This window comes from Mus caroli, unplaced genomic scaffold (genome assembly GCF_978045245.1).
Source record: "Mus caroli unplaced genomic scaffold, Mus_caroli_1 scaffold_18, whole genome shotgun sequence".
NCBI lineage: Eukaryota > Metazoa > Chordata > Mammalia > Rodentia > Muridae > Mus > Mus caroli.
Window position 1 is genome coordinate 80,569,599 of NW_028227273.1, and position 72,089 is coordinate 80,641,687.

A 72,089-nucleotide genomic window follows, 5' to 3' on the forward strand; every position below is an offset into this window, starting at 1 on the left:
GAGTCTGAGGGCTGGCTACCCTTTCTCTGGGATATGAGGGTTCTTGTCACTTAAGCACAGCTTGGAACACCTCCTTCCTAAAGAGGATTAGTACTATAAACACATCTTTTGTCCTGTTGGCCTGGCACCATGCTGACTCTTGCAAGCCACTCATGGACCTGTGTTAACCCTATGGCCTCCATCCCCATCACAGTTGGAAGAATGGGAATGGAGCTTTAACCTGACTGGGACATAGAGCTGGGAACAGACAGGGCTTATGTATGGCTCTGCAATAGATGTGCAGATCCTGGACCTCACTATGTCTCCTGAGGTGACAAGTTCAGCCTTGTTCTCCCTGTTCTGTGACCAACAATCCAGCTATTCTTCCAGGAGTGGGCTCAGTCAAGCTCCTGATCCAGGAGGAGTCTTCCCACCAGGCAACTGCCTCCCCTATCAGCTTAGATTCAAGATATCTGGGGAAAAGCTGTGCTAAGGCCCCATCCAGGCTCACCACCAACCTCAGAGAGCAAAAAGCTTACTCAGGGAGAAAGAAACCTGGTTATGTCTGTAGTGTTGCTGAGCACACACATACACACACACACACACACACACACACACACACACACACATTAAAGCAATGACAATAAGCATATTTCACTGAAGATCCAGTTCCCATACCAGGCCCATCCCTGGCTTCCCAATCTGAGAGCTGAGGTTGCTTTTTAGATGATCTTCTCTCAAGTTGCAGAGCTCTTGATCAAATTTTAGGCTTCATAGGCATGTGTGAGCCCAGGGGATACATACAGAGTAATTAGGAACTTTGCATCACTGGCATTTAAAAGAAAAATAAAAAATGCAGGTATAAAGCATGAAAATGACATTTGTGAGAGCCAGACAGCTGTTGGCATGGAGAGAGTCTGCCCACACTCCAAGATGGGACTATAGGGATGGAGAGTGTCTTCTTACACTTTGAGCAGACACTACATGCTACCAAACAAGTGGCATAGGTCCTGGATTCTAAAAAGGACTCAAAGCCACTAATTCCTCAGTGGGTTCCCCTCTCCAATAGCTTAGAGACTCATCCACAGACTGTGCCTGCCAGAATGAAGACATCCATGACAGTCTCCCCAAAAGAACTTCATAGTCTGGCTGGAAAGGCTAAAGGAAAGCCCACCATATGCACCAACCTGCAGCACCGTTAATACATAGTGTAAGTTGCACTGACTCACACTGACCCTGTGGACAGAACATGGCAGCGGCCTGGCAGAGCTCTAGCTTTGACAAATTTGTATGGTCTGGGCAAGAGGACAAACTTGGTTGTGATAGCTCCCTAAAGTCCGGTTCTCTGTCCCCTCTGCTTGGGGTCTTCTAGGGAGACAAACTGATGTAATCCTGGAGCAGGTGAGTAAGCTTGCTGTTCTTGTATGGGATGTAGTCGCAGTGCTCTAACAATGTCCTAAGGACATTGCTAGTGCAGCCACAGTAACTTCATAAGTATACACAGCATTCATAAGTATAGAAATGTCCACATGGCACAAATATTCTGAGTTTTATTATTAAAAAACATCAAAAATACCAAAGTCTTCCACAGTGTTTATTTGGAGACTAAGATATTAAGCTTAATATATAACTATTAAGATTAAATACAATATTATGCCTTTTGTTTATATTTCATTTCTTCATAACTAATCCTCCATGATCAAGGAAAAATCCAGACCCAATGTGTGAGCCAATATGAGTTTGCTATCTGGACAGCATTTCCTGTCACATTATATGCATTTCTGCTTCATCAAAAGCACTTCCTCTGTATTAATGACATTCTGGGCCATCAGATAGATACATACTCCCTTGGCCTGTTTGTCCCTCAAAAGCTTGTCTGAGCTGTGTCCTCTCACCACATATGAATATGTCACAGTGCTCCCTGGGCAACATACATTTTTCACAGGAATGAGCTTCTCCATGGGGTGATACACATGGAAAGATGTTTCCAAAGACTCCAGGGGCTCTTTTACATTGTCAGAACACAGTTAGGCCTCCCTCACAGCTACACATCTGTCTTGTACTTAGTCAGAACACTGTTAAGCCTCCCTCAAGGCTGCACTGCTGTCTTGACTTTTGTGCAGGAAGTACCTGCTCAGGCATAACACTTTGGTTTTCCAAGGTGAGGAAGGGTTGAATCAAGAGCTGTCTTAAGTACCTCCAGCCTAATTAGAGTATTAGTCCTCAGAGAAAGCATTCAGATGTGTGTTGGACCTCTTAGTCTTTCTGCCCATGTTGGGGCCCCTGTTTTAGGATTCGAGCTTAGAATTTAAATTTCCTTAACAAAACTGTTATGAAGAATTACCGTGTGCTGTTGTTCCTTTTTTTTAACATGTCCTTTGGCACTTTTAGAGGGATCATTGTTTTCTAATGAGCTCTGATGCTACACATAGAGCTTTTTCCTTAGACAGGAATAGCTGGTCCTTTGAAGATCTAGGCTCTAAACCCAGGTCTTAGAGTACTAGAAGACTGACTGCAAACAGTTCAAAACATCTCCCTTAATAATCTAATGCTTTCAAGGCTTTTATACCTTTGTCTTAAAATTGGGATTATATTGTAGAAAGAAATACCTATATTGGAAAACTATTTTGAAAAATCCTGTAGACTCTAGCAGAGTTCAGATGTCAAAAAGTAAAGGCTGTCGTGATTTTGTTTTGCATGGCTGATAATTTACTAACAATAGCATCCTTAGTATGCTTTTGCGAAGCTACATACACACAAATCTCAACCTGCAGTACTTGTTTGACCTGAAAGCACCTTTGAGAAATACAGTCTGGTACAGAGTCTGCCAGGCTTTTCTGCTGGCCTTGATTAGATGACAGCTGTCAGATACCCAGTTTCACTGCATTAGGCAGCTTGTCACTGGGCTACAGAACAGTGAGACTGATGTCAAGGTGGACAACCACTTCACCAGCTAGGAGAATGTAGGACCATGTGTTTTAGAGAATATGTCTCTTGCCATATTTGTGAGCCTGCACTTAGAATTTGAGCTCTGTGACTGAACTTGTTAGCTAAATCATTGTGCAGTGCTTCTCCTGTTGGGTAACAGGAGGAGCTCAGTTGTGGAGAAGGGCAAGTGTAGCTTTGGTTTTGCTCCCACATTGCTGCCTTGGTTAGTATTTCTCTTCCTGCACAAACATCATGACCAAGATGCAAGTTGGGGAGGAATGGGTTTATTCAGCTAACACTTCCATGTTGCTGTTCATCACCAAAGGAAGTCAGGACTCGAACTCAAGCAGGTCAGGAAGCAGGAGCTGATGCAGAGTCCATGGAAGGGTGTTCCTTACTGGCTTGCTTCCCCTGCCTTGCTTAGCTTGCTCTCTTACAGAATCCAAGACTACCAGCCCAGGGATGGCACCACCCACAATGGGCCCTCCCTGCTTGATCACCAATTGAGCAAATGCCTTACAGCTGGATCTCATGAAGGCATTTTCTCACCTGAAGCTCCTTTCTCTGTCATAACTCCAGCCTGTGTCATGTTGACAAAAGCAGCCAATATATTTGACTTCTCTGAATATTTGATGGTCCCTGGGCTGTTGGATTTTGTTGCTCTTGTGGGGTTCTGTTTCTCCCAGTTTTTCCTAACCACCAAACTCTTTTGTTTTGACATAGGCTCCTCTGGGGTGTGCAAAGTTTGCTGTAGCCCCCTCAGTGAAGTTCTCAGTGAAGACCTTGGTTTTCCTGTCTCTTTGAACCTTGGTTTTTCATAACCAGTGTCTATGCCTGCTATAAAATCCACTCGAAATCCCAACTTTTCTTTGGACTTGCACCTACTTTTTTTTTTTTTTTAAATTAACTTCATTTGTGTTTTTGAGAAGACAATATTTTTCTGGGATGTTTTATTATTTGCTGACACCAATAACCCCAAAATCACAGGCTAATTTATTCTTCTCTACTTGATAAAGTAGAGTTTCTAATTTTTTATTTTATTTGTTTGAACATTTTGCCAGCATATATGACTGTTCCTGTTGTCCCCTGCGGCTGGAAGAGGGCATCAGATCCCCTTAGACTGGAGTTAAAGATGATCTCGAGTTCTGTGAGAATCAACCTTGGACCCTTTAGAAGAGCAGCCAAGGCTCTTAACTGCTGAGCTAGCGTTTTATTCCATTGAAAATAAGGAATAAAATTTTAGATTTAGTGTGTGTGATTTTTTTTAATGCGTACACATACAATCTAAGTTCAGAATTTTAATAGTTTTTCTATAAACACTGTGTAGGAAAACTGGTGATTTTATGGAACTTGAACTGTATCTCACAAGAATCTCTTTATTATAAAGAGTTTCTACAGTAGCTAGACATTAGCAGTATAATTTCAGGATTCAAATTATGGAGAGTTTGAGTCAGTCCTCACGGTGACATATGACAGTGCTGGTGTTTTTCTGCCCAGAACAGCCCTAGTGCAGCATTTCAGAGTCACCACAGTCTGGGACAAAACCAAAGACATAGCTGCAGGCCAGCATGGATAAAGGGGAGTCTTTATCCTACCCTCAACTCATGATGCTGAGGAATATGGTCAGAAGGTTCAAGGAGTCACAACAAACAAGGAGAAGCACGTCACTGGCAGTTGAAGGTGGCTGGTAGTGTTGGGCACTGGAAAGGGAAGGTGTTGGATCTTTTGTTGTTTCAGAAAGGTAGAACTTAATGATCAGAAATAGACAAGCATCAACTGATGGATTTGGGACCTGCATATAAACTTTGAAACCAGCTGTCACATACAGCAGTGTGTCCTGTGTAGGGGAGTTAGCAGTGGTCCCCATGTGTGATAATCAGAAATGGGCCATAATGAGTCCCAACTCTAAACTACAAGTCTGAGGTCATGTCCGGCTAGAAAGAGATTCCCTGAGTCCACTGACATATTGAGAAAACAAAATTGCTAAAAGAGGAGGAGCCTCAGACTTTTAAACCACTCCCAAGTAAAAGTAGGCTGTTTATAACAGCTCCCAACTGAGACTGGACTCAGGATAGGCAGATGTGCAAGTCCCACCCACATCCGGGGAGAAAGTGGAATTTCTTAACATTTTGGGTGGTTATCATATTACATAATTGTTAAAGTGGAACCTATTGGTGATTTGTAGGAAGTGGCTAACAAAATTATTTTAGCAAAAGAATCTTTCTCTATTAATGCATGAATGTATGAAATAACTTGTTTCTTTGAGTCATGATTAATGGAAGAATAACATTGGGATTGTGGAGACAAAGCTTTTAGGTGACTGACATGGACATGGTAAGAGCTAATTAATACATGAACTTTACCACCCTACAACAGTGATAAAGCCTGATGTGTTCTACTTGACTTTCTGTGTCTGTGTGTCTGTGTCTGCTTGTCTCAGGTTGTGTTTTTTTGTGTCTGTGTTGGTGGGGTTGACTGGGTGAAAAATAAATTCTTTTTATTGCTAGTTGCAGAATGAGGAACACTGGTGCCCATAATAGTTGGACAAGATTCACAAACTAAAAGCAGAGGATGGAGGAAGATAAGAGGAAAATGGATGCCATCAGGAGGAGGAGCAATTAAAGAGAGGTGCTGAAGAAAAGTTTATGATTCTCTAAATAAAGTCACCATGGTCATTCCATTGTACTGGCTCTTGGTGTAACTGAGCAAGTTTCGTTTGGTTTCTCCCTAAAGTGTTATATAAGCAATTGTCCTTCATGTAATTTTAACATTCTTGATAGTGCCACTGAAAATCCACCCACGTCATTGTAGTTTAATTACCCAACCTAAGATGGTGCTGATTTTCAGGAGTATTAATGAGGAGGAGGACTGCGGGTCAGGATAAGTACTGATATTGCATAGTTAAGAAGAAACAAATTCTTTCCTTTAGGATTTTACAACATAAAAGAAGTAAAGCAGAAATTGGAGCCAGTGTAATAAGCAGGGCAGCCTTTAGTCTTACCCTTTTTCTCTCAGAATATGAAGCAGGGAGCACTGTGTGTTCACTGGGTGTGCTTGTGTGTAGCTCTAGAGGGGTCATGGAAGGAATGTGGTATAGTAGAGACCTAGAACTACAAGCCAGCATGGCCACTGGTGTTATTTCCCTATGGATGGATGAATTCAATCCTGGAGGCTCTTGAACGTTTGCTTCAGTCAAGAGAGATTGTCATGCTTGCTATTTCATCCCTTTTCATATTTACTTCCTTCTTGTGCTCTAAAACTCTTGTCAATCATTAACAAAACTGTGTTGTTGCCTTTTTAAATGTAAAGAAGACACTGTCAACTGTAGTTTGCCTGAATGAAAATGTACAGTGTGTGTCAGAATATATCTGCTAAGACTATTAATGCTTGCCTCCCATTTTCTGTTCCTTAGAGAGTTTATTAAGATTTGAAACATACATTATGTGTGGAAAGCATACTTGTTAGAGGTTGTGAAAATTAGTGATATTTGTCATTGTTTTATGGTTTGTTCTTGAAACACAGCAGAAAAGGTAAGTCAATAACCTATCCTAACAGAAGACGAGAGAAAAAGTTCTAGGAAAAGGGGAGGACTAAGAAATTAGGGAAACAACACCCTTCTCAATATAAAATACCTTAGTGTGACTCTAACTAAGCAAGTGATCTGTATGATAAGAACTAAAAGTCTCTGAAGAAAGAAATCGGAAAAGGTCTCAGTGGATGGAAAGATCTTCCATGCTCATGGATTGGCGGGATTAATATAGTAAAAATGGCTATCTTGCTGAAAGCAATCTACAGATTCAATTCAATCCCCATCAAAATTCCAACTCAATTCTTCATAGAGTTAGAAAGGGCAATTTGCAAATTCATCTGGAATAACATAAAACCTAGGACAGCAAAAACTATTCGCAATAATAAAAGCACCACTGGTGGAATCACCATGCCTGACCTCAAGCTGTATTACAGAGCAATATTGATGACAACTGCGTGGTACTGGTACAAGGACAGAAAGGTAGATCAACGGAATAGAATTGAAGACTAAAAAATGAACCCACACACCTATGTTCACTTGCTCTTTGACAAAGGAGCTACAACCATCCAGTGGAAAAAAGTATTTTCAACAAATGGTGCGTGCTCAACTTGCAGCTATCCTGTAGAAGAATGCAAATTGATCCATTCTTATCTCCTTGTACAAAGCTCAAGTCTAAGTTGATAAAAGACCTCCATGTAAAACCAGAGACACTGAAAGTTAGAGAGGAGAAAGTGGGGAAGAGCCTCAGAGATATGGGAACTGGAAAAATTCGTGAACAGAACACCAATGCTTGTACTGTAAGATCAAGAATTGACAAATGGGACCTCATAAAACTGCAAAGATTCTGTAAGATAAAGGACACTCTCAATAAGACAAAACAGCCACCAACAGATTGAAAAAAGATCTTTACCAATCCTAAATCTGATAGGGGACTAATATCCAATATATACAAAGAACTCAAGAAGCTGGACTCTAGAATACCAAATAGCCTTAATAAAAAAGCAAGTAGAGGGCTAAACAAAGAATTCTCAACTGGGGAATACTGAATAGCTGTGAAGCACCTAAAAAAACTGTTCAATATCTTTAATCATCAGAGCAATGCAAATCAAAACAATTCTGGCATTCCACCTCATACCAGTGAGAATGGCTAAGATGAAAAATTCAGGTGACAGAAGATGCTGTTGAGGACATGGAGAAAGAGAAACACTCCTCCATTGCTGGTGGGATTGCAAGCTGGTAAAAACACTCTGGAAATCAGTCTGGCGGTTACTCACAAAATTGGACACAATACTACCGGATGATCCAGCAATACCTCTCCTGGGCATATACCCAGAAGATGTTCCAAATTGTAATAAGGACACATGTTCCACTATGTTCAAGCAGGCTTATTTATAATAGCCACAATCTGGAAAGAACCAAGATTTCCCTCAACAGAGGAATGAATGTAGAAAATGTGGTTCATTTACAAAATGGAGTACTACATAGCAATTAATTTATGAAATTCTTAGGCAAATGAATCTGGAGGATATCATCCTGAGTTAGGTAACCCAATCACAAAAGAACACAGGTGATATGCACTCACTGATAAATGGATATTAGCCCAGAAATTTAGAATACCGAAGATACAATTTGCAAAACATATTAAACTCAAGAAGAAGGAAGACCAAAGTGTGGATACTTCGATCTTTCTTAGAAGGGGAACAAAATACCCATGGAAGGAGTTAGAGAGCAAAGTTTGGGCTGAGACAGAAGGAACAACCATCCAGAGACTGCCCGATCCGGGAATCCATCCCATAAACAACCACAAACCCAGACACTATTGCATATGCTAACAAGATTTTGCTGACAGTACCCTGATATAGCTATGTCTCGTGAGGCTATGCCAGTGCCTGGATAATACCGAAGTGAATGCTCATAGTCATCTATTGGATGGAATTCAGGCCCCCCTGTTTAGGAGCTAGAGAAAGTACCCAAGAAAGCTGAAGGAGTCTGCAACCCTATAGGAGGAACAACAATATGAACTAGCCAGTATCCCCAGAGCTCATGTCTCTAGCTGCATGTGTAGCATAGGATGGCCTAGTCAGCTAACAATGGAAAGAGAGGCCCTTGCTCTTGCAAAATTATAAGCCCTATTAGAGGGGAAAGCCAGGGCCATGAAGCATGAGTGTGTAGTTTCGGGAGCAGGGCAGGAGTAGGATATAGGGGACTTTCAGAGAGGAAACTAGGAAAGGGGATAGCATTTGAAATGTAAATGAAGAAAATATCTAAAAAAAACCAAAGTATGTTGAAAAGAACCCAGATGTCCTTCAACAGAGGAATGGATGCAGAAAATGTGGTACATTTACACAATGGAGTACTATTCAGCTATTCAAAACTGAATATATGAAATTCTTAGGCAAATGGATGGATCTGGACAATATCTCCCTGAGTGAGGTAACCCAATCACAAAAGAACACAGCGATATGGACTCACTGATTTTAGCCTAGAAGCTCATAATACCCAAGATACAATTTGATAAAACTAATGAAACTCAAGAAAGAAGACGAAATTGTGGAAACTTCTGCCTTTCTTAGAATGGGGAACAAAATAACCATGGAAGGAGTTACAGAGACAAAGTTTGGGGCAGAGTCTGAAGGAGTGACCACACAGAGACTGTCCCACATGGGGATCCATCCCATAAACAACCACCAACACTGGACACTATTGTGTGTGGATACCAACAAGAGCTTGTTGACATGAGCCTGACATAGCTGTCTCTGAAGAGGCTTTGCCAGTGCCTGACAAATACAGAAGTGGATGCTCACAGTCATCCATTGGATGGAGCACAGGGTCCCCAATGAAGGAGCTAGAGAAAGTACCTAGAGAGCTGAAGGGGTTTGCAGCCCTATAAGAGGAACAACAATATGATCTAACCAGCAACCCAGAGCTCCCTGGGACTTAAGCCACCAATCAAAGAAAACTCAAGGTGGGACTCGAGTCTCTAGGTGCATATGTAGCAGAGGATGGCCTAGGTAGCCAACAAAGGTAGGAGAGGCCCTTGGTCTTGTGAAGATTCTATGCCCCAGTATAGGGGAAAGCCAGGTCCAGGGAGCTGGACTCGGTGGGTTGGGGAGCAGGAGGAGTGGAGAGGGGATAGAGGATAGGGGATTTTCAGAGAAGAAACTAGGAAAGGGAATAATATTTGAAATGTAAATAAAGAAAATATCTAATTAAAAAAAGAAGAGAAAACAAAGGAGCACCAAAATCCTTGGAAAATGAAAAAATAAAAAAAGTCCCAACATGTGACTTATCCCATGCTTCTGAGCAGTTCCTGTCAGAATGGGCACTGTGTTGTTCTCAAAAGTCCTGAGACAAGAGGCTCTCAGGATTGGACTGTCTCTTCTCTTGCAGTAATTGTAGCACTGAAACATGTGCTGTGGACATGTCCTTTTAGTGATGCATAGTGACAGTCAGGGTACCCTTCATTCTCTGTGAACACACAAAGAGTCCACTGATACCCCCTGCTTCTTGACCTTTTGCACTCTGGTCTATACCCGCATGCAGAGGTCACCAGTAGGAGGACAATACAGTCTCCTAGAAACTGAGAGGCACAGACAGCAGAAAGAGGAAGCATGCAGGTTGCTGAAGTCCAAAGAGCCTGGGATGAGCAGCCCTTCACTTCCACTGGACTACGAGCCCCAATTCCTGTCCTCAGCACTCAATGCTGCTCCTCCCCTACCTCAGTGAAATGCCTCCTACCTCAAAATACAGGTCCTCTCCCCAGACTCTCACAGCTCACTGCCAAGTTGCTTGCACATGATGATATTGAGGAGGACGACTACAGCAGGTCAGGATAAGTAACCCAGCACAAGGGAGTCTCATTAGGATCTTCCTCTTTCCCTCTGCAGCCACAGCAGGCCACCCTGCCAGCCATGCCCAGTCTCAGATGGCATCTCTCTCTGCAACTCCTTTCTGCAACCCTTGCCCAAAGATGACAGTACTGCTTACAAAGCAGGCCAGTCCCTGCCCCTGCCAGGCAAACCAACCCTGTACCATCCTGGCCACTGGAAGGGTTGAGGTAAATGAGGGATTGGTGAATCAGCCCTTCCTGTCCTCGATGACTGAGCCTGGAATCTCTGTACTCCTGCCACTTGTGAAGGTGCCTGGAGACCATGCCTGACTTGGGGCTGAGGGTTGTTTTGTTTTGTGTTGTTTTGAGACAGGGTTTCTCTATATATGCCTGGCTGTCCTGGAACTCACTTTGTAGACCAGGCTGACCTAGAACTCAGAAATCAGCCTGCCTCTGCCGAGCGCCAGGCTAGGGCTGAGTTTTCTGATCACTCTCAGCATGTGACTTCCCTCTGCCTCAGATGGTGGTGTTTGTGCTAATCTTCTCTTAAGTTAGCCTTTCTTTTTAAAATTTCATTTATACTTAAAGGTATTCATTCCATCTCATTCATCCATTGACAACAGTCAGTCCTCCACTGTCACCAAATTATTTGAAGTACTGTCAGTCTTGGATTTTTTTCTGTACCTGCAAAAGTAATTCTTTGGTCAAACAAGTGTCTTCTCAAACATGATCTTTAAAGGCAGAGTGTCAGGTCCCAGATGCATTTTAAATTTATATAATTTCATGTGAGTAGGACATGTGGTTCTGCTCCTGAGGCTTCTGCAGTGACTCAAACCTATAATAGAAGCTTGGTTGCATAATGGAGCAAACACTGAAGTGTTCAGTGTTCAGTGAAGTAAGGCTTCACTGCAAGCCCCCTACAAAGATCCTCTTCATGAAGTTCTCCCTCTGTCACACTCACTTAGTCCTGTCCATATTATTAGTCTTGTCTTGGACTCATAGGGCAAAATGAAGGGCAGTAGGCCAAGTCATTACCTTTCTTTTCTTTCTCCAAGTTCCATTTGGTTACCAGACAGTGACAGCTGAGCAGGTTAGAGCACTACTGTGTCATAGTGGACCCTGACTGCAGGTGACAGGCTTCTCAGCCCAGGGCAGATGCTGCCTTTATCTTCTGAAATTGGCATGAGGCCAATCCCTGAATTTTGTACTGTCATTCCTCATCTGAGTTGTGGGAGGCAGACCTCAGTTTGTTTATTTCATGTGAAAGCTGACTTTATGATTTCAAGCACACTTTCTCTATGAGAAACCCTGAATGTGTGTCCAGATGATCTTTCTGTACCATTCTATCTATTCTCTTACAAATGTATGCATCAGGAAAGTGTGCATACTTTCAAATAGAACAGAGGTGTTTTCAACCCCAAAGAACCACTTTTAATAAGAGCTGTATGATAAATTGTTGAAATAAAAGCACAGCTATTTTTTATGTTAATCCAGTATTTTATCTGAAAGTGTCCCTGTAACCGGGCATGGTGGCACACACATTTAATCAACGCACTTGGGAGGCAGAGGCAGGGGGATTTCTGAGTTCAAGGCCAGCCTGGTGTACAGAGTGAGTTCCAGGAAGCCAGGGCTATACATAGAAACCCTGTCTCCAAAAACCAAAAATAAATAAATAAATAAATAAATAAAATAAAAAAGAAAAAGTGTCTCTTTGCTGTTTCCCCTGTAAGAGAATAGAATGGCCATGAGCGTTTATAAAGGATTTGCTAACTTATCTTACCTAGGAGTGCAATCCCCTTGTGACTGGAGCACACTGGCAGCCTTGCGCTGTCATAATCATACATCTCAAAGAAGGGCAGGTACCTGCTGTCACTAGTGCATGGGAAGACAGATGCACAGAAGAGCCAGCTAGCACCGGAAAGTGCTGCATGTGTGTTTGTGAGACCAGGGACTTGACTGTCAGATGGGAATACACGTTGTAAGAGCAGGTTGAACAGTGTGCATTACTGTGGGTAAACACCCAAACTGCTGTTCTTTTCCATTTTACTATATTTCAATTGCAGCCTATTTTATATCAAGTTTATATCTATTAAGTGCATTTGCTATTGTTTTCAAAGTGCTGACAATGGTTACATCAGTAAAGCCTGTATTCCTATTCCCCGTTTCCATCTGTCACTCCATGAAATGACTGAGTTGTTTCTTTCTTCTTCCCTTTCTTGTTTTTCTGTCTTTGGGAAAGTGCTCTTTGATGACACAACCAGCTGAAGACCAGGCTGGCATTTTTACAAGAGTCCCATGTAGACAGAGCTCGGTCACCTCTATCTACATGTCTATCACTTATGCATTCATCATCCCAAATGAGCACTGGGACCATGTCTCTTTTCACTACCCCATCCTAGTCCCTGGACTCCCTGAACATACTCACAGATAAGCTCATTGCCTAAACAGTCTCCTGGTCATACATGGTCAAGTGTATGAACTCACTCAAGATTGCTGGAATGAAGGTATGTTTTATTGTCATGGAACAAGGTACACTGACCAGCTGGAACTGGTCAGTGGGCTGGTGTGTGCCCTCACTCTCATGCCTACACTGCTTTAGCAAGGAGACAAAGCAACGTCCAAATCTCAGGGTGTGGGTGAAATGGAATGAGGAGTTGGGGAGTCGCTAGTTAAAGAATATAAAGTTTCAATGAACAGGGAATGACTCTGAGTACTGTGCCTTGGTAAGGTAGGACGCTCAGCAGTGTCCTGTAAAAATGCCAAGGAACTTTAAGGGTAGGAAGGCATGTTTGAGTGTCAAAGGATCATGTGGGAAACTTTTTGGAAATGTAAAATTTATATATTGGAATTAGTGTTTCTGTTTCTATATTTTAATTTGCTTTGGTTTTTAGCTCTGTAGAGACATCCCTTAGAACCATAAGATTTGGTGCTGATTCAGGACCATCTCTTCCTTTGCACTCCTCCGTATTAGGGAGATTATGGTTCTGGCCTATTGTGTCCCCTAGTCTCTGTACTGTGAGGAGCAGGTGTGGCAGCAGTCCCAAGATGGTGCCCCGGACTGCAGCCAAGTTTCATGACTTGCACCTGACTTCCTCATACACCCTGATTAAGCCACGTCCACTGCGTGAACTGCACAGGTGCACCATGATGCAAGATCAGACGAATGAGGAGTGATGATTCTGGCCAATTGACTGCTGTTATGTGGACTGGGCTGATGGGGCAAGGTAGAGGGGTTATATAAGGGATTGGGAATGGGGGCGAGAGAGATTTTTCCTGCATGCATGTTGACAGGTTCCTGAATAAACTGCTTTGAGAAGAACGCTGTGTTGTTGCTCTATTCTGCTGGTCAGAGACAGAAGCGACACTGTACCACTTCATTTTCTGCCAAACCCTATCTAAGCCTTCCTCTGTGCATTCTCAGGTAATAAAGTGATTTCAGACACACATATACCTATGAATTTATGATAAGCAGGATGAGGGGATGACTTGGCAAAAGAAAATTTATACTCCCAAAGTTTCATGTGATTGTGTTCCTATACAAAGTATTTCTACCTGTTTACTCACAAAACTGGGAACAAAATGACAGTCTTCAGATTGCCATAACGTTTAAGCAGTATACAGCTTACTGCCCCCACACACCCTGTGATCCCAGGAAATCACATACAGGGCAGGTTGGGGAACAGAAAGTCAGAAGCAGCCTGTGGTTGCTTATAACCATTAACAGTGTAAGAATTGAACACAGGAGCTGTGGGGGTTGATTGAAGCACCCTACAAGACGTTATTAGTAGGCTCTCTTGAGATGGTAGACGGGAAGGGTCTCCATCTTGGGGAGGCTCAGGAGGCAGGATCCTGACTGGGATAGGGAAAGAGAATCCTCCAGGTGAGCTGAGTATTCAAGGCCACAGCAAGGAGATTTGTGTTCAACAAGCACTAAGGGGACACTGTTTTTCTTGAGAAGGCAGGAGCAAAGTCTAAAGTTCTGGAAGCCAGTAAGCTAGCCTGGCAAAAGCTGCTGTTGGTAGGAATACTGCATGGGTATGATTGGCCAGTGAAAGTTACCCCCACAAGAATTAGCCACGCCCTTCATGAGTTAAAGCAGACATTTCGAACCAAGGATGTGGCTGCTTCAGCATCAAGTGTTGGTGAGTGTGAAGAAAGCCAAGGGGGTTTGAAACCGCCACTTTCTGCTCTGAGGGATGTGGGAACCCAAGAGACCCGGGGTTGGCTTGGTGCACTGTGTTGTCTCATCTTGAACACTGTTGGGATGGAGACCAAATTGGTCTGCTTTGTCTTCATGATCCCCCTTCGACCACTTTTCTCCCAACTGCCCTTAAGGTTTCTTCCTCCAACTCCCACTTGATGCATCTCTGACCTCTCATCTGCTGCTTCTGCCCTTCAGGGTCTCCTGATTGGCACCTTGTGGCATCTGCTCTCGACCAGCAAGAACAACAGGACCACCAGTTCTTCTAACAGCAGTTTATTCAGCAAGCTTCAGTCTTCATCTCTCTAGCTTCATCTTTTTCTCTCCTGAACCCTGGGCCTCTCACTCTTATATACTCTCAGCCCCCATCCACTCAAGGCAGGCTACATCACCTCACCAGGCACACAGCTTCAGCCAATCAGGGAGGCAGAGGCGCATCTCCACCAAATATGGACTTGTTTACACCGCCAGCATCATGGTGCAGCTGCGCAGCTCTCAGGATGGTCATGGCTATTTTCAGGTGTATGAGGAAGTCAGGTGCAAGTCATAAGACTTAGCTGCAGTCCCGGGCGCCATCTTGGGACTGCTGCCACACCCGCTCCTCACAGCACCTTCCTCTGCATACTGCATACTGAGCACTCTTACTACAACTGTTAACAAGCAGTAATTACATAATCCTCCTCATTGCCCTCTTAGAGCACACAGCAGAACAAGTAGGTAAAGTAAACAAAATTATAAATACCATGAATTGTAATGGTGCCAAGCAGATATATTCTGAACATTACAAGATCTAATATCAGCCCTCCACAAAAGTTAGAGTATACATGCCTAGATTGCAGGGCCAGGAAGGTCCTATTGAACAGGGGAGACTGAGGGCTTAGAAGACAGAAGTCTCTGTGGAAAGTGATGTGTGACCAGCCAGGGCTTTATGGTAAACTGGAAACAACATAGAGGCTGAGGGAATGTGAGCTTAGGCCACACAGGCTAATGGCCAACACCTGAAGTCTTTGCTTACCAGTTCGGAGGATGCTACACAAGGGATCTTAACCATAGAGAAGATGATCTCATGTGCCTCTTAAAAATGAGTTTAGAGCAGGGAGTGGTTCCTGGCCAGAGAGATCAGATGACTGCATGAGCAACCCCTTATAGGACAAGGCTTGGCTTCCTGGTATAACAAAAGGAGCTCTGTGGGCATTCTTCCAGGAAAACTGGTGACAGCCACAGGAAGAATTTTGGATCTTCACAAATTTGCCCAATGGTACTTTGAAGGAAGAACCATTTGTTCTGGCTACAGGTTCTAAGTTCCTTGAGGACAGCACAGCTCTTCCTGCTTCAAGCCCCAGCTTAGCTGTACAGAAGCTACAGCCTTGGACTGTGCCTTAGCGCCCAACTCAGGACCACTTTATCTCACCTTGAGAGACAAATCTTAGTACTTCTCACCTAGTCCCACCCACCCCAAGATAGTGCCTGGCTTACAGTAGTGAGTTGCAGACTCAAGGGCAAACCAAGATGACACACTGTAATCTTTCTGGTTTGACCCCAGGACAGAGCCAGGGGTATCTGTGTGCTTGAGACTGGAAGCCTTGGGCCCAGGACTTGGTCCCAGGTCCCCTTAGTTTGTAGGTAGCTGCTTCCCCAAGGTGTTCTGTGGTCTCTCTGTGCACCTTTCAAGTGTCTGTGTCTCCAGGGTTCCCTTCAGAAGGACACCAGTGACATAACAAGAGAACCCACCCTTAAGGCTTCATTGAATTGATCACCTTAAAGGCTCTGTCTTCACGTGTCACCTGCTGAGAGAATAGGAGTTAATATTTCCCATATGAATTGGGTTATCCCATGACCAATCTAAGGCACTGAAGAAAGACTTCTAGGTTCAGATGAAACCTGGTTGAACTTTCTCACCATGCTCCATTCTAATTGGACCAGACTCCGGAAATGCTTGCAATCCAGGTCTTTTTGGCACTGCTGTGCAGCATTGGTCTAATTGTATAGCCCAGTCAGTTGGAGTAGAAAACTGAATCCATGTCATCGCATCAGAAAGAAAGAACAATGCAGTCTACTTGTAGTTGGAACCATATTATAAATAGAAAATACCCTAAAGAATCTGCTAAATCCTTTGCAACCAATAGTGGGTTATACAAGACCAATGAATACATGCTCTGTCAACAGAAAGAAAGCATTTTTGTCTCCTAGTAATAAAGAAAAGTAAAAGTAGGGAGAAAGTTCCATGTAGACCACAATCTCTAAAACAAAATAAAAAATAATTTGAAATAAATTTGACCAAACCAATACTACACGTATTACTAGAGTTGCTGTTATTGTTTCAAATGTAGGAATTAAGTAAATTTTATCAAAATAGTACAGAGATTTTCATAATTGAACTGAAGGAATTTAGCAATTAACACTTTATAATTCCTAGGTATTGGGTTACCATTACCAGTCAGAGTTTAAGTGCAGAAAAATGCTGTCTCCAGGTGATAAGAGATTCTCTGTGTGAATATTAGGAGAGTTAATTCCCTAGAAGGAGGGGCTGCATCCCTATCTGGAGACAGAATTCCCTTCAAGAGGGTCTGAGTCTCCTGCATGAATGACTAGACCCAAAAAAGGAAAGGCAGAATCTACTGCAGGAGAGAATGATGGGATCCCTAGAAGGAGGGACTTAATTTCTTGTCTGGAGACAGGAGCACCAGCGGGATGTTGAATCTTTAGTTTGACATTGTATTTTCAGCACAATGGTCTGAATTCCCTGAATCCACAGCTGGAACCCTGAGCCACCAGCAGGAACACTGTTCCTGTCCCAGTTGTCTATGGGAGTTAAATATACAGTTCACTTCTTTGGCTCATAAAATCCCACCATGCTCTATCTTCCTTCCTACATCCAACAACCATTCCCCAATATCTCATCTTCATATAAAATCCTTTCTCTCCTTAACTTTCAAGACTACTGATGTCTTATGACAATCTATACACACTCAAGGGCAAACATACATGCACACACACAAAACACACACCTGGCTTTGTATGGGTCTGATTTTTTTTTTTTAAGCTGTACTGTTTCTATGGACCTCTCTAAAAACTCTCTGCTTCCCAGCTAGGCTGACTGACATCTTACTAACCAAAGGATAAACAGTCTGGATTGTAAGACTTGCACCCCTTGTAGTCCTTGGGGCTGATGCTGACAGGGGCTTAGAGCCATGGGATGTGGGTGTATAGCACACCAGGCCTTGCTAAGGCCAGCTTGTCTTGTCTCTGTAGTATGTGAAGGAGACTGAGCAACCTGACAGTTGACAGTTGACAGTTGACCTTCTCCTTGCTGAGAGGGTTCCTATCCCTTCTTGCACTCTGTTCATTCATGGTATTTCAGTATGTGCAGGTAGGTGCTGCATTGATGGATTTTTCCTTTTGGATCCTTGGTTGTAGGTTAAAGAAGAAAGGATAGTTGAACTGGAACCAGAAAATAATAATCTACACCTGAGATTGTCAGAGGTAATGTTTTGCTCTGTCCTGTAGACTGATTGACCAGCTAGCCACATGTGAGTGTTTGCATTGAGTCAGCTACTGCATTTGCAAAAGATGTAAAGGATGGCGGGTTTCCTTTGATTTTTGTCCCATCCAATGAGGTGGACACTTTTTTTTTTCTTCTCAAGACAGTGTTTCTCTGTATAGCCCTGGCTGTCCTGGAACTCACTTTTTAGACCGGGCTGTCCTCAAACTCAGAAATCCACTTGCCTCTGACTCAGGAGTGCTGGGATTCAAGGCGTGGGCCACCTCGCCCACTGGGGTAGACACTTACTATGCCATCCTATACTGGAACAGAAATGAATTCTACATGATAATTGTGCTCTCAAGTACTTAAGAAATAATTCATTAATGACACTCCCATCTGCTGCTTCTTGAAAGTTGTGTTATACAACTTATGCATTATGTATTCATCCACATTTAGTCTAATAAATCTATAGATATAAAACCTTTAGGGTCATCGCATGTTGTTATAACCAAAAGCATGAGACTCTATAATTTTTTTTAATTAGGTATTTTCCTCAATTACATTTCCAATGCTATCCAAAAAGTCCCCAATACACTCCCCCCCCCCAGTCCCTCACCCACCCACCCCCACCCCTTGGCCCTGGCATTCCCCTGTACTGGGGCATATAAAGTTGGCTAGTGCAATGGGCCTCTCTTTCCAGCGATGGCCGACTAGGCCATCTTTTGATACAAATGCTCTAGAGTCAAAAGCTCTGGGGTACTGGTTAGTTCATAATAATGATCCACCTATGGGCTTGCAGTTCCCTTTAGTTCCTTGGGTACTTTCTCTAGCTACTCCATTGGGGGCCCTGTGATCCATCCAATGGCTGACTGTGAGCATCCACTTCTGTGTTTGCTAGGCCCCGGCATTGTTTCACAAGAGACAGCTACATCAGGGTCCTTTCAGCAAAATCTTGCTAGTGTATGCAATGGTGTCAGCGTTTGGAAGCTGATTATGGGATGGATCCCTCGATATGGCAGTCTTTAGATGGTCCATCCTTTCTTCACAGCTCCAAACTTTATCTCTGTAACTCTTTCCATGGGTGTTTTGTTCCCAATTCCAAGAAGGGGCACAGTGTCCACACTTTGGTCTTTGTTCTTCTTGAGTTTCATGCGTTTAACAAATTGTATCTTATATCTTGGGTATCCTAAGTTTTTGGGCTAATATCCACTTATCAGTGAGTACATATTGTGTGAGTTCCTTTGTGAATATGTTACCTCACTCAGGATGATGCCCTCCTGATCCATCCATTTGCCTAGGAATTTCATAAATTCATTCCTTTTAATAGCTGAGTAGTACTCCATTGTGTAAATGTACCACATTTTCTGTATCCATTCCTCTGTTGAGGGGCATCTGGGTTCTTTCCAGCTTCTGGCTATTATAATTAAGGCTGCTATGAACATAGTGGAGCATGTGTCCTTCTTACCGGTTGGAACATCTTCTGGATATATGCCCAGGAGAGGTATTGCTGGATCCTCTGGTAGTATTATGTCCAATTTTCTGAAGAACCGCCAAACTGATTTCCAGAGTGGTTGTACCAGCTTGCAATCCCACCAACAATGAAGGAGTGTTCCTCTTTCTCCACATCCTCGCCAGCATCTGCTGTCACCTGAATTTTTGATCTTAGCCATTCTGACTGGTGTGAGGTGGAATCTCAGGGTTGTTTTGAGTTGCATTTCCCTGATGATTAAGGATGTTGAACATTTTTTCAGGTGCTTCTCAGCCATTCGGTATTCCTCAGGTGAGAATTCTTTGTTTAGCTGTGAGCCCCATTTTTAATGGGGTTATTTGATTTTCTGGAGTCCACCCTCTTGAGTTCTTTATATATATTGGATATTAGTCCCCTATCTGATTTAGGATAGGTAAAGATCCTTTCCCAATCTGTTGGTGTTCTTTTTGTCTTATTGACGGTGTCTTTTGCCTTGCAGAAGCTTTGCAACTTTATGAGGTCCCATTTATCTATTCTCGATCTTACAGCGCAAGCCTTTGCTGTTCTATTCAGGAATTTTTCCCCTGTACCCATGTCTTCGAGGCTTTTCCCTACTTTCTCCTCTATAAGTTTCAGTGTCTTGGTTTTATGTGGAGTTCCTTAATCCACTTAGATTTGACCTTGGTACAAGGAGATAGGAATGGATCAATTCGCATTCTTCTACATGATAACCACCAGTTGTGCCAGCACTATTTGTTGAAAATGCTGTCTTTTTTCCACTGGATGGTTTTTGCTCCCTTGTCAAAGATCAAGTGACCATAGGTATGTGTGTTGATCTCAGGGTCTTCAATTCTGTTCCATTGGTCTACTTGTCTGTCGTTATACCAGTACCATGCAGTTTTTATCACAATTGCTCTGTAGTACAGCTTTAGGTCAGGCATGGTGATTCCACCAGAGGTTCTTTTATCCTTGAGAAGAGTTTTTGCTATCCTAGGTTTTTTGTTGTTCCAGATGAATTTGCAGATTGCCCTTTCTAATTCGTTGAAGAATTGAGTTGGAATTTTGATGGGGATTGCATTGAATCTGTAGATTGCTTTTGGTAAGATAGCCATTTTTACAATGTTGATCCTGCCAATCCATGAGCATGGGAGGTTTTTCCATCTTCTGAGATCTTCTTTAATTTCTTTCTTCAGGGACTTGAAGTTCTTGTCATACAGATCTTTCACTTCCTTAGTTAGAGTCATGCCAAGGTATTTTATATTGTTTGTGACTATTGAGAAGGGTGTTGTTTCCCTAATTTCCTTCTCTGCCTGTTTATCCTTTGTGTACAGAAAGGCCATTGACTTGCTTGAGTTAATTTTATATCCAGCTACTTCACCGAAGCTATTTATCAGGCTTAGGAGTTCTCTGGTGGAATTTTTAGGGTCACTGATGTATTACTATCATATCATCTGCAAAAAGCGATATTTTGACTTCTTCTTTTCTGATTTGTATCCCCTTGATCTCCTTTTGTTGTCTAATTGCTCTGGCTAGGTCTTCAAGTACAATGTTGAATAGGTAGGGAGAGAGTGGGCAGCCTTGTCTAGTCCCTGATTTTAGTGGGATTGCTTCCAGCTTCTCACCATTTACTTTGATGTTGGCTACTGGTTTGCTGTATATTGCTTTTATCATGTTTAGGTATGGGCCTTGAATTCCTGATCTTTCCAAGACTTTTATCATGAATGGGTGTTGGATTTTGTCAAATGCTTTTTCAGCATCTAACGAGATGATCATGTGGTTTTTGTCTTTGAGTTTGTTTATATAATGGATTACATTGATGGATTTTCGTATATTAAACCATCCTTGCATCCCTGGGATGAAACCTACTTGGTCAGGATGGATGATTGTTTTGATGTGTTCTTGAATTCGGTTAGCAAGAACTTTATTGAGGATTTTTGCATCAATATTCATAAGGGAAATTGGTCTGAAGTTCTCTATTTTTGTTGGGTCTTTATGTGGTTTAGGTATCAGAGTAATTGTGGCTTCATAGAATGAGTTGGGTAGAGTACCTTCTGATTCTATTTTGTGGAATAGTTTGTGAAGAACTGGGATTAGTTCTTCTTTGAAGGTTTGATAGAACTCTGCACTAAACCCATCTGGTCCTGGGCTTTTCTTGGTTGGGAGACTATTAATGACTGCTTCTATTTCTTTAGGGGATATGGGACTGTTTAGATCATTAACCTGATCTTGATTTAACTTTGGTACCTGGTATCTGTCTAGAAACTTGTCCATTTCATCCAGGTTCTCCAGTTTTGTTGAGTATAGCCTTTTGTAGAAGGATCTGATGGTGTTTTGGATTTCTTCAGGGTCTGTTGTTATGTCTCCCTTTTCATTTCTGATTTTGTTAATTAGAATATTTTCCCTATGCCCTCTAGTGAGTCTGGCTAAGGGTTTATCTATCTTGTTGATTTTCTCAAAGAACCAGCTCCTCGATTGGTTGATTCTTTGAATTGTTCTTCTTGTTTCCACTTGGTTGATTTCACCCCTGAGTTTGATTATTTCTTGCCGTCTACTCCTCTTGGGTGAATTTGCTTCCTTTCGTTCTAGAGCTTTTAGGTGTGTTGTCAATCTGCTAATGTGTGCTCTCTCTAGTTTCTTTTTGGAGGCACTCAGAGCTATGAGTTTTCCTCTTAGAAATGCTTTCAGTGTGTCCCATAAGTTTGGGTATGTTGTGTCTTCATTTTCATTAAACTCCAGAAAGTCCTTAATTTCTTTCTTTATTCCTTCCTTGACCAAGGTATCATTGAGAAGAGTGTTGTTTAGTTTCCACGTGTGTGTTGGCTTTCTATTATTTATTTTGTTATTGAAGATCAGTCTTAGTCCATGGTGATCTGATAGGGTGCATGGGACAATTTCAATATTTTTGTATATGTTGAGGCTTGTTTTGTGACCAATTATGTGGTCAATTTTGGAGAAGGTACCGTGAGGTGCTGAGAAGAAGGTATATCCTTTTGTTTTAGGATAAAATGTTCTGTAGATATCTGTCAGATCCATTTGTTTCATAACCTCTGTTAGTTTCACTGTGTCCCTGTTTAGTTTCTGTTTCCATGATCTGTCCATTGGTGAAAGTGGTGTGTTGAAGTCTCCCACTATTATTGTGTGAGGTGCAATGTGTGCTTTGAGCTTTACTAAAGTATCTTTAATGAATGAGGCTGCCTTTGTATTTGGCGCATAGATATTCAGAATTGATAGTTCCTCTTGGAGGATTTTACCTTTGATGAGAATGAAGTGCCCTTCCTTGTCTTTTTTGATGACTTTGGGTTGGAAGTCAATCTTATCAGATATTATAATGGCTACTCCAGCTTGTTTCTTCCTACCATTTGCTTGGAAAATTGTTTTCCAGCCTTTCATTCTGAGGTAGTGTCTATGTTTTTCTCTGAGATGAGTTTCCTGTAAGCAGCAAAATGTTGGGTCCTGTTTCTGTAGCCAGCCTGTTTGTCTATGTCTTTTTATTGGGGAGTTGAGTCCATTGATATTAAGAGATATTAGGGAGAAGTAATTGTCGCTTCCTTTTATTTTTGTTGTTAGAGTTGGTGTTCTGTTTTTGTGGCTGTCTTCTTTTAGGTTTGTTGAGGGATTACCTTCTTGCTTTTTCTAGGACGTGATTTCCGTCCTTGTATTGTTTTTTTTTTTTTTTTTTTCTGTTATTATCCTTTGAAGTGCTGGATTCGTGGAAAGATAATGTGTGAATTTGGTTTTATCGGGGAATACTTTGGTTTCTTCATCTATGGTAATTGAGAGTTTGGCTGGTTATAGTAGCCTGGGCTGGAAATTGTGTTCTCTTAGTTTCTGTATAACATCTGTCCAGGCCCTTCTGGCTTTCATAGTCTCTGGTGAAAAATCCGGTGTAATTCTGATAGGCTTGCCTTTATATGTTACTTGACCTTTTTCCCTTACTGCTTTTAGTATTCTATCTTTATTTAGTGCATTTGTTGTTCTGATTATTATGTGTCGTGAGGAATTTCTTTTCTGGTCCAGTCTATTTGGAGTTCTGTAAGCTTCTTGTATGTTCATGGGCATCTCTTTCTTTAGGTTTGGGAAGTTTTCTTCTATAATTTTGTTGAAGATATTTGCTGGTCCTTTGAGTTGAAAATCTTCATTCTCATCTACTCCTATTATCCGTAGGTTTGGTCTTCTCATTTTGTCCTGGATTTCCTGGATGTTTTGAGTTAGGATCTTTTTGGATTTTGTATTTTCTTTGATTGTCGTGCCGATGTTCTCTATGGAGTCTTCTGCACCTAAGATTCTCTCTTCCATCTCTTGTATTCTGTTGCTGATGCTCGCATCTATGGTTCCAGATTTCTTTCCTAGTGTTTCTATCTCCAGTGTTGCCTCAATTTGGGTTTTATTCCTTGTCTCTACTTCCCTTTTTAGGTCTTGGATGGTTTTATTCAATTCCATCACCTGTTTGGTCTGGTTTTCCTGTAATTCTTTAATGGATTTTTGTGATTCCTCTTTAATGTCTTCTACCTGTTTAGCAGTGTTCTCCTGCAATTCTTTAAGGGATTTTTGTGCTTCCTCTTTAATGTCTTCTACCTGTTTAGCAGTGTTCTCCTGCAATTCTTTAAGGGATTTTTGTGCTTCCTCTTTAATGTCTTCTACCTGTTTAGCAGTGTTCTCCTGTATTTCTTTAAGTTTGTTATTAAAGTCCTTCTTGATGTCCTCTACCATCATCATGAGATATGCTTTTAGATCCGGGTCTAGCTTTTCGGGTGTGTTGGGATGCCCTGGACTGGGCGAAGTGGGAGTGCTGGGTTCTGATGATGGTGAGTGGTGTTGGTTTCTGTTAGTAAGATTCTTACATTTACCTTTCGCCATCTGGTAATCTCTGGGGTTAGTTGTTATTGTTGTCACTGTTTAAAGATTGGAGCAGACTCTGTGTCCCACTCACGAGAAGTCTCAAAATCCTGTGGCGGGTGTCGTGGGTAGCTGGCGGGTGTCAGCAGACCCTGCGCTCTAGCTACCCCAGTGCTGTTCAGACCGGAAGAGGCTGGTGGCCCTACTCAGGCCGGATTTCTGCCTCCCCAACCAAAGCAGTCTCAGTTCCCGCGTGATTGGACTGCAGCAGAAGCTGTGTTCCACTCACCAGAAGTCTCAAGATCCTGTGGCGGGTGTCGTGGGTAGCTGGTGGGTGTCAGCCAACCCTGCGCCCTAGCTACCTGGGTGTTGGTCTGACTGGAAGAGGCTTGTGGCCCTACTCAGGCCAGATTTCTGCCTCCCCAACCAAAGCAGTCTCAGGTCCCGTGCGATTGGACTGGAGCAGAAGCTGTGTTCCACTCACCAGAAGTCTCAAAATCCTGTGGTGGGTGTCGTGGGTAGCTGGCGGGTGTCAGCCGACTCTGCGCTCTAGCTACCCCAGTGCTGGTCATACCTGAAGAGCGAGACTCTATAATTTACAAAGAGCAATTGTTTCTTTCAGTTTGGGAGTCCAACATCAAGGCACTGCAGGTTTGTTATCTATGGCTGGCTCATTTCTCTAATTGGTACTGGCTAGATATCCCATCCTGGTGAAATTGATGAGCAAATAAGCTCTCTAGGGTTGTCTACTCACGAGGGTAGATTCCTCAGTGACTGTATCACCCCCCAGAGGCTTGCCTTAATGACATCTAAAAGGACATTGTCAGTGTGAATCACACAGGGGCACTCAACTCTGCAGTAAATCTAACCAAGCTTGGAAGCTTATTCCCAAAGCCCCTTGAGCCCTTTTCAGTTTCCCTTTGAGCCTTTTGACTTCCAAGCAGCTCCTCATTAAGCTGGCACACAGTCTGATCCAGCCACAGCTCTTTACATGGCTACTTCTGTATCAAGTTGACCTATCTACAACAAGATTCTTAGCATCCTCAGCACCTTCTTCCAGCATTTATGATAGAGCTTTTCTGCTCTCAGGATCAAGCAGGGACTAACCCTGAAACTAGCTTTCTGTCTTGGGCAGAGTCCTCCTGTAGAAGCTCAGATGCTGTCTGCCTTGTAGGAGCACATCAGAGACCAGGGTCCAGCTTCCTTCTCTATCCTGAAAAGTAAGAGTACATCTGCTTGACAACTGAGCAGTGATGTGCTATTGCACATACTTGGAAGCTCTATTGTCAAAGAAAGGAACTGTATTGCCTTTTTCAAGTGAATAAACAAATACTGAGTCCAATTGGGAGCTCTTCAACTTGACCTTAGACCATAGTGAGGTTGCTTAGAGATGTGTGGCTGGAATCTCTGGGAGGCTTGGCCTGACAGCATCCTCTGTAAAGACAGAATAAGGATAGGTGGCCCCTCCCCTCAAGAGCAACACACAGGGAAGCAGTGAAGTGATCAAACTTCATGGTCCTTTGTCCATGGCTGCAGCTGGAGAGAGCAGTGTTGCAGAAGACTTAGTAGTTGTGAGCAGCAGTGACGCTCCTCATGGGCCTGTGCTCTTCACAGGCTTGCTTCTGTTACACTGTTAGTCCATTCCCATGTGCAGGGCACAGCAGTCACCTCCCACCTCCAAATACTTGGTCTAAGTAAGTGCAAGCTGAGGTGATCTGAAATGGCTTTTCAGACACCCCTACAGCATGCCACACTCCAGGGAGCTGATGCTGAACAGTCCAGATGCAGACATTTCCAGGTTGGCTGTGTGTTCACGATGCTGTTCATCTCCATCACAGGCTCCTCTGTGGTGGTAGAATCTCCACTGACACTCTTCTTTATTTTCCTTTGATTTTTTTTGTTTTAAAGCATAGTGCTCCTTATTCAGGTTCCCAATTCTTGCAGGCATTAGAGACCCTGAAGGTACACAGTCACTTGTGTCCTTAAACTAGGGTATGTAGGTGGAGAGCCATGTATTTCATGAAGCATAGCCGACTCACTCAGAACACAAGGAAGATGTGGGAACATGAAATAAAAATAAAGATGAAAAAGCAGGGTGCAAGGCAGAGGCTTGAGAGCAGAGCATCAGAGAAGGAAAAATCCAGAGTCCAGCGAAGTAGAGTGTGGAAATACAGCAGCAGGCATAAAGGAGTTTCCAGTGCTCAGGGTCTGGGTGTGTGAGGAGCTCAGGAAGAAGTTGAATGGGGTGATGCTTTCAGGATTAACGACTGTTTTATCTCTTCTGTACCATTCCTGGAGAAGTGAGCCAAACTGTTAATGATGTAAATAGTCTCTAGTGCCTTAGTCAAATCAGAGACATAGTCACTGCCAGATGCCAGTGTGCTGGTGACCCTTACACCTGGAAGTGCTCAGTGGTGGAAAGCATAGGCATTGGTTTTTTTTTGTCTGTGTGGTTTTTTTTTTTGTTTGTTTTTGGCATACTTACCCTGAGTGAGGCTATATGTGTCTCCCACTTCTGCTGGAACAACAGAGAGTAAACATTGGTGATAATCCAGATACACCTGTCTGTATGAAGGAGTCACTTCACCAGCTATAGTCTCTGTCTCAATAGATCCAATCTCACAAGTGCTAAGATTTCAATCATTAAAGAAATATGAAAGCAGTTACATGAATTACAGATTTCACATTTCTGAATTTGAAAAAGGCTTGAGCCTGACTCTGTGCTTTCTTCAGCTCCTCAGATATCTTAGTTTTTTCTATGGACAGGCCTAGTGGCAGTGCTGGGACCCAATAGCTAACTTTGACTGGGCCTGTATCATGTTCATGGGTTTGGGAAGTCCTAGACGACTATTCTGAGGCCTTTGAGGCCCTTGTATCTATGTAGTAACTGAAGTTCCTCAAACTATAACCATGACTCAGGATGTAGAACCCATTTCAAGAGATGCTCAGTTGAAAACATGGCATTCAAGAGAGATTTGAAGACAGCTGACATGGAAAGAGATGCTAATCTTTCTAAGCTCCTCCCCATTTCACCAAATATCTACAATTTAGACAGCCTCAGCCCATGCTGAGAAGTGTACAGAGAAAAATCTTCCCATCTAGGGGTCCCCTTCCTATAAGAAATAGATTTCAGGACAGTAAATAATTTTTGAGGGGAAGTTTTTTTTTTTCTTAAACATGACACTTTTCCTCTTGTATTCAATTTTACGTAATTGTTTATTTTAATTTCACATGCATTTGCGTTTTTTCCTGCATGTACATATGTGTGTGGGGATGTGGGGGACATGAGATACCCTAGGGAGTTTGTTGTTCATGGGCAGTTCCATTTAAAACACTCAGAATAACAGATGAAATGCAACATCACCAATATTCATTTGGGCCCTTTCATTATTCTCTGTGGATGTAGCTGCCCTTGGGGCTGACAGTGTCATCTTTGAGAATGGCTGCCATAGAGAGAGCTAGAACTGTGATGGCTCATGTCCTATGGCTACCAGAAGACATGCATCCAGTCATATCTCCAGGCAAGCATGCTGAGGAAGAAACAATCAGCCACATCTAAACAGTGTGGGATGTGTCATTACACAAAGGATATGATTTCTCTAGCAAATGGACATTCTATAGAAAAGGATAGAGTGAAGAAGAAAGATGCAATAGACTAGGATTCCATTACACATTGGTTTCCATGTGGCTTTGTCAGACATGACTGGGTAGGGTCTTGGTGACATCTGCAAACTTGGAGAAACATAACCCAAGACGGACCTCTCTTCAATGAGAAGACTAGCCTTATCTGTGGCTTCCTTCTCTAGATCTCAGGAGGAAAGGGATGTCAAGTGTCCTTGTGTCTGCTATTCTCCAGTGCTTTTATCAAGAAAGGATCCTCCTTCAAGATAGCATGCTTGAGGGTGGTAAGATCTGTCACTGTTGTGGTTTGATTATGAACATCCCCCAAGGATCTTGTGCTGTAAATTTATGTTTGAACTCTTAGGACCACCCAAGTGTGAATGTGTGTGCCCGTAATCCCAGCACTAGGGAGAGTGGCAAATCAGCATATTCCTGTAGCTTACAAGATTCTCAGCCTAGCTGAGATGACAGAATTTTGTTTCAGTGAGTGACCTGACTTGCGGTCATAAGGGAGAGAGCAATGAAAATGTATCTAATCTTTTCATTTCATCTCTTCATGCTGATACACAGAAGCACAAACATACACACAAACACATATACATGCACACACTCACATGACACACACAGGCATATTCATACATACAAGCACATACTTACCCATACATGTACATAAGCAAACACCTGCATACATATATGGAACACACTCACACATACACCATACTACACATATGCAAATACACATATACACACAGAGAACACAAATAAACACAAACAAACAGTCACACAACATAGATGTACACACACATACATTTGTACCAACAATACATGTCAGGCCATACCACACAGGCACACACACAATTACACACATGGAACACACACACACACAAGCACATACACACATACACAGATGCAAACACATTCACCCCACACCATACAACACACACCATCTACACAAATACACATACACACAGAGATGGTGCCTACTGCAGGATGATTGGGCCATATACAGCTGGATCCTGTCTAGCAAAAACTGGTTTCCATGAAAAGAGCCAAACTGTTCCCAAATACCTCTCACTTCTCATCCTGCCATGGGAATCTTTCTTTTCTGCATACAATCCAACCAAGATGTCACATAGGACGATGACAAAGTCTGACCATTGAGGTCACCCGAGCTTTCTATATCAAAACTGACCCAAACTAACCTCTTCATGCATAAGCCAGCTTCAGTCATTTTGTTCTTGCAGAAGAAAGTGGACTTTCTCAGCCACCCTGAGAACAACCTCATTTCACAAGGTGTGGCTGCTGTCACGTGATCATGTATTAAGAGTGCTTGTGAGAGGAGGAGGCACACTGCAGCTTTAGAGGTGGAATGAGATGGCCTTAGTTCAATTGTGAATGTTCCAGAAGAAAGAAGTTGTTTTGTCCACGAATATCTTCAGATTGGGCAGGCTTATTGTTTGGTACCAGGCTACAGTACTAACCCTATCACTTCTCTGTTGGTGTACATGTCAGAATGTCTCCAGGAATGAATTTATGTTGGGTCAGGTTGGGATTATATTTTGCTTTTATTTATTGAAGGCACCACAAAATGAATTTTTGAGAAAACCACTGACTGCTAATATTTGCAGTTTTGAATTTAATATAAATTCTCAGGACACCTGTTTTGGTGTGGCCATTCTCTTAGGTCATAAGGATTAGTAGGTCTACTCTCTCTTGTCATGAGGGTTAGTTGATATAGGTGCTCTCCCAAGTCATAAGAGCAAAGCTGGCCACTGTCTCAAGTCACAAGTGTCAGTGTGGCCACTTGGGTAGCATGAATCAGTTTGTCTGCTCTGAAGGATTTTTTTTTTAGATGTATGTTTTTTAATTGTGTGTATGCTTGGTTTTCCTACATGTGTATGTGTGCTGTGTGTATATGCACAATGCCCAGAATGTTCACGTGAGAGTCAGGTACCCTAGAACTGGCGTTGGAGATGTCTGTGTGTTGACTTTTGGGTGCTGGGATACTCACCCAGATCCTTTGCAAGGGCAGCCAGTGCTTTCCTGCTCTGAAGTCTTTTTGATGTGATGTTTATTACTGTTTGTTCCACAAGACTGTTTCACAGGAATCAGCCTTATGATTGTGGAGGATAACCACACTGAAAATAGTTTAATCCATGATTTGATGTCCTTACTGAATATTACAAAGGGTAAAATTTGACTATATTTGTTTCTGAATATTAACAGTGTCTTTGGAACTAAGCTCAGATCATCAGTGTGTTCCTTTCAATTCTGATCCATCTGGATAACCCCCAAGGTATATTCTTTTCTGTCCTCAGTGCTTGCTGTATTGCCTCAAGTTCCAACATCACTAAGACAAGCTAAAGGAGACTTTAAAAATCTTCACAGTTTGAGATTTAAAGACACTCATAGAAGGTCTATTCACCATTTATCCCAACACTTGGAGAAAGAGTCTCTCTGTGTCTTCCAAATCCTTGGTGTACATGGCCTTCAGGACAGCCAGAACTTTAATGGTGAGAGTCTGTCTTTAAAAAAAAAAAAAAAAACTAAGAAAACACCACACACACACACACACACACACACACACACACACACACACACACACACCACTCTGCAGTTGCTACCCATCTCATTCCTCAAGTGAGCTCTTAGAGCAACAGTTCTTCAAGTCTGCAGACTTCTGATCAACCCTCAGGATCTTTCCACTGACATCAGGCAGGTTGCTGCTAGCTTTTGATAAGTTGTTTTGTGTTGTTTTGTCATTTGTACTCCCTTAGCTGACTTCCCCAAGTCCTGCCAGATCCCACTCACCACCTTCAGAGGTATTTAGTGTTTTCAAGTCATGCTGAAAAAATAAGATACTATTTGTTTTGATTGTAGCATTTAGGATTGTGTTGAAGAGGTAATTGCAGAATGTAAGCTGTTTAACGAGTAGGTCTATGAGTTATGACTAGGTGTAATCTCATCTGCTGAGTGAGTGTTTGATTAATGGCCTTCTCCCTATTGGCTCCTGTGGTATTTTTACCCTGAAGCCTGAAGGGTTTGAATTTGGGTTGGGTCCTCTTGTAATTTTCCTGACCAGCACATCTGGAGTTACCTTGTAGGTATAAAGAGGTTCAAAGCTTTCTTGCCCTGGAGATGCCTGTTTACCTTTTTTACCTAATCCACATCTTATTGAAATTCGATGGAGAGCAGCTTGCTGGCTTTTCAGCAACACCTATTGACACACATTGAAGGTTCTCTCTGCTACTGATGTGAATTTCTGAATTCCTATGTCATTTTGAATAAGCTCTACTCCATGGTCTTGAACATTTGAGTACTCAGTTCTCAGTAGGTGACTATGTTTGGGTAGATGTAGGAGGCGTGCCTTGCTGAAGAATGTCACTGGGGCTGGGGTTTGAGGTTTTAGATATTTGTATCACCCCCAGTGCACTCTGCTTTGTAATTTGAGCCTAGATGTGAGCCTTCAGCTTTCTTCTCCTTCCACCATGCCTTATAGCTATTGAACTTAACCTCTGGTTACAGGTGATGTCCTGACCATGAGTTCCACTAGCCTCATTGTTTTATAGTTTGCTCTGCTCATGGCATTTCTGTCCAAAGATACAAAGGTAACTAATGTAGAAGTTGATGCAATGGAGTGGACTCTTAATGTGACACTTGATCATACCAAGTTGTGCTTATGTGGGTTTTGTTTTGAGCAACATGGAAGACTTTGGAATTTTGAACTAGAAGTGTTTTAATGCTCTAAAAAGAGCTTGATCGGCTAGACATCACTCATCTAACCATCTAATCTGTCATAGGGAGTGACGTAGTTCTGATTTTACTGCTGTGAACGGATACCACAACCAAAGCAACTCTTGTATAGACATTTATTTGGTTTTGGCTTATGGGTTCAGAGGATTAGTTCATTATCATCAAAGTGGGAGCTTGCAGGTTCCAGGCAGACATGGTGCAGGAGGAGCTAAGAGTACTTTATCTTCATCTGAAGGCTGTTAGGAGAAAACTGGCTTTCAGGCAGCTACCACAAGGATCTTATAGGTCACACCCACAGTGATACACTTCCTCCATTAAGGCCACACATACTCCAACAAGGCTACATATCCAAATAGTGCCATTCCCTGGGCCAAGCATTTTCAAACTTCCACGGGGAGCTTAAGGCATCTTGGTTCCTGGAATCCCCTGTGATCAGAAGCATCATCCAGTGTACTCTCATCAGTCACTAGATGTAAAGCAGCTAAGCAAAGGGCTGAGACAACTGAGAAATACTAGTATGGAAGGTGTGTCAGTTTTCATCTGTATAGAGAGACACTATGGTTGTGACCTGACCTCAGCTGTCCAGGTTTCACCAGTGTGACCCATGGACCATGTCCATTCTCCTGTAGGCAAGTGTAATTTGGCACTGGTCTTAGGTAGGGTTTTACTGCTGTGAACAGACACCATGACCAAGGCAAGACTTGTAGAAAACAACATTTAATTGGGGATGGCTTACAGGTTCAGAGAGGTTCAGTCCATTATCATCTAGGTGGGAGCATGGCAGTAACCAGGCAGGCATGGTACAGGCAGAGTTGAGCTGAGAGTTCTATATCTTCATCCAAATGCTGGGAACTAGGCTGAGGATCTTATGCCCACACCCACAGTGACACACCTACTCCAACCAGGTCACACCTATTCCAGGGTCACACTTCCAAATGGTGCCACTCCTTGTTACATTAATATACAAACCATCACATTCCACTCCCTGGCTTCCATAGAAGCCAGCTACTTGTTTCACTGTCTGGGATTCCAGTTGATGTTTTGTACTCCTCCTAAGGGCTGGCATCACTTCTCCAGCTCTGCCCTCTGTAGCACTCTAAGCTCAGGTTGATCCACTCCACTACGGCTGTTGTTCTTAGTGATCATCCCGTGATACTGACATCTCCAAAACACTGGGGTGTTCCACTCCAACTAGGCTTCACCAATAGCCTCTCATAGGCTCTCTTCATGGTGCCAAGCCTCAAATCCTTTGCATGACCCCTTCCGTCCTGAGCCATCAACTACAGCTGAGGCTATACCTTTTCCAATGGCCTTCCATGACCTCTCACAGTGCCAAGCCTCAGCTGTTCTTCATGACACTTTCATGCCGTCATAACCAGTACCACCTAAGTGTTTCTTACACATTACCAAGTCCAGATACAGCACAAGGTACAATCTTGATATCTTTGGAACACAGCCTCTGTGCTCTCAGAAAACACTACCCAGCGGAAGTCCCCTCAATGGTGCTGGTCTCTTCTTAATCACCGCAAATTGCTTAGCTCCAGCTAATCAGCATCAATAGTCCCAGTAATGCAAAGTTTATGCTTTAGTACTACTGGTATCTTGTTAATCACAGCTGATTCTTCAACCCCAGCTAGCCAGAACCACAGAATCTTCACAATCAAACTAGCAATGGCCCTGAAAATGTCTTTAATCATCTCTCTGAAATTTCACAAGCCAGGCCTCCATTTTCTCCACTGTTATCAACATTATCTTCAACCCTTCTTCACTTTGGAGACCCAAAGTCTTATGCCTGAGCAGGCACCTCCTGTGTAAAGGTCAAGATATCAGTGTACCCTTGAGGGAGGCCTAACAGTGTTCTAAGTACAAGACAGAAGTGTAGCTATGCGGGAGGCTTAACAGTGTCTGATGATGTACAAGAGATCCTGGAGTCTTTGGAAACATTTTTCCATGTGTATCACCCCATGGCGAAGCTCATTCCTGTGAAAATGTATGTTGCCCAGGGAATACTGTTACACATTCATATGTGGTGAGAAGACACATCTCAGACAAGCTTTTGAGGGACAAACAGGCCAAGGGAGTATCTATCTATCTGATGGCCCAGAATGTCATTAATACACTTGAAGTGCTTTTGATGAAGCAGAAATGCATATAATGTGACAGGAAATGCTGTCCAGAAAGCAAACTCATGTTGGCTCACACATTGGGTCTCGATTTTCCCCTGATAATGGAAGATTTGTTATGAAGAAATGAAATATAAATCAGAGGCCTAAATATTTTATTTAATTTTAATAGTTACATATAGAGCTTAATATCTTAGTCTCCAAATAAACACTATGGAAAACTTTGGTATTTTTAATGTTCTTTTTAATAAGAAAACTCAAAATATTTGTGCCTTGTGGACATTTCTATATTTATGAATGCTGTGTATACTTATGAAGTTACTGTGGCTGCACTAGCAGTTGTCCTCAGGACATTGTTAGAGCACTGTGACCACATCCCACACAGGAATAGCAAGCTTACTCACCTGCTCCAAGATTGCATCAATTTTTCTCCGTAGGAGACCCCAAGCAGAGGGGACAGAGACCCAGATTTTAGGGAGCTATCACAACCATTTTTGTCCTCTTGCCCAGACCATACAAATTTGGCAAAGCTAGAGCTCTTCCAGGCCCCATGCTATGTTCTGTCCACAGGGTCAGTGTGAGTCAGTGCAGCTTACACTATGTATTACCTGTGCTGCAGGTTGGTGCATATGGTGGGCTTTCCTTTAGCCTTTCCGCCCAGACTATGATGTTCTTTTGGGGAGACTGTCATGGCTGTCTTCATTCTGTCAGGCACAGTCTGTGGATGAGTCTCTAAGCTATTGTAGAGGGGATCCCACTGAGGAATTAGAGACTTGGAGTCATTTTTAGACCCAGGGCCTATGCCACTTGTTTGGTAGCATATAGTATCTGCTCAAAGTGTAAGCAGACACTCTCCAGTCCTGTAGTCCCATCTTGGAGTGTGGACAGACTCTCTCCATGCCAACAGCTGTCTGGCACTCACAAATGTCATTTTCATGCTTTACACATGGCATTTTCAATTTTTCTTTTAAAAGGCAGTGATGCAAAGTTAGTAATTACTCTGTATGCATCCCCTGGCCTGAAGCACATGGCTGAGACTCTATGAGGCATAAATTTGAGCTAGAGCTCTGCAATTTGAGAGAAGATCATCTAAAAAGAGACCTCAGTTCTCAGATGGGGAAGCCAGGAATGGGCCTGGTATGGGAACTGGATCTTCAGTGAAATATGCTTATTGTCATTGCTTTATTGTGTGCGTGTGCATGTGAGTGTGTGTGTGTGTGTGTATGTGTGTGTGCTCACCAACACTTCACACATAACCAGGTTTCTCTTCTCTCTGAGTAGGCTGTTTGCTCTCTGAGGATGGTAGTTAGCCTGGATGGGGCCTTAGCACAGCTTTTCCCCAGATCCCTTGAACCTAAGCTGATAGGGGAGGAGGCTGCCTGGTGGAGAGAATCCTCCTGGATCAGGATTTGGACTGGGCCCACTCCTGGAAGAGTAGCTGGATTGTTGGTCACTAGGAGAGTGAGGACAAAGTTGAACTTGTCACCTCAGGAGGCATAGTGAGGTCCAGGATCTGCACCTATATTGCAAAGCCATACATAAGCCTTGTCTGTTCCCAGCTCTATGTACAAGTCAGGTTAAAGCTCCATTCCCATTCTTTCAACTGTGATGGGGATGGAGGCCATAGGGTTAACAGAGGTCATGAGTGGCTTGCAAGAGTCAGCATGGTGCCAGGCCCACAGGACAAAAGATGTGTTTATAGTACTAATCCTCTTTAGGAAGCAGGTGTTCAAAGCTGGGCATAAGTGACAAGAAGCCTCATATCCCAGAGAAAGGATGGCCAGCCCCCAGACTCCTCTCTGTAGAACTATGAGTAGCTGTTACAGATAAGTGGGCCTAGACAATAAAGAGGGCAATCTATTTCACCTGTCTCAGAGTCCAAACTGTGTGCATTTTCAACATGGATGCCAGGGCCATTAAGGCCAGCTTCATTGTGACAGACCTGGAAGAGGTCCAATAGATCTACCTGCTATTGGTATTGAGTGTAGCTGAAGAGACCACATTGACAGGAAACAGTTTTGGCATCATAACTCCAATTCTGGTTCTCAGATGGTCTGGGTTGTACCTTAGCTTTACCAAGCTGACACAGAAGCCCAGATACACATCCTCCAGACCTGTGGGGACAGCAGTGACCTGGCTGCCTATCATTATCTGAGGGTTTGATCTTTCCTGTATCCTAACACTCAGGATGATTTCAACAGGATGCGAACCAGCAGCATTGAGCCTGAGACAAAAGGGGAATCTGGAGTGGGACGACCTGAATGAGAGATGGTAGGACAACCAGAACATTCAGGAATTCTCCAACGTGATCATGAATATCTTCCCTGGCAGGGACAATAGAAGCTATTAAAGGATCAGGCTTGGAGATTTGGCTTAGGACTCCAAGTACCCTCATGGATAGAACCAGATTACAGCTGGACATCACCAGACGCTGACACCTGTGTCTGACCAGTGGTACTGGCTTAACAACAAACACATCAGAGGGATGCAGGAGAAGGGGTAAGAGGAAGATAACACTAGAGACAGGGTGGCTCCCTGCTCCTTAATTGTCTCTTTCCCTGATGTTCCCTGATCATGGCCTAGATGAAGCCCCGAGGGACTAGATCTGTGAAAAGATCCATGTGTTAATTTAGCCTTCCTTCATTAGACACTGACCACAGGGCAGGTAAGGCAGAGCTTGGGTCTCTGCCATGGTGCCTTTTGTCCAGAGCAGAGCCACAGTGTCCTGAGCAGCAAAGCACAATAGATTATGACTGTGCCTCCCAGTTCTGTTCCCAATGTGTGACACAGCTGTGTTCCTCCACATCACCAGGAAAGCAAGCAGCATTCAAGTGGTGATCTACGAACAGAGTGGTGCATGTTCCTGTGAGTGGAGGATGATCCTTGGCTAGGTGGCAGAAGCTTAGATAGCTAGCAACCGGCCCCAATGGGCTCTAAATCAGACAGGGCCTAACCCCTAAATAGCAAGCCTATCAATGAGTCTGCATGCATGGATGTGCAGGGTAATGGCACTTTGCAATGCCCTCTGCCTAGAGCAAGGCCAGCCTGCTCCTTGCTTTCATTGCTGTGTCTTTCCTGAACTTCAGAGTTAGGTCACAGGAAAAGGGAATTGAGGTATTGAGGAAAGGAGAGAGTTTGGGAAATTGAGAGGAGCAGTTTTCTGAGAGGAGTCACATCTGCTGTCTTTAGGGAACATTTGGTTTGAATCTCAGGAAAATGCTCACACAGAGCACTCACACCCACCACACCTACCACACCCACAGCCCTCACACCCACAGGGCAGGTGCTCAACAGCCAGAGTAGACTGAGAGGAGAGGTGGATTGTAGGTATGCCACTCTGGAACTGTCCACACCTACCTGACCAGGATGACCAGCATGCCCTAGGCCCTAAACTTCCAATCCCAGACTGAGTGGCCTTAAATTTGCTCAACTCTCCTGCCCTCCTGGCCCCTTCCCACGACTCTCCATGGCCTTTCCCAAGACACAGCTGTATCAGAGGAGTCATGTTGCCTTCAGTGGCCCCTAGGCTTGATCCTCATGGAAAAGATGTTGAGGTTTAGTTGGTGAGCAGCTGGCCCCACTGCCCACTGACATTCACATCCTACAAAAGGGGTGTCTTCTTCCTCCCTTAGTGTTACTGCCTTAGGTCCTATCATCTTGTAACAGTGAATTGCTTTTATCAGTGCTGGTCTGACTCTCAGTATGAGACTGGGGAAGGTTTGTGGAATTGCTCTATCTACATTTAAACTACCCTCACAATTAAACTTGCTTAGCTGGCAAGAGTTGCCTGCTTACTGAAACTGAACTCACTGGCTTTGTTATTTTCTTTCTCCATTTTTAGTGTGGGGATGTAACATCAGACATACAAACACATCATGTATGTTCATGCATGTGGAGGCCTTAGATTGATAGAAATTATCCTCAATTTACTCTACCAACTCATTGAAAGAGGGTCTCTCTATGGCTGTGCAGGCTGCCATGTCTTCCCAGTATTGATGTGATCTCTGGTTCACCACTGAGCAATCTCTGGTTCCCTTATTCATTTTTGAAAGTCACTGTCAAGAGAATATTTTGCCACTTTCTACATGGAATTATTTGTTGGTTTATTACTCTCATGATTCTTTTTCTTTATGTTTTAATCATGAATGTTTGGCCCAGGTGGTTAAGGGCCTAAGGCGCGGTCCTCTCCCTTTTCTTTGAACTTGCCTTTAGTTGTAAGAGTACCAACTGGCTTTTAATGTTCTGTTCAGATCATAGTGTAGGTATAGTTTTCTCAGCCACAATACATAAAATTACTTCAGTAATGTGCAACAATGAATAAGTGTCACTGAAATGTTACAATTTTTATGAAAGTTTACTTAGGCTCGTCACTTGTATTTTGATGCATTATCTTTGTGTTTTCCTCTTGTCCAGCCAAGATGCAGACTTACCTGGCAGTTCTGGAGCCCCTGAAAATCTGACATTTAAAGAGAGTCAGTGCCTCTTTTCACAAGGGCAGGATGTGTCTGACAAAGTGAAAGCTTCTCCTAAATTAACAGAGCTCGAGAATGAACTGAACACAAAGTGAGAAGAGAGGACACCTTTACTCAAGTAGGTCTGCCCTTGGCAGGGCCTTTGTGGGGGGCGAGCCTGAAGAGGAAGGAACAGTGCTACTTCTAAGTGATGTTTATTTTCTGTACCTGAAATGGTTGCAATTTAGAGATGTTTCAATTCCAAGAAACTGTGTTTTACTTTACCAAGAAAAATACTGTCTAGTTCTTTGTGATCTTGACTCACATGAAGTTACCTGTTTCTATTAGATTTTGGGGAGACTCTTGGACTCATAGGGCAGAATGAAGATGAGGGGGTATTTCTTCTCCCCTATCTTCTTTCATTGTCATTCCAAGGGCAGTAGGCCAAGAAATTATCTTTCTGTTTTTTTCCTTTAAACTCCATTTGGTTACCAGACAGTGACAGCTGAGCAGGTCTGAGTTCTACTGTGTCACAGTGGACCCTGTCTGCAGGAGTCAGGCCTCTCAGCCCAGGGCAAATGCTTCCTTTACCTTCTATCATTTGTATGAGGTGGCTAGATGGAGTTTCTTATGTAAGGTGCACATCACATTCTTGACAAATGTGAGCCTCCTGACCAATTTAAATGTTTGAGATTGAATATCTAATTAATAATTCAAATTTGAAATTTCTCAAAAAATATTTGAGGATTTAAGCCTAGGGATTTTATTTTTATAAATACCAAATTATCACTAGACTAATCACTGGTGGAAATTAAAGACAGCAGTTATGTTAGAAAGTTACCTAATATTTCAAAGGCTGCAAAGGATCTAGAGCTGTCTAGTAACACAGCATTCATGTAGGAATGAGCAGAGACATCTGAGAAGAGTGGGAGCTCATGGGTGGCAGTAAAAGTTAGGTGTCTCAGAACGTATACATTTAGTAAAGTGATGTAGATCCAATGTCAGGAAAGGAAGGAGTGTGTTGCTATGCCTCCTCTGACTCACATGCTTTCTCAGCATAATAGACTTATTTAATTTTAATTCCTAAACTTTGCACTGTCATTCCTCAGCTGAGTTGTGTGAGGCAGACCTCAGTTTGCTTGTTTTGTGTGAAAGCTGATTTTATGATTTCAAGCACACTTTCTATAGGAGAAACCCCTAATGTGGGTCCAGATGATCTTTCTGTACCATAGTATTCTCTTACAAACCTGTACATCAGGAAAATATGCACACTCTCAAATAGAACAGAGGTATTTGCAACCTGAAAAACCACTTTTAATAAGAGCTGTAAGATAAATTGTTGAAATGCAAGTGTAAATATTTTTATGTTAATCCAGTATCCTATTTGAAAGCGTGTCTTTGCTGTTTCCTCTGTAAGAGAATAGAATGGCCCTGAGAGTTTATGAAGGATTTACATACTCATCTTGCCTAGGAAGTGCAATTTCATTGTGACTGGAGCATACTGGAAGCCATCGGGTGTCATAATCATACATCCCAGAGAAGAGCAGTCACCTGCTGCCACTAGTACATGGGAAGGCAGATGCTCAGAAGAGCCAGCTACCACCTGAAAACTCTGCATGTGTGTTTGTAAGACCTGTAGTGAAGTAGACTTGGCCTTTCCTGGACAGTGAGGTCAGATGTGAATACATAGTATAAGAGCCCGTTGAATAGTGTGCATTACTGTGGGGAAACTCTTAAACTGCTATTGTTTTTCATTTCAACTGTTTTTCAGTTGCAGCCTAATTTTAATAAACTTTGAATTTATTTAAGTGTATTTGCTATTGTTTTCAAAGTGCTGACAAGGTTTATATTTGTAATGCCAGCATTCCTCTTCCCCATTTCCATCTGTCACTCCTTCATTAAACTGCTGAGTCATTCCTTCCTTTGTCCCTTGATTGTTTTTCTGTTTGTGGGAAAGTGTTCTTTGATGACACAACCAGCTGAAGACTAGGGTAGCATTTTCACAAGAGTCCCTTGTGAGAGCTTGGTCACCTCTATCTACATGTCTACCCTTTATGCCTTCAGCATCCCAAAGGAGCACTGGGACCATGTCTCCTTTCACCGCCCCATCCTGGTCCCTGGACTCCCTGAACATACTCACGGAAAAGCTCATTGCCTAAACAGTCTCCTGGTCGTAGATGGTCAAGTATATGGACCACTCAAGATTGCTGGAATGAAGGTGTTTTATTGTCATGGCACAAGGTACACTGACCAGCTGGAACTGGTCAGTGGGCTGGTGTGTGCCCTCACCCTCATTCCTACTGTGCTTTAGCAAGGAGGCAAAGCAACGTCCAAATCTCAGGGTGTGGGTGAAATGGAATGAGGAGTTGGGGAGTCCCTAGTCAAAGAATATAAAGTTTCAATGAACAGGGAATGACTTTGAGTACTGTTACTTGGTAAAGTATGACGCTCAGCAGTGTCCTGTAAAAATGCAAAGGAACTTTAAGGATGACTAGGCATGTTTGAGTGTCAAAAAAAATGAATAAAACATGTGGGAAACTTTTTGGAAAAATAAAATTTATATACTGGGATTAGTGTTTCTGTTTCTGTATTTTAATTTGCTGTGGTATTTAGCTCTGTACAGACATCCCTTAGAAACTAAGAATTGGTGCTGACCCAAGACCATCTCTTCCTATACATAATCTCCCTATTAGGGATATTATGGCTCTGGCTTCTTGTGTCCTCTGGTCTCTGTACCACCTCATTTTCTGCCAAACCGTACCTAAGACTTCCTCTGTGCATTCTCAGGTAATAAAGTGATTTCAGACACACATATACCTATGAATTTATGATACAATTAAGCAAAATGTGGATTGGCAGAAGAAATACTCCTAGTTTCAAGTGATTGTGTTCCTATACAAAGTATTTCTACCTTTTTATTCACAGAACTGGGAACTAAATGACAGTCTTCAGATTGCCATGACTTTTTAAGCAGTATACAGCTTACTGCCCCCACTCACCCTGTGATCCCAGGAAATCGCATACAGGGCAGGTTGGAGAACAGAAAGTCAGAAGTAGCCCACGGTTGCTCATAACCATTAATGGTGTGAGAAATTAACACAGGAGTTGTGAGGGTTGATTGAAGCACCCTACAAGACATTATTGGTACAGTAGGCTCTCTAGAGGTGGTTGAGGTGTAGGGGAAGGTTCTCCATCATGGGGAAGATCAGGAGGCAGGATCCTAACTGAGATAGGGAAAGAGAATCCTCCAGATGAGCTGAGTGAGTATTCAATGCCACAGTAAGGTGATTTGTGTTCTACAGGCACTAAGGGGACACCATTTTTCTTGAGAAGTTAGGAGCAAAGTCTAAAGTTCTGTGAGCCAGTAAGCTAGCCTGGCAAAAGCATCTGTTGGTGGGCATAGCAAATGCGTATGAGCCTGTGAAAGATATCTTCCAGGACTTAGCCATATCCTTTAATCATTGGGAGAAGGCAAGGAAATGCCAGGGAACCTTAGGCGACTCAAGGGCTTTTCAGAACAGGTTATGGCAGCTTCAGCATCAAATGCTGATGAGGGTGACGAGAGCCAAAGGAGATTGAAACCACCCCTCTCTGCTCTGAGGAATGTGGGAACCTAGGAGACCTGGGGTTGGCTTGTTGGCACTGTGTTTTGTCTTAGCTTGAGCTCCCTCAGGATGGAGACCAAATCGGTCTGCTTTGTTTTTAGGATCTTAGGGCAGTTGACCTGTTTTCTCCTAACTGCCCTTATGGCTCCTTCCTCCCCCTTCTGCTTGGTGTATCTCTGACCTCTCATCTGCTCCTTCCACATATCAGGGTCTCCTGACTTGGCACCTCTCTCAGCTCTGCTGAATATCTGCATACTGCATACGGAGCATATTTAGTACAGCTGTTAATACCCAGTGTTTACATAATCCTTGTTGTTTCCTTCTTAGACTACACTGCACAACAAATAGATCAATAAAGTGAACAAAAATATAAATACCATGAATGGCAGTGGCTGCTGAGCAGAGATTCTCAACCTTACATGATCTAAAATCAGGCTCCCCTCCATCACCACAAGATAGAATGTACATGCTTGGACTGCAGTAGTAAGAAGGTCCTGTTGAACAGGGGAGAGCAAGGGCTTAGAAGACACAGGTCTCTCTGGAAACTGATATGTGACCAGCCAGGGCTTGGTGGCAAACTGGAAGCAACATAGACACTGAGGGAATGTGAGCTTAGGCCACACAGGCTAATGGCCAACACCTGAAGTCTACTGTAACAGTTATGGGGACACTACAGAAGTCATCTTTTTTTATTATTGTATATTTTCTTCATTTACATTTAAAATGTTAACCCCTATCCAGGTTTCCCTACCCACTGGAAACACTGTTATCACACCCTCCTTTCCCCTGTTTCTATGAGGCTGTTCCTCTACCTTCCCTGCTACATCCACCGCAATAGTGACTGGCAGGACAGGACTAGAAACCTGGATGCAGTCCTGAGCCGAAAAGTTCTTGGAAACTTATTCTCCTGGAACTGTGGCATCCCATATAACGAATGCTCCAAACTGGTCCTTGCAAATGGATCTATATGCTTTCTTTCAGTATTGTTTTATTTGGCAATGACTTGCCAAATACCTAGCCAAAATTGAACTTTGCTTCCTGGCCTTCACCAATGCCCTAGGTAGTCCTTGAGCCAACCCTGGGCTTGGAATTCAGTAGGAATGTTGCCTATTAGCTGGGCGGTGGGATGCAGAGGCAGGTGGATTTCTGAGTTCAAGGCCAGCCTGGTCTACATGTTCCAAGACAGCCAGGGTTATACAGAGAAACCCTGACTCAAAAAAACCAAACCAAACAGGAGAAAGAATGTTGCCTCTTCAATGACCTTCAGAATTGCCTCAAGTATTGTAAGAGAGATAGTGAAAGAAATCGGGGATTACTATCTACTATATAGAGTTAGAAAGCTCAGGGCAAGCTTAGCAAAGTAAGTTTAGAATTCTTATTATTGTTATGATGGCAGACTACATTACTTATTAGTAGAAAGTCCCCCTACACTACCACTTAGAATAAAAACCAAGTTGCTCCCATATACAGAAATTTACAATGGTTTAGGAAATAGATCGGGAAGTGGTTTTAGTGTATTGCATTATTAATGAGAAGGTTAGTTAGAGCACAACTCCCTAATAAGAACCATTATTTGGGCTTGAAAGCCCTTGCCCAGGGAATGTAAAGACCTCACACCTGGCTTCTAAGAATGTGGCTGTCCTTAGATAGAGCTGACTTCTTCTCAGTTGTTTTATTGCCCAGTTCCTGCCAGTCTTTGTGTTTGCATTCCTCTGTTTTGTGTTAGAGTCATTAAGCATCCGTTAATCTCATTGTACCTTGCCCATGTGTCATCTAACTTCCCAAGTTTCTTCTGTATAAAAGGTTTGATGCTCGATTGGACAAATTACATTCAGATACACTACACTCTCTTGTGTCCCAAATTTGTTTGTCATTTCTTGCCAACTCTTTGCCCACCTGTCCGGAATCCCGAGTTGTCTCAAAGATTGAGTAGGGCCCAACTGAAGCTGGTGGTACTACCCACCCACTCCCACCTCCCCTCCTTTGATTCCCGTACACTGGGGCATCTATCAAGCCTTCATAGGACCAAGGACCTCTCCTCCCATTGATACCTGTCAAGGCCATCCTCTGCTACATATGCAGCTGGAACTATGCGTACTCCTTTGTTGATGGCTTAGTCCCTGGGAGTTCAGGGTGCAGGGGTGATCTGGTTGGTTCATATTGTTGTTTTTGCTATGGGGTTGTAAACCCCTTCAACTCCTTCAGTCCCTTCTCCATTTCCTTCATCAGCGACACCAGAGCTCAGTTCAATGGTTGGCTGCGAGCTTCCTCCTCTGTATTTGTAAGGCTCTGGCAGGGCCTCTCAGAAGATAGCCATATCAGGCTCATTTCAGCATACTCTTCTTGGCATCCACAATAGTGTCTGGGGTTGGTAACTGTATATGGGATGAATCCCCAGGTGGGACAGTCTCTGGGTGGCCTTTCCTTCAATCTTTGCTCAACACTTTATCTCCATATTTGCTCCTGTGAGTATTTTGTTCTCCTTCTAAGAAGGACTGAAACACCCACACTTTGGTCTTCCTTCTTTTTGAGCTTCATGTGATCTGTGAATTGTATCCTACTTAATTGAAAGTTTTGGGCTAATATCCACTTATGAATGAGTGCATACCATGGGTGTTCTTTTGCGATTTGTTTACCTCACTCAGGATGATTTTTAGTTCTATCCAGTTACCTAAGAATTTCATTAATTCATCGTTTTTAATAACTGAGAAGTACTTCATTTTCCGTATCCAGTCCTAAGTTGAAGGACATCTGGGTTCTTTCTGGCTCCTGACTTTATAAATAAGGCTGCTATGAACATAGCAGAACATGTGTCCTTATTACATGTTGGAGCATCTTTTGGGTATAGCTGGATTCTCAGGTATTACTATGTCCAGTTTTCTGAGGAAACACCAGACTGATTTCTAGAGTGGTTGTACCAGCTTGCAATCCCACTAGCAATGGAAGAATGTTTCTCTTTCTCCTCTTCCTCGCCAGGACCTGCTCTCACCTGTTTTTGATTTTAGCCATTCTGACTGGTGTGAGGTGGAATTTCAGGGCTGTTTTGATTTGCATTTCGATGACTAAGGATGTTGAACATTTCTTTTCTTTTTTGTTTAACCATACAAACAACTTTAATCATGTAGTTACAGTCAATAACCACTCCTAATCAGCACATTTCTGCATAAAAAAAACTGTGATACACTTATAAAAACAGCAGATGTAACAAAATAGCTGGTGTTTTCATAGCCATAAACTCATAAAAAAGAAATACACCTTTATACAGAAACTTTATACAGATGTCGCTTTAAAATTGATTGTAACCCAAAGGAAGACACATTGCAAACATCAATTATTTTCACATTAATTGCATAATTTTCTAAGGTGATCTAGTAGTTTTATTTACCTACGCTTATTTGCATGATAGTAAAAATTGCATACAACAATGAGACCGAAGCTTCTAGAGTGAATTGCTTGGATAATATAGACTTTGTATAGGCAACTGTGTAAAGCACATTTTCTCTATTTAAAACTTTTAGGACACGTTGTTTTACTGCCCATCAAAATACAGTTATAAATTGAAAGGAAATCAGGATGGGAAAGCAAAATTACATTTAACAGAAATCTCCAAAAAACTTAATTATGACATGATGCTGCAGGAGCTACAAATAAATAACAAGGACTAAATTGTGTTTCACATTTTCTTTCCTTAAAAAAATATCATGTAACAATGAGGATGAAAAAAATTACAGTGAACTTTTATTTCCAAAATAAAAAACAAATTTTAATTACGGCAGTGCCATACAATACAAGGCATTTGTTGGCATATCTCATCTTTAAACTGCATTCCACAGTCTATACTTCCTTCTTAACATACAATCGAGTAACTCTCTCTCTCTCTCTCTTTCTCTCTCTCTCTTCCTTTTTCTCTTTAAAATAAGGGCCAGTTTCCAAGACTAGTGTGGAGTGTTACAGAAGAATCATTAAAGAAAAGGCAATCATAATCACAGAAGTTATAATGCTTATTTGAGGCTCCAGAATAATAATAATCAAAAGGAAAACTGATTTCTGGTATCATGGTGACTGGGTACAGCACCTGGGTGCAGTCCTTGAACACAAATTCTACCAAACAATCCTTGATGCTTCACCTGGCACTGCCAAGCAGTTTTGTAAAACACAGTAAAATCTTGAGTGCTGGCTGTCCTGTCCTTCCAACTTCCTTCCTGTTTGTGCAAGTTTCCGAAGATTCATTGGCCAAACAATAAACAATGAAGGTTTGTCTGAGTGAACACAAGGTGGACTTCTCATGTTGTTAGGAAATACCAGTGGTGCGGCTGAAAATAATACTGTTCTCTCAGTCTTTCAAGTAGGCATTAATGTTTGTGCTCCCTTCCACCAACAGCTCTTCCTCTAGTTACACTGAGAAAAGAGCATTGGCATTTTTTTTTTTAATCCTGGACGCTCTCTTCAAAATCCTTAAGCAACTCCTCATCTTTGTACTGGGCCACATCCACCTCCAAGCCGGAGTTGTGCTTCAGCATGCTGTGGTGCTTAATGTAGTACTGCTGTTTCTTAAAGAACTTGATGATGGTGTACTTTGGGAGGTCCAGCTGTGCAGACAGAGTCTGGATGGCCTCTTCATCTGGATACCGGCCCACATCTTGGATGAAACTCTGAAGGATCCTCAGGGCTTCCACGGAAATTTTGGTTCGTGGCCTTGTCTTCTGCTCGTTTTCCTCATCGTACTGTGCGGAGGAGGCCACGTTGGGCTGCTGTGGGGGGAGCCTGGGGCCTGCCTGGGGCTGTGGCTGTGGCTGTGGATGAGGTGGCTGCTGCTGCTGCTGCTGCTGCTGCTGCTGCTGCTGCTGAATCTGTTCTGCTGGAACATGGATGATGTGCGGAGGTCTGTCGCCATGGTGATGCACAGCATTGCTCTCCTGCTCATAGATGGCTTCACGCTCAGGCTGGGGCAGACTGAGGAATCTTCGGATCATTTACAGGTTCTCCCACAGGGTCCTGTTTTCTGGAGAAGGGTCTTCTCTCCAGTGCAACAGCTCACACAGCCATCCCTGGCTTTTTGTGGCGGCAACCTTTGCACACAGTGCTTGGAACACTTTAGCATGCTTCATTTCCTGCTGAATCTCGTCATAAATGGACACATTAATGTTCATAGTATTGTTCTCTGGCTTCCCATTTCTCTCAGTGGCAAAGGTAGCTGTTTTCAACTGGGGAGGGCGGCTGGGTGGTGTGCACAGCAGCGTGGAAATACCCATGGCTGAGGCTGCGTTCAAGCTCCGTTCCCTCTCATCCTGGTATATCCAGTCTCTTTCGCCTTCCAGCAATTCTGCATAGCCCGAAGTTTTACCATCAGAGACTGGGATGCAGTCTTGGGGTCTTCTTCCTTTCAGAGGATTTCAGAAAGCAATCCCTGAGTTCGATTAAAAGCCACGTGTGCAAATACTGCCTGTGAGATTCCCGCTCATTTCAGTTCATCCCGCACCCACTGGTAGATTCCAGAAGAGACCTCTGTGTTCATGGAAACTTGCTGCTCCAAAGGCTTGTTTATAGACCTACTGACAGGGGGAGGGTGTTTAAAGTACTGCTGGATTAAGGACTGACTGCTGGGCTAAGAGTCTGTTCACTGCACACAGCTGATGCAGCAACTGAGCCATCACCAGCTGTTGGTTGACCAGCTGAGGACTGATCAGTATTGACACAAGCCCAGGGTACACATCCAGAAGAGGGGTCCAGACAGAGGACTGAGTGCCGTGGGAGAGCTGCGCAGAGAATGGAGCCTGCTCAGCTGTGTTTCCCAGGACAGGCTGCTGGCCAAAATTGACGTGGTTGGCACCTTTCTGGGATAGATCCATCTCAGCCATCATATCCTTTGTCTTCTTGAAATGTTTGTCCCACCTTCCAAATGCTTGACATTTTGCTGCTGAGACATTTGCATAGTACGTGCTGTTCACCATGGAGATCATGCTCTGTCAAAGGGGGCACTCCTTGGCCAAAGCACTCTGGTTCATAGCTTTCAGTAAGTCCTTTAGAGCATTCTCTACTGTGGTGTGTGACCATTGTTCAGGAGGCAAGTCTTCTAGTTTAGGGCAACTGTGTACCTGGATTTTGAGGGTGACCACATGATATACATCTTGAAGCAAGTCTGCCACCAGGGGCATCAGGGGTATCTGTCACATATGACACTGGAACTTGATTCCACTTCCCAGCCTGAATGAGCCCTTTGGCTTGGGCAGCAGAGCTGTGTGAGTAGCCTAGAGACAGACAGCAAGGCCATCTCTATCAGCTGGTTGAAAAGCATATCCTTTCTCACCAACACAAATTCTGCGTGCTCCTCCTTGCAATCATACTCAATGGTGTTTTCATAATGTTGCAGCGTGCAGAAAACTGGTAACCTGGTTCCTTTCGTAAGGTTGGTTTTCATGAGATGGCCCAAGTATTTTAAAGGCACTCTCTACATCTTTCCACCTGTGCTTCCAAGCCTTCCTCTTCCTAGTGGGCTCCGGTTCTGCTCCAGGCGGGCAATCTTGGTGGGTGGACCCTTCGGATCACTCCCATTGTTAGACATTTCTGAATGTTCTTTCCCCTGAGTTGCCTCTTTCAAATGATCCATACTCAGTCATTGTCTTACAGCTCACCTGCCAGAATCAGGCATGGAAGCGGGCCAGTGCAGGCAGCAGTGCAGGCCTAGGCCAGATCAGCTCCCTGAATGGGCTCGCTGGGCTACAGACTTCCCTGGAGGTGGCTGCAGCTGCTGCCACCTCCCTGCCTCTAAGAAGCTAAGTGCTTCTTAGCCATTCAGTTTTCATCAGTTGAAAAGTCTTTGTTTAGCTCTGTACCCAATTTTAATAGGGTTATTTGGTGCTCTGCAGTCTAACTTCTTGAGTTCTCTGTATATATTGGATATTAGCCCTCTATCAGATGTAGGGTTGGTAAAGATCTTTTCCCAATATATTGGTTGCCTTTTTATCCTATTGAGAGTGTCATTTACAGACACTCTGCAATTTTATGAGGTCCCATTTGTCGATTCTTGATTCTATAGCATAAGCCTTCGGTGTTCTGGCCAGGAATTTCTCCCCTGTGTCCATGTGTTCCAGGTTCTTCCCCACTTTGTCCTCTATAAGTTTCAGTGTATCTGGTTTTATGTGGAGGTCCACTTGGACTTTAGAAGGAAATAAGAATGGGTCCATTTGCATTTTTCTACATGCTGACCACCAGTTGAATGAGCACCATTTGTTAAAAATGCAGTCTTTTTCCACTGGATGATTTTAGCTCCTTTGTCAAAGATCAAGTGACTTTAGATCTGTGGATTCATTTCTGGGTCTTCAGTTCTCTTCCATTGATCTACCTGCCTGTCACTGTACCAGTACCATGCCATTATTTTCACTATTGCTCTGTAGTACAACTTCACGTGTCTTATGTCTCCAGGGTTCCCTTCAGAAGGACACCAATGACATTAAAAGAGAACCCACACTTAAGTCTTCCTTGAATTGATTACCTTGAGGGCACTGTCTTCAAGTGTCACCTGCTGAGAGGCCTGAACTTAATACTTCACCATATGAATCAGGTTACACCATAGCCAAGCGTAGGCACTGGAAAGAGACTTTTAGAGTCAGAGCAAACAGGACAGACAGAACTTTCTCACAGAGCCACATTCTAATTGTACCAGACTTCGGACATGCTTGCAACCCAGGTCTTTCCTGCACTGCTGTACAGCATTGTTCTAGTGGTATAGCCCAGTTATTTTGGGAAGAAAATTGAACAATGCCGTCTACTTGAAGTTGGAACCATATTATAAGTAGAAAGGACCCTAAAGAATCTGCTAAAATCTTTGCACGATAGAGTGAGTTATACAAGACCAATGAATACAAGCTCTGTCAGCAGAAATAAAGCCTTTCTGTATCCTAACAATAAACAAAGATAAAATTAGGGGGGAAATTCCAGGTAGACCACCATCTTTCAAAAAGGATGAAAATTATTTTGTAATTTGACAAAACACATCCTACACTTATAATAAAACTGCTATTATTGTTTAAAACCTAGAAATTAAGTAAATTTCATTAAAATATTACAGAGATTTTCATAATGAACTAAATACATTTAGCAATTAGCTCTTTGTAACTCCTAGGTGTTGGGTTACCATTATTTATTATTATTATTATTATTATTATTATTATTATTATTTTACTAGACAATTAAGCAAACTTTTATTGATTTTATTATTATTTTACTAGACAATTAAGCAAACATTGTCGCACAGAAATACATTTCAGCTGATTAAAAGTCCAACACCAACAAAGAGAAATTATGGCACCAAAACTTCCCTACCTGTAATTAGAAGAGATCAATAGTTTACCTACAGTTGTTCTAGGCTTTGTTCCACACAAACCTATGCAATTCTCAACATTAGGATTCTTAATTTAAAATGGGGAAATCAGACCTCAAGCCAAAATCTACTGGGTTACGAAATCCAGTTAAATAAGCACTGGCCCTCCAAATAGCAATTCAAAATAGGTGCTGTGCTCATTACAGAATTGGACAGATTAAGCTGACCGAAAGCTTCCATATAGACGCCTTCAATCAACACTGTGTAGAAAGAGTCCAGACAGTGTTCCAACCACTTGATCTCAAACCAAGTAGATTCTGTTTTGAAACGATAAAAAAGTGTTTTGTTATATATACAGAAGGAACAAAACATCACTGTGTCAGTACAGAAACTACCAGGAAAACAGGAGGGCAATAAATAGGGAGTTTAGTCCAGTTTGCTCTTTTCTGTTTAAGTCCCACCAACATGCCAACTCTTCAATGGCCATTATTTCTAGTGCCATTAAATAGATTCAGAATATTGTGCCCTTCCATCCATTCATACATTCACTATCTGGCTGAGTAACCTGGAGAGGCCTCCTCCCTCTGGTCAGTCATTCATCTGATCATCTGAAGGCCATGGTGAAAGGAAGACCAGAGACCAGCCGATGGCAGGACAAGTGGAAACCAGATTCTCCTTCGAATCAAAATCTCCTTTAGTAAAACCTGGTGGCAACGGCAGCACTTACTGAGGTCAGAATGCTTAGGACTACATTTCTGCTTTGACATAGTAGAGATTCCTATCACTTACTAAGTTAGTGAGGGCATGGTAGGCACTCCATTAACGCTAATTAAGGTGCACTGCACAGCCTATCATTTCCATGGAGTTGTCTTTAATGGGTTCTCCTGGCTCATCGCCCTGGAGACTGAGTTCTTTTCATTTGATACAGTTAGTTTTGTCATTTATCTTCCACAGAAGATCATGCCAATAAAGAGACCACGTTCGTATGTCGTAGAAAAAAAAATTAAGCAAGGGACCATCTCCAACCTCTCATCTGGGGTGTAAGATTATGATATAAGCCCACAGTGTAACAGTGTATTGCTTCATCAAAGGTGGTGGAAGAACCATAGGACTCTAAATGCAGGAGAAACTATTAAAACAGCAGAGCATAAAACAAGCAACTGGAGTAATTTTCTTACAAAGACTCAACTTGTGGAAGGAAAACTTTAGTTACTGTTGCATAAAACACCTGTATGAAGTACAAATTGGTTTTGAGTAACATTAGTAGAGAATATGCCCTAGAAAGTGGAGGTAACTGGATGTAAAAACTCTGGCAGCAATTTAATAGAACAGTCGCAGATGTCAGCTGAGGCCACATCTAATGGGGATGAAAGCCTTGTCTGTGGGGAATTTTGGATGATGCCTGCAGAAATATTACAGTGTGCATAAACCAAATTGTATCATTTTCACAAGTGTCGTAAAGATTCATACAGTCGAGGTCTTTTCTACATGCACTTCAGTTCCACAGCAAGAGTGGCATAGAACACCTAAACCCAGAAGAGAGCATTCATGCCAGATACCTAAACCTTGATATGATAATGCATACACTTCAAAATGACTACACTATCATTACACCTAGGGCTTTCTGCAACTACGCAGTGGTGGTCATGGTCAGCATGGCCCCCAGGATCAGCATCTAGAAAGCAGCCCCCACCTCCTGTGTGGCTTCTCTTTTTGTGTTTTTTCTTCTTCGTTTTTCCTAATCAACTTTGCTGTTGTTGCTGTTTCTTAGCAAAACTGGTAAAAACAAAATTGTAATTGTTGAACATAGCACTCTGGCAATCAAGATGATTAAAGCTGTCAGTCTTCTGGGGTGAAGAAAGCACTGTGCGACATTTAAAACTCTGAGTAACAAACAAGGTGGTCACAAATTTTCCTGGCTTGAAGACTTCCACAACTTTCCTGATCAGGTCATCATAGGAGGTCTGACTTAGGTTTGTTCAAAGCTAACATAAGAAAATCCTGGTTCTGGAGTGATGTGAATAGTCCAATATGGAACATCCGATTTCATTCCATTCATTGAGTAGCCACAAGGATTGACCAGTGTGACATCAATGACAGAACCTGGTATCAGGTCCCGAATTCCACTCTTATGAGTGACATCCTTTGCAGTACCACCATCTTTCATGTAGAACTGGACCATAACTGTTGGGTCAAGCTCACTCATCAGAATTTCCAGAGTTTGATCTGGCTGACAGATTACTAGGCTCTCTGGGAAATCCAAAGTATACAAGTTCCAGCAGTCAGAATCCATGCGTCCCATACAATATGCTGCTCCATTTGAGGAAATTGCATTAAGAAACTCGGTTTCTTCCTGGAAATTCCGGCGTGGGTACCCTTGGTGAGAAGGCTTCATGAAATTCTTACGAGAATAAAAGAAGCTTTGAATTGAGTCAAACCCACTGCAATCCCTAGCAAGTGGAACCAGGGGAACCAGTGCTTTCAGTAAGAGGGTGGTACCCCATGTCTTCAAAATGAAACGTCTCTTGGAGACAAACATGCTACTTTCACTGAGTACATAAGCTTCCTGCTTGTCAGTCTTTGTCACACTTGTGATTGAGCACTGCTCATCCTTCAAAAGGATATCCCACTCAGATCTTGGAATGGTATGAAGGTCCCCAGATCCCTGGCTTGCCTCTGACTGCTGTCTGGAAAACCAGACTTCCACCAGTTCTCAGTCTCTTCGAAAAAATGTGCAGCTTCCATCACGGTGAGACTAGTGAACAACCAACAACCACAAAAAATCAACTGAATTAAATCTCTTCTCCTGCTGCTCCTGCCACTGCTGTGGATTTTTCCAGCTGTGTTATTAAAGTTCAGGTACTTTTTTCTTTCTTTCTTTCTTTCTTTCTTTCTTTCTTTCTTTCTTTCTTTCTTTCTTTTCTTTCTTTTTTTTTTTTGCTATAACTTTTTTTTAAAGGACTAATAAAAATTTCCCGGCTATTTTCATGAGTGAAAGTTGAATATGAGTCTGTTGGAAATAGAGGCAGACACAGTTCAGTCTCTTGTAGTCCGCTGCCTTCCCGTTAGAGAGAGTTGAGTAAGTGCTAGCTAATGTTGCTGGCCATACTGTGTAAGCCTGGGTTACAATTATTAATAAGAGTTTAGAAGTGCACAAAGTACTGTCTCTAGGTGATCACAGATTCTCTGTGAGAAGATTTGGATAATTAATTACCTACCAGGACGATGCACCCCTATCTGGAGACAGAATTCCCTTCAAGAGGGTCTGAATCTCCTGCAGGAATGCCTAGACCCATAAAAGGAAAGGCTGAATCTACTGCAGGAGAGAATGAGGGGATCCCTAGAAGGAGGGACTTAAAATTTCCTCTTTGAAGAGACAAGAGCACAGGAGGGTATTGAATCTTTATTCTGACCTTGTATTATTAGCATAATGGTCTGAATTCCCTGAATCCACAGCTAGAACTGTGAGCCACCAGCAGGGACACTGTTCCTGTCCCAGTTGTCTATGGGTGTTAAATATACAGTTCACTTCTTTGGCTCATAAAATCACACCATGTTTTAGTTTTCTACCAACATCCAGCCTCCATTCTCCACCTACATCTTCACATAAAATCCTTTCTCTCCTTGAACACCCAAGACTACAGATGTCTTATTAGCATGTATGCATGGCACACGCACGTGCATATAAGCACACACATACACACACACACACACACACACACACACTCACACACACACACACACACACACACACACACACACACATCATTTCTATGGCTTTCTCTATAAACTCTTTTTCCCATCTAGGCCCTCTGGTACCTTACTGACCAAAGGATAAAGAGTCCGGAGTCTAAGACTTACATCCCTGGTAGCCACTGTGGCTGGTATTGACAGAGGCTTAGAGCCATGGGATGTGGGAGGGTAGCAGGTCAGGCCTTGCTGAGGCCAGCTTGTTTGTCTCTGTAGTATGTGAAGGAGACTGAGCAACCTGACAGGTGACAGTTGACAGTTGACCTTCTCCTTGCTGAGAGGGTTCCTATCCCTTCTTGCACTCTGTTAATTCATGGTATTTCAGTATGTGCAGGTAGGTGCTGCATTGATGGATTTTTCCTTTTGGATTTTTAGTTTGGGTTAAAGAAGAAAAGATAGTTGAACTGGAACAAGAAAATGCTATTCTGCACCTGAGATTGTCAGAGGTAATGTTTCCCACTGTCCTGTAGACTTATTGACCAACATGTGGGTGTTTATGTTGAGTCAGTTACTGCAGTTGCAAAAGATGTAAAGGATGGTGGCTTTCCTTTGATTTTTGTCCCATCCAGGGAGGTGGATACTTCCTGTGTCATCCTATACTAGAACAAAGATGAATCCTAAATTATTTATCTTTGTGATCACAAATATTTAAGGAATAATTCATTCATGGTACACCAAACAGCTGTTTCTTGACAGCTCTGTTGTACAATTTACCCATCATGAATTCATACGTATTAAATTTAGTAAATCTACAGATATACAATTTGTACAATCATCTTATGGTGCTATAACCAAAAACCTGAGATTCTCTAACCTACAAAGAGCATTTGTTTCTTTCAGTTTGGGAGTCCAAGATCAAGGCACTGCAGGTTTGATGTCTAGGGCTGGCTCATTTCTCTAATTGCTACTGGCTAGACATCCTCATGTGGTGGAGTGGATGAGCAAGTAAGCTTTCTCATCTTGTCCTCTCATGAGCATAGAACCCTCAATGGGTGTATCACCTCCTGAAGGCCTGTCTTACTGCCACCAACGTGGACATTGTTTGTGTCAATCAGAGGGACACTCCACTCCTCAGTAACTCTAACCAAGCTGTGGAATCTTATCCCCAACACCCCCCTATTCAGTTTTCCTTTGAGCCTTTTTACTTCCAAGCAGTTCCTCATTGAGCTGGCAGACAGTCTGAGCCAGCCACAGCCCTTTCAACATGGGTTACCTCTGTATCAAGTTGATCCATCTATATCATGTTGCTGAGGATCGTCAGCACCTTCTTCCACCATTTATGATGGAGCTTATCTTCTCTCAGGATCAAGCAGGGATTAAGCAGAAACTAGCAGTCTGTGTTGGGCAGAGTTATCCCGGAGGAGCTCAGATGCTGTCTGCCTTACAGGAGCACATCAGAGAGTAGGGCCCTGCTTCCTACTGTATTCTGAAAAATGAGGGCACACACACTTGACAACTGAACACTGATCTTCTATTGCACATGATTGGGAGCTCCTCACCTTGACATTAGAGTGCAGTAGTTGGCCATGGTGGACACAGTGTGGTTCACTGCAAGATATGTGGCTGATATCTTTGAGAGTTTGGGCCTGCCAGCACCCACTGTTTGGAAAGACAGAGTAAGGACAGACCCCCTTCCCTCAAATGCACAGGCATGCAGCAAAACAAGGCAGAAACCACAGTTGCCACTTTGTTCATTTGGAGCCTGTTCACTGACTCTTCCAGAGACCAGTGCAAAACACAGGCCATCCCTGCAGGCATCTCTGCAGTTCTGTCAATGCTGTGTCTTATCCTGGAGCTGGGGTGCATTCTCTGTGCTCCTTAAGTCTCAGATGTTTCCCACGCACTCCACAAGTATTTCTGCCTGCCACCTCCTTCATGCTCCACAAAAATCCAGACAGACCTTTTAAAAATGTGTGTTGAAAGTCTTTGCTGTTAACGGCCCTTCCCAGGCTTATCACTGCTCTTAAGAGAATCCCAGGGACCTTGATCTCTACGTAGGTTTTGTACCGCATTTCCTGTCATTTCTCTTCTGAGATCTGCCACTCAGTCTTGGTCCTTTTACCTGACCAGCATCTTCAAGGCCTAACTGTAAGATCCCTAACATGAAGTGTTCACACTCCTAGGATTCCTTACCTGTCTCTCCTTACTATAGTTCAATCCCCATCAGCATCTCTCCCTATGTAGTATGTATCATGAACCATAAGTGACTTCCTTTTTTTGGAGGGGTTTCAAGGTTTTAAAACTGTTTTTTCTTTCTTTCTCTACAGTACCAGGGAAGGATGGGGAAGGATGAGCAGAAGCAGCTGTGGGGCCTGGCACTCTGCTCTTCTCGGGATGAGGCAGTGTCAGCAAGCAAGCATTCACGAAGCCTTCCTTTAGCTTTGCTACAGCTTGGATAGAAGTGGCCTTCTCAGCGCTGCCAAAGTCGCTGCTTGTGCCCAGGATGTTGAGTGGCACAGGGCTTAGAAGAGCCCTGCTCTGTCAGAGGGCACTTGTCTCAGGGCACCGAGAGAGGTTCATTCTAATGCTCACTAAAAACAAAGTACCAAAACGTATATTCACATCTGAGCAACACTAGACAGAGGTAGTTTTAGCCAGTAGACAAATGGCTTGAGATAGGAGCAGTGGAAGCTCAGTCTCCATCACTGCTGTCTTCATTTCTATGTGTGTGGTTGTTTTGTCTACATGTATATCTGCATCACATGCATTTCACTGCCCTCAAAACAGAGAGGGCATCCTATCTCTTGGAACTGGAATGACAGATAGTTACATACTGCCACATAAATGCTGCGAATTGAACCCAGGCTTCCCTGAACTACCAAGGTATCTCTCCAGGCCCCAGGGCTGTTATTTTAAAGTTTAAAAGTAGAATGTATTTGTATATGTCAAATGTGCTAGGTCAGCATCCCATGCCTCAGCATCATATTCAAGCAATTCTTAGGGTGTCAGTGGCTTCTACAGGGAAAGACCAGGAAAACAGCTATTTCACCTAGTGAATTTGGCAAGATTCCAACATGAGATTGCTGTGGGTATTTTTATACCATTAATTTAAAACATTGTTCTACCTTGTGTCAAAAACAAGGTGGTCAGGATGGGGAACAGGAAAAAAAAACCCTGATTATAACAGTGTAAGCACCATCTGCAAACAGGATTAACCTGCCATGTTCAGATGTAAAGCCTTTAACTATGTTCAGAAAAGATTTATGCAGAACTCATTTTAAGTTTTCTTCTGCCTTAATTGAAGATCAGCCTGTTTTCGAATAAGCTACATAACAATGTGTGTTCTATATAATTAAAGTTTGATAAAACCAGCCCTGTCATCCTCTGCATGAACCCAGCAGAGGCTGTCAAGGGCTCCAAAGTACTCTCCATGCTACAGGACCTCCGGATCACCTCATGATCATGGGTGAGTGGAACACAACATCACCTCCACAGAATCGAGGAGGGTCTTGTGCCAGCAGGAAAAGGGAGAAAGGAACCCTGCCCAGCCCCACCATCTTCTGCATGAACCCAACCAAGGCCATCAAGGGCCACAGAGGACTCTCTACTATTCTCCATGCCGCAGGACCCCGAGTACACCCAGGACCTCGTGATCACATTAGAGCAAATGAGCGACAGAAGCAACAGAGCTTCTTGGACAGAGTCCCTTCTGCCTTTCATCCTCAGCCAGGAGGCAAGGCTGAGACCCAGACACATGGGCACCTTTTTTGCCAGAGGAGAGTCGGCCTAGAGGGAGGGCTCTGACCCCAGGACTCAGGAGGTGGATCATACCTCCAGACTACAGGACACCTGCCCTATAAGAGGAGAGCTTGCCTGCAGAGAGTGCTCTGACCAGTGGGACTCAGGTGAGAGTTGGACTCCCAGGAGTGCTGACATAGGCTAACAGAATCACAGGAGGAATAAGCTCCAGCCAGAGACAGCTACAACATTAACACCAGAGATCACCAGATGGCAAAAGGCAAACGTAAGAATCTTACTAACAGAAACCAAGACCTCTGGGCATCATCAGAACCCAGTACGCCCACCACAGTGAGTCCTGGATAGCCTAATACACCCGAAAAGCAAGACTAGGGTTTAAGATCATATCTCATGATGGAGGTAGATGATTTTTAAGAAAGGCATCAGTAACTCACTTAAAGAAATACAGGAGAACACTGCTAAACTGGCAGAAGGCCTTCAAGCGGAATCACAAAAATCACTTAAAGAATTACAGGAGTACACAAACAAGTGATGGAATTGAACAAAACCATCCAAGTTCTTAAAAGGGAAGTAGAAACAATTTTAAAAAAGGAGGGGGGGGAAACAACTCTGGAGATAGAAATAATAGAAAAGAAATCAGGAACCATAGATGTGAGCATCAGCAACAGAATACAAGCAATGGAAGAGAGAATCTCAGGTGCAGAAGATTTCAGAGAGAACATGGGCACAACAATCAAAGAAAATGGAAAACACAAAAAGATCCTGACTCAAAATACCCAGAAAATCCAGGACAAAATGAGAAGTCCAAACCTACGGATAATAGAAGTAGATGAAAATGAAGATTTTTCAACTTAAAGAGTCAGCAAATATCTTCAACAAAATTATAGAAGAAAACTTCAAACCTAAAGAAAGAGATGCCCATGAACAAACAAGAAGCCTACAGAACTCCAAATAGACTGGACCAGAAAAGAAATTCCTCCTGACACATAATAATTAGAACAACAAATGCACTAAATAAAAAAGGAAAATTAAAAGCAATAAGGGAAAAGTCAAGTAACATATAAGGGCAGGCCTATAAGAATTACTCCAGACTTCTCACCAGAGACTATGAAAGCCAGAATTTCTGGACAGATGTTATACAGACACAAAGAGAACACAAATGCCAGCACAGGGTACTATACCCAGTAAAACTCTGAATTACCATAGATGGAGAAACCAAAGTATTGCATGACAAAAGCAAATTACAGAATATCTTTCCACGAATCCAGCCCTTCAAAGGATAATAAAGGGAAACACCAACACAAAGATGGAAACTACACCATAGAAAAAGCAAGAAAGTAATCCTTCAACAAACCTAAAAGAAGACAGCTGCAAGAACAGAATCCCAACTTTAACAACGAAAATGACAGGAAGCGACATTTACTTTTCTTTGATTTCTCTTTTAAAAACATCAATGGACTCAATTCCCCAATAAAAAGACATAGACTAATAGACTGGCTACACACAGGACCCAACATTTTGCTGTTTACTGGAAACCCATAAAGGGACAAAGACAAACACTACCTCAGAGTAAAGGGCTGGAAAATGATTTTCCAAGCAAATGATCCAAAGAAAAAAGCTGGAGTAGCCATTCTAATATCTAATAAATTTGACTTTCAACCCAAAGTTATCAAAAAAAAAAAAAAAAAAAAAGACAAGGAGGGGCACTTTATGCTCATCAAAGGAAAAATCTACCTCAAAGGTAAAAATGGACTCTCAATTCTAAATATCAATGCTCAAAGTGCAAGAGCAGCCACATTCATTAAAGAAACTTTAGTAAAGATCAAAGTACACATTGCATCTCACACAATAATAGTGGGAGACTTCGACACCACACTCTCACCAATAGAAACAAAACAGAGACACAGGGACACTAACAGAAGTTATGAAACCAATGGATTTAGCAGATATCTACAGAACATTTTGTCCTAAAACAAAAGGATATACCTTCTTCTCAGCACTACATGGTACCTCCTCCAAAATTGACCATATAATCCATCACAAAACAGGCCTCAACAGATACAAAAATATTGAAATTATCACATGCATCCTTTCAGATCACCACAGATTAAGGCTGATCTTCAATAACAGCACAAATAATAGAAAGCCAACATTCACGTGGAAACTGAACAGCATTCTACTCAGTGATAACTTGGTCAAGGAAGAAATAAAGAAAGAAATAAAAGAGTTTTTAGAGTTTAATGAAGATGAAGCCACAACATACCCAAACTTTTTTTTAATATTTTTTATTACGTATTTTCCTCAATTACATTTCCAATGCTATCTCAAAAGTCCCCCACACCTTCCCCTGCCCACTTCCCTACACACCCATTCCCATTTTTTGGCCCTGGTGTTCCCTTGTACTGGGGCATATAAAGTGCGTGTTCAATGCTTGTTCATCATCTTTCCAGTGATGGCCGACTAGGCCATCTTTTGGTACATATTCAGCTGGAGTCAAGAGCTCCAGGATACTGGTTAGTTCATAATGTTGCAGCTACAGGGTTGCAGATCTCTTTAGCTCCTTGGATACTTTCTCTAGCTCCTCCACTGGGGCCCTGTGATCCATCCAATAGCTGACTGTGAGCATCCACTTCTGTGTTTGCTAGGCTCCGGCCTAGTCTCACAAGAGACAGCTATATCAGGGTCCTTGCAGCAAACGCTTGCTAGTGTATGCAATGGTGTCATTGTTTGGAGGCTAATTATGGGATGGATAACTGGATATGGCAGTCTCTAGGTGGTCCATCCTTTTGTCTCAGCTCCAAACTTTGTCTCTGTAACTACTTCCATGGGAGATTGTTTTCAATTCTAAAAAGGGGCAAAGTGTCCACACTTTGGTCTTCATTCTTCTTCAATTTCATGTGTTTTGCAAATTGTATCTTATATCTTCCTATACTAAGTTTCCGGGCTAAAATCCACTTATCAGTGAGTACATATCATTTGAGTTCTTTTGTGATTGTGTTACCTCACTCAGGATGATGTCCTCCAGGTCCAACCATTTACCTAGGAATTTCATAAATTCATTCTTTTTAATAGCTGAATAGTACTCTATTGTGTAAATGTACCACAATTTTTGTATCCATTCCTCTGTTGAGGGGCATCTGTGTTCTTTCCAGCTTCTGGCTATTATAAATAAGGCTGCTATGAACATAGTGGAGCATGTGTCCTTCTTGCCCGTTGGAACATCTTCTGGATATATGCCCAGGAGATGTATTGCGTACTATCCTCCGGTACTATATCGGAGTCCAATTTTCTGAGGAACCGCTAGACTGATTTCCAGAGTGGTTGTACATGCTTGCAATCCCACCAACAATGGAGGACTGTTCCTCTTTCTCCACATCTTCACCAGCATCTGCTGTCACCAAATTTTTGATCTTAGCCATTCTGACTGGCGTGAGATGGAATCTCAGGGTTGTTTTGATTTGCATTTCTCTGATGATTAAGGATGTTGAACATTTTTTCAGGTGCTTCTCAGCCATTCGGTATTCCTCAGGTGAGAATTCTTTGTTTAGCTCTGAGCCCCATTTTTAATGGGGTTATTTGATTTTCTGGAGTCCACCCTCTTGAGTTCTTTATATATATTGGATATTAGTCCACTATCTGATTTAAGATAGGTAAAGATCCTTTCCCAACCTGTTGGTGGCCTTTTTGTCTTATTGACGGTGTCTTTTGCCTTGCAGAAGCTTTGCAGTTTCATGAGGTCCCATTTGTCAATCCTCGATCTTACAGCACAAGCTATTGCTGTTCTATTCAGGTATATTTCCCTTGTGCCCATATCTTCTAGGCTTTTCCCCACTTTCTCCTCTATAAGTTTCAGTGTCTCTGGTTTTTTTTTTTTTTTTTTTTTTTTTTTTTTTTTTTGGTTTTTCGAGACAGGGTTTCTCTGTATAGCCCTGGCTGTCCTGGAACTCACTTTGTAGACCAGGCTGGCCTCGAACTCAAAAATCCACCTGCCTCTGCCTCCCGAGTGCTGGGATTAAAGGCGTGCACCACCACGCCCAGCTCTGTCTCTGTTTTTTTTTTTTTTTTTTTTTTTAAGATTTATTTATTATATGTAAGTACACTGTAGCTCTCTTCAGACACACCAGAAGAGGGAGTCAGATCTTGTTAAGGATGGTTGTGAGCCACCATGTGGTTGCTGGGATTTGAACTAAGGACCTTTGGAAGAACAGTAGGGTGCTCTTACCTGCTGAGCCATCTCACCAGCCCCTCTGTCTCTGGTTTTATGTGAAGTTCCTTGATCCACTTAGATTTGACCTTAGTACAAGGAGATAGAAATGGATCGATTCGCATGCTTCTACATGATAACAACCAGTTGTGTCAGCACCATTTGTTGAAAATGCTGTCTTTCTTCCACTGGATGGTTTTAGCTCCCTTGTCGAAGATCAAGTGACCATAGGTGTGTGGGTTCATTTCTGGATCTTCAATTCTATTCCATTGGTACTTGTCTGTCACTATACCAGTACCATGCAGTTTTTAATCACAATTACTCTGTAGTAAAGCTTTAGGTCAGGCATGGTAATTCCACCAGAGGTACTTTTATCCTTGAGAAGAGTTTTTGCTATCCTAGGTTTTTTGTTATTCCAGATAAATTTGCAGATCGCTCTTTTTAATTCCTTGAAGAATTAAGTTGGAATTTTGATGGGGATTGCATTGAATCTGTAGATTGCTTTTGGCAAGATAGCCATTTTTACAATGTTGATCCTGCCAATCCATGAGCATGGGAGATCTTTCCATCTTCTGAGGTCTTCTTTAATTTCTTTCTTCAGAGACTTGAAGTTTTTATCATACAGATCTTTCACTTCCTTAGTTAGAGTCACGCCAAGATATTTTATATTATTTGTGACTATTGAGAAGGGTGTTGTTTCCCTAATTTCTTTCTCAGCCTGTTTATTCTTTGTGTAGAGAAACGCCATTGACTTGTTTGAATTAATTTTATATCCAGCTACTTCACCAAAGCTGTTTATCAGGTTTAGGAGTTCTCTGGTGGAATTTTTAGGCTCACTAATATATACTATCATATAATCTGCAAAAAGTGATATTTTGACTTCATCTTTTCCAATTTGTATATCCTTGATCTCCTTTTGTTGTCGAATTGCTCTGGCTAGGACTTCAAGTACTATGCTGAATAGGTCAGGAGAAAGTGGGCAGCCTTGTCTAGTCCCTGATTTTAGTGGGATTGTTTCAAGCTTCTCACCATTTACTTTGATGTTGGCTACTGGTTTGCTGTAGATTGCTTTTTATCATGTTTAGGTATGGGCCTTGAATTCCTGATCTTTCCAAGACTTTTATCATGAATGGGTGTTGGATCTTGTCAAATGCTTTTCCACATCTAACGAGATGATCATGTGGTTTTTGTCTTTGAGTTTGTTTATATAATGGATTGCATTGATGGATTTACGTATATTAAACCATCCCTGTATCCCTGGAATAAAACCTACTTGGTCAAGATGGATGATTGCTTTAATGTGTTCTTGGATCCTGTTAGGGAGAATTTTATTGAGGATTTTTGCATCTACATTCTTAAGGGAAATTGGTCTGAAGTTCTCTATCTTTGTTGGATCTTTCTGTGGTTTCGGTATCAGAGTAATTGTGGCTTCATAGAATGAGTTGGGTAGAGTTCCCTCTACTTCTATTTTGTGTAATAGTTTGTGCAGAACTGGAATTAGATCTTCTTTGAAAGTCTAGTAGAACTCTGTACTAAACCCATCTGGTCCTGGGCTTTTTTTTGGCTGGTAGACTATTAATGACTGCATCTATTTCTTTAGGGGATGTGGGACTGTTTAGATCATTAACTTGATCCTGATTTAACTTTGGTACCTGGTATCTGTCTAGAAATTTGTCCATTTTGTCCAGATTTTCCAGTTTTGTTGAGTATAGCCTTTTGTACAAGTATCTGATGGTGTTTTGGATTTCTTCAGGATCTGTTGTTATGTCTCCCTTTTGATTTCTGATTTTGTTAATTAGGATGTTGTCCCTGTGCCCTCTAGATAGTCTGGCTAAGGGTTTATCTATCTTGTTGATTTTCTCAAAGAACCAACTCCTTGTTTGGTTAATTCTTTGAATAGTTCTTCTTGTTTCCACTTGGTTGATTTCACCCCTGAGTTTGATTATTCCCTGCTATCTACTCCCCTTGGGTGAATTTTCTTCCTTTTTTTTTCTAGAGCTTTTAGATGTGTTGTCAAGCTGCTAGTGTGGGCTCTCTCCAGTTTCTTCTTGGAGGCACTCAGAGGTATGATTTTCCCTCTTAGAAATGCTTTCATTGTGTCCCATAGGTTTGGGTATGTTGTGGCTTCATTTTCATTAAACTCTAAAAAGTCTTTAATTTTTTTCTTTATTCCTTCCTTGACCAAGGTATCATTGAGAAGAGTGTTGTTCAGTTTCCATGTGAATGTTGGCTTTCCATTACTTATGTTGTTATTGAAGATCAGCCTTTGTCCATGGTGGTCTGATAGGATGCATGGGACATTTTCAATATTTTTGTATCTGTTGAGGCCTGTTTTGTGACCAATTATATGATCAGTTTTGGAGAAGGTCCTGTGAGGTACATACCCAAATTTATATGACACACTGAAAGCAGTCCTAAGAGGAAAACTCATAGCCCTGAGTGCCTCCAAAGAGAAACTAGAGAGAGAATATACACAACAACCTGACTGCACACCTAGAAGATCTAGAACGAAAGGAGCAAATTCACCCAAGAGGAGTAGACTGCATGAAATAATCAAACTTAGGGCTGAAATCAACCAAGTGGAAACAACAAGAACTATTCAAAGAATCAAACAAACCATGAGCTGGTTCTTTGAGAAAATCAACAAGATAGATAACCCCTTAGCCAGGCTAACTAGAGGGCACAGGGACATTATCCTAACTAACAAAATCAGAAATCAAAAAGGAGACATAACAACACAACTTAAGGAAATCTAAAACATCATCAGATCCTAATACAAAAGGCTATGCTCAACAAAACTGGAAAACCTGGATAAAATGGACAAATTCCTTGTCAGATACCCGGTAATAATATTAAATCAGGATCAGATTAACAATCTTAACAGTCCCATTTCCCCTAAAGAAATATAAGCAGTCATTAATTGTCTCCCAACCAAAAAAAATCTAAGGACCAGATAGATGGGTTTAGTGCAGTTATATCAGACCTTCAAAAAAGACCTAATTCCAACTATCCTCAAACTATTCCACAAAAAAGAAACAGAAGCTACTCTACCCAATATGTTTACGAAGCCACAATTACTCTGATACCTAAACCACATAAAGATCCAACAAAGAAAGAGAACTTCAGACCAACTTCCCTTATGAATATCAATGCAAAAATACTCAATATAATCACTATTTGCAGATGATAGGATAGGATATATAAGTGACCCTAAAAATTCCACCAGAGAACTCCTAAACCTGATAAACAGCTTCAGTGCAGTATTTGGATATAATATTAACTCAAACAAATCAGTGGCCTTTCTCTACACAAAGGATAAACAGGGTGAGAAAGAAATTAGGGAAACAACACCATTCACAATAGTCACAAACAATATAAAATACCATGGTGTGACTCTAAGGAAGTGAAAGATCTGTATGACAATAACTTCAAGTCTCTGATTAAAGAAATCGGAGATCTCTTTACAAGGGAGCTAAAACCATCCAGTGGAAAAAAGACAGCATTTTCAACAAATGGTGCTGGCACAACTGGCGGTTATCATGTAGAAGAATGTGAATTGATCCATTTTTATCTCCCTGTAGAAAGCTCAAGCCTAAGTGGATCAAAGACCTCTACAGAAAACCAGAGACACTGAAATTTATAGAGGAGAAATTGAGGAAAAGCCTGGAAGATATGGGCACAGGGGAAAAAATTCCCTAACAGAACAGCAATGGCCTGTGCTGTAAGCTCAAGAATCAACAAATGCCCTAAAGTTTCTGTAGGGCAAAAGATATTGTCAATAAGACATAAAGGCCACCAACAGATTGGGAAAGGATCTTTACCAATCCTAAATCTGACAGGGATCTAATATCCTATAAATACAAAGAGCTCAAGAAGCTGGACTCCAGAAATTCTAAAAACCCTGTTAAAAATGGGGTACACGTCTAAACAAAGAATTCTCAACTGAGGAATAGCAAAGGGCTGAGAAGCACTTGAAAAAAATGTTCAACATCCTTAATCATCAGGGAAATGCAAATCAAAACAGCCCTGGGATTCCACCTTACACCAGTCAGAATGGCTAGGATCAAAAATTCAGGTGACAGCAGATGCTTGCGAGCATGTGGCGAAAGAGGAACACTCCTCTGTTGCTGGTGGGATTGCAAGCTTGTACAACCACTCTGGAAATCAGTCTGGAGGTTCCTCAGAAAATTGGACATAGTACTACCAGAAGATCCAGCAATACCTCTCCTGGGCATATAACCAGACAATGTTCCAAATGGTAATAAGGACACATGCTCCACTATGTTCACAGCAGCCCTATTTATAATAGCCAGAAGCTGGAAAGAACCCAGATGTCCCACAATAGAGGAATGGATACAGAATATGTGGTACATTTACACAATGGAGCACTACTCAGCTAATAAAAACAATGAATTTATGAAATTCTTAGGCAAATGGACGAATCTGGAGGATGTCATCCTTAGTGAGGTAACCCAATCACAAAAGAAGACAATTGATATGCAATCACTGATAAGTGCATATTAGCCCATAAAATTAGAATACCCAGGATACAATTTGCAAAACACCAGAATATCAAGTAGAAGGTAGACCAACATGTGGATACTTCATTCCTCCCTAGAATAGGGAACAAAATACCCATGGAAGGAGTTACAAAGTTTGGAGCTAAGATGAAAGGATGGACCATCCAGAGACTACCCCACCCAGGGATCCATCCCATAATCAGCCACCAAATGCAGACATTATTGCACATGCCAGCAAGATTTTGCTGAAAGGACCCTGATATAGCTGTCTCTTGTGAGGCTAGTCCAGTGCCTGGCAAATACACAAGTGGATGCTCACAGTCATCTCTTGGTTGGAGCACAGGGGCCCCAGTGGAGGAGCTAGAAAGTACTCAAGGAGCTGAAGGGTTCTGCAACCCAAAGGCGGAACAACAATAGGAACAAAAGGCGGAATATCAATTGTACCCCCAGAGCTCGTGTCTCTAGCTGCATGTGAAGCAGAAGATGGCCTAGTTGGCTATCATTGGGAGGAGAGTCCCCTTGGTCTTGCAAACTTTATATGCCCCAGTACAGGGAAATGTCAGTGTCAAAAGTGGGAGTGGGTGGAAAGGTGAGCAGGGTGGGGAAGGGTATCAGGGACTTTCCGGATAGAATTTGAAATGTAAATGAAGAAAATATCTAATAAAATTTTTTAAAATGAAAAATAAAAGATATAAGTTTGATTCAGCTTAGTGCTGCCATTTTATTAACATGTTTTGCAATCGTGGAAGGATCTCCGTTATTCATAAATAAAGACACAAAAAACTTATGTTTAAGCTCAACTAATGTGTTATGATGTGTTATTGATAGTAAATATTGAACCAGACCACATCCTCTCAACTATTTATTGTCAAGTCATCCAGCTGAAAGTCCCTTTGATAAGTACTGGAGTTGGACAGAGAGCATGTGTGACACACAGGAAACCCACTGCATTGTCACAAATTTCCTGAACACTCTAATGCCTACTGTTTCTGGAACTGTGTCACACACGTGGATATATCAGTTGCTTCGTAGTGGCATGAGATCATGGTAATGAAGCTTCCAGATGTTGGTCAGGACAACCCATCAGAGTTTTGCTCCTGCTTAACACAGTCCTGCTACACCCCCATCACCAGGATATTAAATGGGTCAGAAGGCTTCCACGGCAACAGTGAGCTGGAGTGCAGAAACTGGTTGCAAAACTTTGGTATCCTGTTTCCTAAGACTATTAATAATATGGAACATATGAAACCATGAGCTGTTCTCAAATCACTAACCCCAGAACTATTGAGTTAGAATTTCTGAAGGGAACCTTCAGATTGGATGCACAGTTGGACTGTGGCAGCGAATAGTGGAATGATCAGTTGTGTTAACTGTCTTTTCGTTTTGAAATTCTTTTCTGGTGCTCTTATGGAGCTGTCAGGATGAGCACCAGACCTGCCTTTCTGACACAATGACTGTTGTGCAGAGGGCACAGCTGGGCAGTGAGGCTCTGCGAGGCGAGAGCTTGTATTTGTGCACACTTAGGAGAAACCTGTATGAAGCAGTGAACAGCCTGGGATTCCAGCCCTGTTTCCTTTTACTCCTGGAATATCCCTAATGCGGTGGCAATGATAAATACTGTGCCATTCACACAGTGATTGAATGCCTCCCCCTCCAGTGTTTGGTCTGCCCACCTCCCCTGTAGCTCACCTTGCCAAAGGCCTCCTCTTCCCCTCTGACATGCACATAACAAGTTCAGGGACACGAGCTTTCTGGGTTAGATTTCCTCCTAAATAGGAGGTGAAGGGTTCTGATCTACCAGTTCTGTTCTGTCATTTCCAGGAATCTGCTAGTAGCTGGCCTTGTGTGGAGCAAGAGTGAACTTGTTAGATTACACTGGGCTTACACCTGTGCCAGAAGGCTCCTGTGTTCCCAGTCGTGTCCCCCAGCAGCACTGAGTATGCAAGAGCCCCATTTATTCTCCAGTGCCCTACAGTCCACCCTGTGCCAACTCCTAGGGAAGTCTGTCATCATGGTGTTATTTCTAAAGAGTTTGCATCAAAACTTAACAGCCTTCTACTGTTGTCTTAGTCAGGGTACAGAACAGTGAGACTGATGTCAAGGTTGACAACCACTTCACCAGCTAGGAGAATGTAGAACCAAATTTATTAGAGAAAATGTCTCTTGCCATATTTGTGAGCCTGCACTTAGAATTTGAGCTCTGTGATTGAATTTGTTAGCTAAACCATTATGCAGTGCTTCTCCTGCCAGGTAACATGAGGAGCTCAGTTGTGGAAAAGGACAAGTGTAGCTTTGGTTTTGGTCCTGAACTGCTGTCTTGGTCAGGGTTTCTCTTCTTGCACAAACATCATGACCAAGAAGCAAGTTGGGGAGGAAAGGGTTTATTCAGCTAACACTTCCATGTTGCTGTTCATCACCAAAAGAAGTCAGGACTGGAACTCAAGCAGGTAGAGAAGCAGGAGCTGATGCAGAGTCCATGGAAGGATGTTCCTTACTGGCTTGCTTCCTCTGCCTCACTTTTCTTGCTCTCTTACAGAATCCAAGACTACCCGTCCAGGGATGGCACCACCCACAATGTGATCAAGGCCCTCCCTGCTTGATCACCAATTGAGAAAATGCCTTACAGCTGGATCTCATGGAGGCATTTTCTCACCTGAAGCTCCTTTCTCTGTGATAACTCAAGCCTGTGTCATGTTGACAAACCAGTTGCTATCTCTGAGCATCTGATGGTTCCTGGGCTGTTGGATTTTGTTGCTCTTGTGGGATTTTGTTTCTCCCTGTTTTTACACCACCAAACACTTTTTTGTTTTGACATTGGCTCCTCTGGGTTGTGCAAAGTTGGCTGTACACCCTCATTGACATTCTCAGTGAAGACCTTTGTTTTCCTTTCTCTTTGAACCTTGGTTTTTCATAACCAGTGTCTATGCCTGCTATAAAATCCACTCTAAATTTCACCTTCACTTTGGACTTGCACCTACTTTATTAAAAATAAAAAAAGTGAACTTCATTTTTCTTTTTGAGAGGACAATTATTTTCTGGGATATTTTATTATTTGCTGACATCAATAACCCCAACATAACAGGCTAATTTGTTCTTTTCTACTGGATATAGTAGAGTTTCTAATGTTTTATTTGATGTGTTTGAACATATTGCCAACATATATGACTGTTCCTGGTGCCCTCTGCAGCTGGAAGAGGGCATCAGATCCCCTTAGACTGGAGTTATAGATGATCTCGAGTTCTGTGAGAATCAACCTTGGACCCTTTAGAAGAGCAGCCAGGGCTCTTAACTGCTGAGCTAGTGTTTTATACCATTGAAAAAAAGGAATAAAATTTTAGATTTTGTGTGTGTGATGTTTTTTAAAAGCATACACGTACAATCTAAGTTCAGAATTTTAAATAGTTTTTCTATAAACACTGTGTAGGCAAACTGGTGATTTTATGGAACTTGAACTGGATCTCACAAGAATCTCTTTATTATAAAGAGTTTCTACAGTAGACATTAGCTATATAATTTTAGGATTTAAATTATGGAGAGTTTGAGTCAGTCCTCACGGTGATATATCACAGTGCTGGTGTTTTTCTGCCCAGAGCAGCTCTTGTGCAGCATTTCAGAGTCACCACAGTCTGTGAAAAAACAAAAGACATAGCTACAATTCAGCATGGATAAAGGGGAGTCTTTATCCTACCCTAGAACTCATGATGCTGTGGAATATGGTCAGAAGGTTTAAGGAGTCACAACAAACAAGGAGAAACACATCACTGTCAGTTGAAGGTGGCTGGTAGTGTTGGGCACTGGAAATGGAAGGTGTTGGATCTTTTGTTGTTTCAGAAAGGTATAATTTAATGATCAGAAATAGACAAGCATCAACTGATGTATTTGTGACCTGCATATAAACTTTAAACCAGATGTCACATACAGCAGTGTGTCCTGTGTAGGGAAATTAGCAGTGGTCCCCATGTGTGATAATCAGAAATGGGCCATAATGAGTCCCAACGCTAAACTGCAAGTCTGAGGTCATGTCAGGCTAGAAAGAGACTCCGAGTCCATTGACATATGGAGGGAACAAAATTGCTGAAAGAGGAGGAGCCTCAGACTTTTAAACCACTCCCAAGTAAGAGTAGGCTGTTTATAACAGCTCCCATCTGAGACTGGACTCAGGATAGGCAGATGTGCAAGTCCCACCCACATCCGGGGAGAAAGTGGAATTTCTTAACATTTTGGTTAGTTATCATTACATAATTGTTAAAGTGGAACCTATTGGTGATTTGTAGGAAGTGGCTAACAAAATTATTTTAGCAAAAGAATCTTTCTCTAATAATGCATGAATGTATGAAATAACTTGTTTCTTTGAGTCATGATTAATGGAAGAATAACATTGGGACTGTGTAGACAAAGCTTTTAGGTGACTGACGTGGAAATGGTAAGAGCTAATTAATACATGGACTTTACCACCCTACAACAGTGATTTAGCCTGATGTTTTTTAATTGACTTTCTGTGTCTGTGTCTGCTTGTCTCAGGTTGTTTATTTTGTGTCTGTGATGTTGGGGTTGACTGGGTGAAAAATAAATTCCTTTTATTGCTAGTTGCAGGATGAGGAGCACTGGTGCCCACAATAGTTGCACAAGATTCACAAACTAGAAACAGAGGATGGAGAAAGACAAGAGGAAACTGGATGCCATCAGGAGGAGGAGCGCGTAAAGAGAGGTGCTGAAGAAAAGGTTATGGTTCTCTAAAGGCAGCTAGTTTTTACCAAGTTAGTCTGAACACAAATGATTGGCTAGGGTAAACGGGGGCTAGAAGGTATGTGTATCTAGGATGCAAAAGACAGAAGAGGCCTACATCTTCCAAATTATTATTGGACTAAAAACATTATCCCCATCTGGCCTGCCTACCTCTCCTCTGGACTATCTTCAGTCTTCCTTCCTTCAGATCTGCTCTCCCTCAAGTTCTTGAGCAACATGTTCCCGAGCAAGGAGTATGGGGTAGGATAGTGGTCTGGTTTTCCAAGGTTCAGGTCGTTTTTATGAAGGTGTTACAATTATGGTGAGAATTGAGTATGAGTTCCGTGGGAGGCAACAGTAACATGGAAGGCAATCAGTTCCAATTAGCCATTTCAATTAGCTTATCCACTAAAACCACTAAATTCTGACTGATGGTAAAGAGTGTAGATGGCTTGAAAAACACACAAAAAATTAATAATATAACACAACACACATTCTAGTTATTTCTACATGTTTATTTTAACTGAGATACTTTCCATTGTTGAATTTTAAAATGATAGCTGATTTTGACATTTTACAAAAGAACAACTTAAGGTGTGATTCTAGGATCTCTCTGCATCTTTTGTCTGAGTCTGAGGACCTGCTGGGTGAGGAGGCTGCTACCCTGAGTCCAGGTCTGGGATCTTCCCTACCTCAGGGACTGTATGTTGCTGTGTGTTTTGAGAGAAGTTATTTTTCTCGGTTACTTCTGTCCCATGGAGGTAGAAGCTCTGAGTGTCACTACTGATGGGGAAACATTTAGTTTGTATTAATAGTCATTTCCTTGATAGTCTCTGTGAACTGTGTAAATAGGACCCCCACCCCCAAAAGAAGTTAAAAATATTTTAAGAAAGTTCTTTTAATGAAAACAATGGATTAATCACAAGACAACCTGATAGTATGATTGATAGACATGATGTGGCTCCCTGAAAGGAACAGAGGGTGGATATTGTTCAGTCACACACTTGCATCTAAAGCAATTACTCTGTTACAGTAGAGTAGTTCTGGAGACTTTGAGTTTTAGG

General features: G+C 42.3%; 1 long non-coding RNA gene and 2 pseudogenes across 2 annotated transcripts; 1 reads left to right on the forward strand and 2 right to left on the reverse strand.

Annotated features, from left to right (window-relative positions):
* Positions 1–17,820: 17,820 nt before the first annotated feature.
* On the forward strand, positions 17,821–40,104 carry LOC147000533 (uncharacterized). 2 transcript variants are annotated; one of them, XR_015045915.1, is made up of 3 exons: positions 17,821–17,836; positions 38,165–38,341; positions 39,674–40,104. It is a non-coding gene; the product is annotated as an uncharacterized LOC147000533 (long non-coding RNA). The 2 variants fall into 2 exon arrangements; XR_015045916.1 differs by lacking the exon at positions 17,821–17,836 and adding an exon at positions 36,190–36,250.
* A 6,036-nt stretch (positions 40,105–46,140) lies between these two features.
* LOC147000534 (DNA-binding protein SATB1 pseudogene) lies at positions 46,141–48,414 on the reverse strand (annotated as a pseudogene).
* A 3,455-nt stretch (positions 48,415–51,869) lies between these two features.
* LOC147000535 (S-adenosylmethionine decarboxylase proenzyme 1 pseudogene) lies at positions 51,870–52,872 on the reverse strand (annotated as a pseudogene).
* Between the last annotated feature and the right edge of the window lie 19,217 nt (positions 52,873–72,089).